We start from the raw sequence: 72,089 nt of genomic DNA on the forward strand, positions 1-72,089 counted from the left end.
AGTCGCCTGTGGGGGCACCTTGCATCTGGGAGATATCCTGAAGCATGCGGAATTTCAGCAGGCAGCCGGCCACTCCGGGCCACCGGGCCCTGGAGACGAACCATGCCCTTTCCCCTGAGAAACAAAACTCACCAGGCCAGGTTCCTGATGTCAGTTTGCAGGAGGCACTTGGCACTGTCAAACCAGACACAGTTGCCTGTGGGGGCACCTTGCATCTGGGAGATATCCTGAAGCATGCGGAATTTCAGCAGGCAGCCGGCCACTCCGGGCCACCGGGCCCTGGACACGAACCATGCCCTTTCCCCTGAGAAACAAAACTCACCAGGCCAGGTTCCTGATGTCAGTTTGCAGGAGGCACTTGGCACTGTCAAACCAGACACAGTTGCCTGTGGGTGCTCCTTGCATCTGGGAGATATCCTGAAGCATGCGGAATTTCAGCAGGCAGCCGGCCACTCCGGGCCACCGGGCCCTGGACACAAACGATGCCATTTCCCCTGAGAAACAAAACTCACCAGGCCAGGTTCCTGATGTCAGTTTGCAGGAGGCACTTGGCACTGTCAAACCAGACACAGTTGCCTGTGGGGGCACCTTGCATCTGGGAGATATCCTGAACCATGCGGAATTTCAGCAGGCAGCCGGCCACTCCGGGCCACCGGGCCCTGGACACGAACGATGGCCTTTGCCCTGAGAAACAAAACTCACCAGGCCAGGTTCCTGATGTCAGTTTGCAGGAGGCACTTGGCACTCTCAAACCAGACACAGTTGCCTGTGGGGGCACCTTGCATCTGGGAGATATCCTGAAGCATGCGGAATTTCAGCAGGCAGCCGGCCACTCCGGGCCACCGGGCCCTGGACACGAACCATGCCCTTTCCCCTGAGAAACAAAACTCACCAGGCCAGGTTCCTGATGTCAGTTTGCAGGAGACACTTGGCACTGTCAAACCAGACACTGTTGCCTGTGGGTGCTCCTTGTATCTGGGAGATATCCTGAAGCATGCGGAATTTCAGCAGGCAGCCGGCCACTCCGGGCCACCGGGCCCTGGACATGAACGATGCCATTTCCCCTGAGAAACAAAACTCACCAGGCCAGGTTCCTGATGTCAGTTTGCAGGAGGCACTTGGCACTCTCAAACCAGACACAGTTGCCTGTGGGGGCACCTTGCATCTGGGAGATATCCTGAACCATGCGGAATTTCAGCAGGCAGCCGGCCACTCCGGGCAACCTGGCCATGGACACGAACGATGCACTTTCCCCTGAGAAACAAAACTCACCAGGCCAGGTTCCTGATGTCAGTTTGCAGGAGGCACTTGGCACTGTCAAACCAGACACAGTTGCCTGTGGGTGCACCTTGCATCTGGGAGATATCCTGAAGCATGCGGAATTTCAGCAGGCAGCCGGCCACTCCGGGCCACCGGGCCCTGGACACAAACGATGGCCTTTCCCCTGAGAAACAAAACTCACCAGGCCAGGTTCCTGATCTCAGTTTGCAGGAGGCACTTGGCACTCTCAAACCAGACACAGTTGCCTGTGGGGGCACCTTGCATCTGGGAGATATCCTGAAGCATGCGGAATTTCAGCAGGCAGCCGGCCACTCCGGGCCACCGGGCCCTGGACACGAATGATGCCCTTTCCCCTGAGAAACAAAAGTCACCAGGCCAGGTTCCTGATGTCAGTTTGCAGGAGGCACTTGGCACTGTCAAACCAGACACAGTTGCCTGTGGGGGCACCTTGCATCTGGGAGATATCCTGAAGCATGCGGAATTTCAGCAGGCAGCCGGCCACTCCGGGCCACCGGGCCCTGGACACGAACGATGGCCTTTCCCCTGAGAAACAAAACTCACCAGGCCAGGTTCCTGATCTCAGTTTGCAGGAGGCACTTGGCACTCTCAAACCAGACACAGTTGCCTGTGGGTGCTCCTTGCATCTGGGAGATATCCTGAAGCATGCGGAATTTCAGCAGGCAGCCGGCCACTCCGGGCCACCGGGCCCTGGACACGAACGATGCCCTTTCCCCTGAGAAACAAAACTCACCAGGCCAGGTTCCTGATGTCAGTTTGCAGGAGGCACTTGGCACTCTCAAACCAGACACAGTTGCCTGTGGGGGCACCTTGCATCTGGGAGATATCCTGAACCATGCGGAATTTCAGCAGGCAGCCGGCCACTCTGGGCCACCGGGCCCTGGACACGAACGATGGCCTTTCCCCTGAGAAACAAAACTCACCAGGCCAGGTTCCTGATGTCAGTTTGCAGGAGGCACTTGGCACTGTCAAACCAGACACAGTTGCCTGTGGGGGCACCTTGCATCTGGGAGATATCCTGAAGCATGCGGAATTTCAGCAGGCAGCCGGCCACTCCGGGCCACCGGGCCCTGGACACAAACGATGCCCTTTCCCCTGAGAAACAAAACTCACCAGGCCAGGTTCCTGATGTCAGTTTGCAGGAGGCACTTGGCACTGTCAAACCAGACAGAGTTGCCTGTGGGGGCACCTTGCATCTGGGAGATATCCTGAAGCATGCGGAATTTCAGCAGGCAGCCGGCCACTCTGGGCCACCGGGCCCTGGACACGAATGATGCCCTTTCCCCTGAGAAACAAAACTCACCAGGCCAGGTTCCTGATGACAGTTTGCAGGAGGCACTTGGCACTGTCAAACAAGACACAGTTGCCTGTGGGTGCACCTTGCATCTGGGAGATATCCTGAACCATGCGGAATTTCAGCAGGCAGCCGGCCACTCCGTGCCACCGGGCCGTGGACACGAACGATGGCCTTTCCCCTGAGAAACAAAACTCACCAGGCCAGGTTCCTGATGTCAGTTTGCAGGAGGCACTTGGCACTGTCAAACCAGACACAGTTGCCTGTGGGGGCACCTTGCATCTGGGAGATATCCTGAAGCATGCGGAATTTCAGCAGGCAGCCGGCCACTCCGGGCCACCGGGCCCTGGACACGAACGATGCCCTTTCCCCTGAGAAACAAAACTCACCAGGCCAGGTTCCTGATGACAGTTTGCAGGAGGCACTTGGCACTGTCAAACAAGACACAGTTGCCTGTGGGTGCACCTTGCATCTGGGAGATATCCTGAACCATGCGGAATTTCAGCAGGCAGCCGGCCACTCCGTGCCACCAGGCCGTGGACACGAACGATGGCCTTTCCCCTGAGAAACAAAACTCACCAGGCCAGGTTCCTGATGTCAGTTTGCAGGAGGCACTTGGCACTGTCAAACCAGACACAGTTGCCTGTGGGGGCACCTTGCATCTGGGAGATATCCTGAACCATGCGGAATTTCAGCAGGCAGCCGGCCACTCCGGGCCACCGGGCCCTGGACATGAACGATGCCATTTCCCCTGAGAAACAAAACTCACCAGGCCAGGTTCCTGATGTCAGTTTGCAGGAGGCACTTGGCACTCTCAAACCAGACACAGTTGCCTGTGGGGGCACCTTGCATCTCGGAGATATCCTGAACCATGCGGAATTTCAGCAGGCAGCCGGCCACTCCAGGCCACCGGGTCCTGGACACGAACGATGCCCTTTCCCCTGAGAAACAAAACTCACCAGGCCAGGTTCTTGATGTCAGTTTGCAGGAGGCACTTGGCACTCTCAAACCAGACACAGTTGCCTGTGGGGGCACCTTGCATCTGGGAGATATCCTGAACCATGCGGAATTTCAGCAGGCAGCCGGCCACTCCGGGCCACCGGGCCCTGGACACGAACGATAACATTTCCTCTGAGAAACAAAACTCACCAGGCCAGGTTCCTGATGTCAGTTTGCAGGAGGCACATGGCACTGTCAAACCAGACACAGTCGCCTGTGGGGGCACCTTGCATCTGGGAGATATCCTGAAGCATGCGGAATTTCAGCAGGCAGCCGGCCACTCCGGGCCACCGTGCCCTGGAGACGAACCATGCCCTTTCCCCTGAGAAACAAAACTCACCAGGCCAGGTTCCTGATGTCAGTTTGCAGGAGGCACTTGGCACTGTCAAACCAGACACAGTTGCCTGTGGGGGCACCTTGCATCTGGGAGATATCCTGAAGCATGCGGAATTTCAGCAGGCAGCCGGCCACTCCGGGCCACCGGGCCCTGGACACGAACGATGCCCTTTCCCCTGAGAAACAAAACTCACCAGGCCAGGTTCCTGATGTCAGTTTGCAGGAGGCACTTGGCACTGTCAAACCAGACACAGTTGCCTGTGGGGGCACCTTGCATCTGGGAGATATCCTGAAGCATGCGGAATTTCAGCAGGCAGCCGGCCACTCCGGGCCACCGGGCCCTGGACACGAACGATGCCCTTTCCCCTGAGAAACAAAACTCACCAGGCCAGGTTCCTGATGACAGTTTGCAGGAGGCACTTGGCACTGTCAAACAAGACACAGTTGCCTGTGGGTGCACCTTGCATCTGGGAGATATCCTGAACCATGCGGAATTTCAGCAGGCAGCCGGCCACTCCGTGCCACCGGGCCGTGGACACGAACGATGGCCTTTCCCCTGAGAAACAAAACTCACCAGGCCAGGTTCCTGATGTCAGTTTGCAGGAGGCACTTGGCACTGTCAAACCAGACACAGTTGCCTGTGGGGGCACCTTGCATCTGGGAGATATCCTGAACCATGCGGAATTTCAGCAGGCAGCCGGCCACTCCGGGCCACCGGGCCCTGGACATGAACGATGCCATTTCCCCTGAGAAACAAAACTCACCAGGCCAGGTTCCTGATGTCAGTTTGCAGGAGGCACTTGGCACTCTCAAACCAGACACAGTTGCCTGTGGGGGCACCTTGCATCTCGGAGATATCCTGAACCATGCGGAATTTCAGCAGGCAGCCGGCCACTCCAGGCCACCGGGTCCTGGACACGAACGATGCCCTTTCCCCTGAGAAACAAAACTCACCAGGCCAGGTTCTTGATGTCAGTTTGCAGGAGGCACTTGGCACTCTCAAACCAGACACAGTTGCCTGTGGGGGCACCTTGCATCTGGGAGATATCCTGAACCATGCGGAATTTCAGCAGGCAGCCGGCCACTCCGGGCCACCGGGCCCTGGACACGAACGATAACATTTCCTCTGAGAAACAAAACTCACCAGACCAGGTTCCTGATGTCAGTTTGCAGGAGGCACATGGCACTGTCAAACCAGACACAGTCGCCTGTGGGGGCACCTTGCATCTGGGAGATATCCTGAAGCATGCGGAATTTCAGCAGGCAGCCGGCCACTCCGGGCCACCGTGCCCTGGAGACGAACCATGCCCTTTCCCCTGAGAAACAAAACTCACCAGGCCAGGTTCCTGATGTCAGTTTGCAGGAGGCACTTGGCACTGTCAAACCAGACACAGTTGCCTGTGGGGGCACCTTGCATCTGGGAGATATCCTGAAGCATGCGGAATTTCAGCAGGCAGCCGGCCACTCCGGGCCACCGGGCCCTGGACACGAACGATGCCCTTTCCCCTGAGAAACAAAACTCACCAGGCCAGGTTCCTGATGTCAGTTTGCAGGAGGCACTTGGCACTGTCAAACCAGACACAGTTGCCTGTGGGTGCTCCTTGCATCTGGGAGATATCCTGAAGCATGCGGAATTTCAGCAGGCAGCCGGCCACTCCGGGCCACCGGGCCCTGGACACGAACGATGCCATTTCCCCTGAGAAACAAAACTCACCAGGCCAGGTTCCTGATGTCAGTTTGCAGGAGGCACTTGGCACTGTCAAACCAGACACAGTTGCCTTTGGGGGCACCTTGCATCTGGGAGATATCCTGAAGCACGCGGAATTTCAGCAGGCAGCCGGCCACTCCGGGCCACCGGGCCCTGGACATGAACGATGCCATTTCCCCTGAGAAACAAAACTCACCAGGCCAGGTTCCTGATGTCAGTTTGCAGGAGGCACTTGGCACTGTCAAACCAGACACAGTTGCCTGTGGGGGCACCTTGCATCTGGGAGATATCCTGAAGCATGCGGAATTTCAGCAGGCAGCCGGCCACTCCGGGCCACCGGGCCCTGGACACGAATGATGCCCTTTCCCCTGAGAAACAAAACTCACCAGGCCAGGTTCCTGATGACAGTTTGCAGGAGGCACTTGGCAATGTCAAACCAGACACAGTTGCCTGTGGGTGCACCTTGCATCTGGGAGATATCCTGAAGCATGCGGAATTTCAGCAGGCAGCCGGCCACTCCGGGCAACCTGGCCGTGGACACGAACGATGCCCTTTCCCCTGAGAAACAAAACTCACCAGGCCAGGTTCCTGATCTCAGTTTGCAGGAGGCACTTGGCACTGTCAAACCAGACACAGTTGCCTGTGGGTGCACCTTGCATCTGGGAGATATCCTGAAGCATGCGGAATTTCAGCAGGCAGCCGGCCACTCCGGGCCACCGGGCCCTGGACACGAACGATGCCATTTCCCCTGAGAAACAAAACTCACCAGGCCAGGTTCCTGATGTCAGTTTGCAGGAGGCACTTGGCACTGTCAAACCAGACACAGTTGCCTGTGGGGGCACCTTGCATCTGGGAGATATCCTGAAGCATGCGGAATTTCAGCAGGCAGCCGGGCACTCCGGGCCACCGGGCCCTGGACACGAACCATGCCCTTTCCCCTGAGAAACAAAACTCACCAGGCCAGGTTCCTGATGTCAGTTTGCAGGAGGCACTTGGCACTGTCAAACCAGACACAGTTGCCTGTGGGGGCACCTTGCATCTGGGAGATATCCTGAAGCATGCGGAATTTCAGCAGGCAGCCGGCCACTCCGGGCCACCGGGCCCTGGACACGAACGATGGCCTTTCCCCTGAGAAACAAAACTCACCAGGCCAGGTTCCTGATCTCAGTTTGCAGGAGGCACTTGGCACTGTCAAACCAGACACAGTTGCCTGTGGGTGCTCCTTGCATCTGGGAGATATCCTGAAGCATGCGGAATTTCAGCAGGCAGCCGGCCACTCCGGGCCACCGGGCCCTGGACATGAACGATGCCATTTCCCCTGAGAAACAAAACTCACCAGGCCAGGTTCCTGATCTCAGTTTGCAGGAGGCACTTGGCACTCTCAAACCAGACACAGTTGCCTGTGGGTGCTCATTGCATCTGGGAGATATCCTGAACCATGCGGAATTTCAGCAGGCAGCCGGCCACTCCGGGCCACCGGGCCCTGGACACGAACGATGCCCTTTACCCTGAGAAACAAAACTCACCAGGCCAGGTTCCTGATGTCAGTTTGCAGGAGGCACTTGGCACTGTCAAACCAGACACAGTTGCCTGTGGGGGCACCTTGCATCTGGGAGATATCCTGAACCATGCGGAATTTCAGCAGGCAGCCGGCCACTCTGGGCCACCGGGCCCTGGACAAGAACGATGGCCTTTGCCCTGAGAAACAAAACTCACCAGGCCAGGTTCCTGATGTCAGTTTGCAGGAGGCACTTGGCACTGTCAAACCAGACACAGTTGCCTGTGGGGGCACCTTGCATCTGGGAGATATCCTGAAGCATGCGGAATTTCAGCAGGCAGCCGGCCACTCCGGGCCACCGGGCCCTGGAGAAGAACCATGCCCTTTCCCCTGAGAAACAAAACTCACCAGGCCAGGTTCCTGATGTCAGTTTGCAGGAGGCACTTGGCACTGTCAAACCAGACACAGTTGCCTGTGGGTGCACCTTGCATCTGGGAGATATCCTGAACCATGCGGAATTTCAGCAGGCAGCCGGCCACTCCGGGCCACCGGGCCGTGGACAAGAACCATGGCCTTTCCCCTGAGAAACAAAACTCACCAGGCCAGGTTCCTGATGTCAGTTTGCAGGAGGCACTTGGCACTCTCAAACCAGACACAGTTGCCTGTGGGGGCACCTTGCATCTGGGAGATATCCTGAACCATGCGGAATTTCAGCAGGCAGCCGGCCACTCCAGGCCACCGGGTCCTGGACAGGAACGATGCCCTTTCCCCTGAGAAACAAAAGTCACCAGGCCAGGTTCTTGATGTCAGTTTGCAGGAGGCACTTGGCACTGTCAAACCAGACACAGTTGCCTGTGGGGGCACCTTGCATCTGGGAGATATCCTGAAGCATGCGGAATTTCAGCAGGCAGCCGGCCACTCCGGGCCACCGGGCCCTGGACACGAACGATACCATTTCCTCTGAGAAACAAAACTCACCAGGCCAGGTTCCTGATGTCAGTTTGCAGGAGGCACTTGGCACTGTCAAACCAGACACAGTTGCCTGTGGGGGCACCTTGCATCTGGGAGATATCCTGAAGCATGCGGAATTTCAGCAGGCAGCCGGCCACTCCGGGCCACCGGGCCCTGGAGACGAACGATGCCCTTTCCCCTGAGAAACAAAACTCACCAGGCCAGGTTCCAGATGTCAGTTTGCAGGAGGCACTTGGCACTGTCAAACCAGACACAGTTGCCTGTGGGGGCACCTTGCATCTGGGAGATATCCTGAAGCTTGCGGAATTTCAGCAGGCAGCCGGCCACTCCGGGCCACCGGGCCCTGGACACGAACGATGGCCTTTCCCCTGAGAAACAAAACTCACCAGGCCAGGTTCCTGATGTCAGTTTGCAGGAGGCACTTGGCACTGTCAAACCAGACACAGTTGCCTGTGGGTGCTCCTTGCATCTGGGAGATATCCTGAACCATGCGGAATTTCAGCAGGCAGCCGGCCACTCCGGGCCACCGGGCCCAAGAAACGAACGATGCCCTTTCCCCTGAGAAACAAAACTCACCAGGCCAGGTTCCTGATGTCAGTTTGCAGGAGGCACTTGGCACTGTCAAACCAGACACAGTTGCCTGTGGGGGCACCTTGCATCTGGGAGATATCCTGAACCATGCGGAATTTCAGCAGGCAGCCGGCCACTCCGGGCCACCGGGCCCTGGACATGAACGATGCCATTTCCCCTGAGAAACAAAACTCACCAGGCCAGGTTCCTGATGTCAGTTTGCAGGAGGCACTTGGCACTGTCAAACCAGACACAGTTGCCTGTGGGGGCACCTTGCATCTGGGAGATATCCTGAAGCACGCGGAATTTCAGCAGGCAGCCGGCCACTCCGGGCCACCGGGCCCTGGACACGAATGATGCCCTTTCCCCTGAGAAACAAAACTCACCAGGCCAGGTTCCTGATGTCAGTTTGCAGGAGGCACTTGGCACTGTCAAACAAGACACAGTTGCCTGTGGGTGCACCTTGCATCTGGGAGATATCCTGAACCATGCGGAATTTCAGCAGGCAGCCGGCCACTCCGGGCCACCGGGCCGTGGACACGAACCATGGCCTTTCCCCTGAGAAACAAAACTCACCAGGCCAGGTTCCTGATGTCAGTTTGCAGGAGGCACTTGGCACTGTCAAACCAGACACAGTTGCCTGTGGGGGCACCTTGCATCTGGGAGATATCCTGAAGCATGCGGAATTTCAGCAGGCAGCCGGCCACTCCGGGCCACCGGGCCCAAGAAAGGAACGATGCCCTTTCCCCTGAGAAACAAAACTCACCAGGCCAGGTTCCTGATGTCAGTTTGCAGGAGGCACTTGGCACTGTCAAACCAGACACAGTTGCCTGTGGGTGCACCTTGCATCTGGGAGATATCCTGAAGCATGCGGAATTTCAGCAGGCAGCCGGCCACTCCGGGCCACCGGGCCCTGGACATGAACGATGCCATTTCCCCTGAGAAACAAAACTCACCAGGCCAGGTTCCTGATGTCAGTTTGCAGGAGGCACTTGGCACTCTCAAACCAGACACAGTTGCCTGTGGGGGCACCTTGCATCTGGGAGATATCCTGAACCATGCGGAATTTCAGCAGGCAGCCGGCCACTCCAGGCCACCGGGTCCTGGACAGGAACGATGCCCTTTCCCCTGAGAAACAAAAGTCACCAGGCCAGGTTCTTGATGTCAGTTTGCAGGAGGCACTTGGCACTGTCAAACCAGACACAGTTGCCTGTGGGGGCACCTTGCATCTGGGAGATATCCTGAAGCATGCGGAATTTCAGCAGGCAGCCGGCCACTCCGGGCCACCGGGCCCTGGACACGAACGATACCATTTCCTCTGAGAAACAAAACTCACCAGGCCAGGTTCCTGATGTCAGTTTGCAGGAGGCACTTGGCACTGTCAAACCAGACTCTGTTGCCTGTGGGGGCACCTTGCATCTGGGAGATATCCTGAACCATGCGGAATTTCAGCAGGCAGCCGGCCACTCCGGGCCACCGGGCCCTGGACATGAACCATGCCCTTTCCCCTGAGAAACAAAACTCACCAGGCCAGGTTCCTGATGTCAGTTTGCAGGAGGCACTTGGCACTGTCAAACCAGACACAGTTGCCTGTGGGGGCACCTTGCATCTGGGAGATATCCTGAAGCATGCGGAATTTCAGCAGGCAGCCGGCCACTCCGGGCCACCGGGCCCTGGACACGAACCATGCCCTTTCCCCTGAGAAACAAAACTCACCAGGCCAGGTTCCTGATGTCAGTTTGCAGGAGGCACTTGGCACTGTCAAACCAGACACAGTTGCCTGTGGGTGCTCCTTGCATCTGGGAGATATCCTGAACCATGCGGAATTTCAGCAGGCAGCCGGCCACTCCGGGCCACCGGGCCCTGGACACAAACGATGCCATTTCCCCTGAGAAACAAAAGTCACCAGGCCAGGTTCCTGATGTCAGTTTGCAGGAGGCACTTGGCACTGTCAAACCAGACACAGTTGCCTGTGGGGGCACCTTGCATCTGGGAGATATCCTGAAGCATGCGGAATTTCAGCAGGCAGCCGGCCACTCCGGGCCACCGGGCCCTGGACACGAACCATGCCCTTTCCCCTGAGAAACAAAACTCACCAGGCCAGGTTCCTGATGTCAGTTTGCAGGAGGCACTTGGCACTGTCAAACCAGACACAGTTGCCTGTGGGGGCACCTTGCATCTGGGAGATATCCTGAAGCATGCGGAATTTCAGCAGGCAGCCGGCCACTCCGGGCCACCGGGCCCTGGACACGAACGATGCCCTTTCCCCTGAGAAACAAAACTCACCAGGCCAGGTTCCTGATGACAGTTTGCAAGAGGCACTTGGCACTGTCAAACCAGACACAGTTGCCTGTGGGTGCTCCTTGCATCTGGGAGATATCCTGAACCATGCGGAATTTCAGCAGGCAGCCGGCCACTCCGGGCCACCGGGCCCTGGACACGAACCATGGCCTTTCCCCTGAGAAACAAAACTCACCAGGCCAGGTTCCTGATGTCAGTTTGCAGGAGGCACTTGGCACTGCCAAACCAGACACAGTTGCCTGTGGGTGCTCCTTGCATCTGGGAGATATCCTGAAGCATGCGGAATTTCAGCAGGCAGCCGGCCACTCCGGGCCACCGGGCCCTGGACATGAACGATGCCCTTTCCCCTGAGAAACAAAACTCACCAAGCCAGGTTCCTGATGTCAGTTTGCAGGAGGCACTTGGCACTCTCAAACCAGACACAGTTGCCTGTGGGGGCACCTTGCATCTGGGAGATATCCTGAAGCATGCGGAATTTCAGCAGGCAGCCGGCCACTCCGGGCCACCGGGCCCTGGACACGAACCATGGCCTTTCCCCTGAGAAACAAAAGTCACCAGGCCAGGTTCCTGATGTCAGTTTGCAGGAGGCACTTGGCACTGTCAAACCAGACACAGTTGCCTGTGGGGGCACCTTGCATCTGGGAGATATCCTGAAGCATGCGGAATTTCAGCAGGCAGCCGGCCACTCCGGGCCACCGGGCCCGGGACACGAACGATGGCCTTTCCCCTGAGAAACAAAACTCACCAGGCCAGGTTCCTGATGTCAGTTTGCAGGAGGCACTTGGCACTCTCAAACCAGACACAGTTGCCTGTGGGTGCTCCTTGCATCTGGGAGATATCCTGAAGCATGCGGAATTTCAGCAGGCAGCCGGCCACTCCGGGCCACCGGGCCCTGGACACGAACGATGCCCTTTCCCCTGAGAAACAAAACTCACCAGGCCAGGTTCCTGATGTCAGTTTGCAGGAGGCACTTGGCACTCTCAAACCAGACACAGTTGCCTGTGGGGGCACCTTGCATCTGGGAGATATCCTGAACCATGCGGAATTTCAGCAGGCAGCCGGCCACTCTGGGCCACCGGGCCCTGGACACGAACGATGGCCTTTCCCCTGAGAAACAAAACTCACCAGGCCAGGTTCCTGATGTCAGTTTGCAGGAGGCACTTGGCACTGTCAAACCAGACACAGTTGCCTGTGGGGGCACCTTGCATCTGGGAGATATCCTGAAGCATGCGGAATTTCAGCAGGCAGCCGGCCACTCCGGGCCACCGGGCCCTGGAGAAGAACCATGCCCTTTCCCCTGAGAAACAAAACTCACCAGGCCAGGTTCCTGATGTCAGTTTGCAGGAGGCACTTGGCACTGTCAAACCAGACAGAGTTGCCTGTGGGGGCACCTTGCATCTGGGAGATATCCTGAAGCATGCGGAATTTCAGCAGGCAGCCGGCCACTCTGGGCCACCGGGCCCTGGACACGAATGATGCCCTTTCCCCTGAGAAACAAAACTCACCAGGCCAGGTTCCTGATGACAGTTTGCAGGAGGCACTTGGCGCTGTCAAACAAGACACAGTTGCCTGTGGGTGCACCTTGCATCTGGGAGATATCCTGAACCATGCGGAATTTCAGCAGGCAGCCGGCCACTCCGTGCCACCGGGCCGTGGACACGAACGATGGCCTTTCCCCTGAGAAACAAAACTCACCAGGCCAGGTTCCTGATGTCAGTTTGCAGGAGGCACTTGGCACTGTCAAACCAGACACAGTTGCCTGTGGGGGCACCTTGCATCTGGGAGATATCCTGAAGCATGCGGAATTTCAGCAGGCAGCCGGCCACTCCGGGCCACCGGGCCCTGGACACGAACGATGCCCTTTCCCCTGAGAAACAAAACTCACCAGGCCAGGTTCCTGATGACAGTTTGCAGGATGCACTTGGCACTGTCAAACAAGACACAGTTGCCTGTGGGTGCACCTTGCATCTGGGAGATATCCTGAAGCATGCGGAATTTCAGCAGGCAGCCGGCCACTCCGTGCCACCGGGCCGTGGACACGAACGATGGCCTTTCCCCTGAGAAACAAAACTCACCAGGCCAGGTTCCTGATGTCAGTTTGCAGGAGGCACTTGGCACTGTCAAACCAGACACAGTTGCCTGTGGGGGCACCTTGCATCTGGGAGATATCCTGAACCATGCGGAATTTCAGCAGGCAGCCGGCCACTCCGGGCCACCGGGCCCTGGACATGAACGATGCCATTTCCCCTGAGAAACAAAACTCACCAGGCCAGGTTCCTGATGTCAGTTTGCAGGAGGCACTTGGCACTCTCAAACCAGACACAGTTGCCTGTGGGGGCACCTTGCATCTGGGAGATATCCTGAACCATGCGGAATTTCAGCAGGCAGCCGGCCACTCCAGGCCACCGGGTCCTGGACACGAACGATGCCCTTTCCCCTGAGAAACAAAACTCACCAGGCCAGGTTCTTGATGTCAGTTTGCAGGAGGCACTTGGCACTCTCAAACCAGACACAGTTGCCTGTGGGGGCACCTTGCATCTGGGAGATATCCTGAACCATGCGGAATTTCAGCAGGCAGCCGGCCACTCCGGGCCACCGGGCCCTGGACACGAACGATAACATTTCCTCTGAGAAACAAAACTCACCAGACCAGGTTCCTGATGTCAGTTTGCAGGAGGCACATGGCACTGTCAAACCAGACACAGTTGCCTGTGGGGGCACCTTGCATCTGGGAGATATCCTGAAGCATGCGGAATTTCAGCAGGCAGCCGGCCACTCCGGGCCACCGGGCCCTGGAGACGAACCATGCCCTTTCCCCTGAGAAACAAAACTCACCAGGCCAGGTTCCTGATGTCAGTTTGCAGGAGGCACTTGGCACTGTCAAACCAGACACAGTTGCCTGTGGGGGCACCTTGCATCTGGGAGATATCCTGAAGCATGCGGAATTTCAGCAGGCAGCCGGCCACTCCGGGCCACCGGGCCCTGGACACGAACCATGCCCTTTCCCCTGAGAAACAAAAGTCACCAGGCCAGGTTCCTGATGTCAGTTTGCAGGAGGCACTTGGCACTGTCAAACCAGACACAGTTGCCTGTGGGTGCTCCTTGCATCTGGGAGATATCCTGAAGCATGCGGAATTTCAGCAGGCAGCCGGCCACTCCGGGCCACCGGGCCCTGGACACAAACGATGCCATTTCCCCTGAGAAACAAAACTCACCAGGCCAGGTTCCTGATGTCAGTTTGCAGGAGGCACTTGGCACTGTCAAACCAGACACAGTTGCCTGTGGGGGCACCTTGCATCTGGGAGATATCCTGAAGCACGCGGAATTTCAGCAGGCAGCCGGCCACTCCGGGCCACCGGGCCCTGGACATGAACGATGCCATTTCCCCTGAGAAACAAAACTCACCAGGCCAGGTTCCTGATGTCAGTTTGCAGGAGGCACTTGGCACTGTCAAACCAGACACAGTTGCCTGTGGGGGCACCTTGCATCTGGGAGATATCCTGAAGCATGCGGAATTTCAGCAGGCAGCCGGCCACTCCGGGCCACCGGGCCCTGGACACGAATGATGCCCTTTCCCCTGAGAAACAAAACTCACCAGGCCAGGTTCCTGATGACAGTTTGCAGGAGGCACTTGGCACTGTCAAACCAGACACAGTTGCCTGTGGGTGCACCTTGCATCTGGGAGATATCCTGAAGCATGCGGAATTTCAGCAGGCAGCCGGCCACTCCGGGCAACCTGGCCGTGGACACGAACGATGCCCTTTCCCCTGAGAAACAAAACTCACCAGGCCAGGTTCCTGATCTCAGTTTGCAGGAGGCACTTGGCACTGTCAAACCAGACACAGTTGCCTGTGGGTGCACCTTGCATCTGGGAGATATCCTGAAGCATGCGGAATTTCAGCAGGCAGCCGGCCACTCCGGGCCACCGGGCCCTGGACACGAACGATGCCATTTCCCCTGAGAAACAAAACTCACCAGGCCAGGTTCCTGATGTCAGTTTGCAGGAGGCACTTGGCACTGTCAAACCAGACACAGTTGCCTGTGGGGGCACCTTGCATCTGGGAGATATCCTGAAGCATGCGGAATTTCAGCAGGCAGCCGGCCACTCCGGGCCACCGGGCCCTGGACACGAACCATGCCCTTTCCCCTGAGAAACAAAACTCACCAGGCCAGGTTCCTGATGTCAGTTTGCAGGAGGCACTTGGCACTGTCAAACCAGACACAGTTGCCTGTGGGGGCACCTTGCATCTGGGAGATATCCTGAAGCATGCGGAATTTCAGCAGGCAGCCGGCCACTCCGGGCCACCGGGCCCTGGACACGAACGATGGCCTTTCCCCTGAGAAACAAAACTCACCAGGCCAGGTTCCTGATCTCAGTTTGCAGGAGGCACTTGGCACTGTCAAACCAGACACAGTTGCCTGTGGGTGCTCCTTGCATCTGGGAGATATCCTGAAGCATGCGGAATTTCAGCAGGCAGCCGGCCACTCCGGGCCACCGGGCCCTGGACATGAACGATGCCATTTCCCCTGAGAAACAAAACTCACCAGGCCAGGTTCCTGATGTCAGTTTGCAGGAGGCACTTGGCACTGTCAAACCAGACACAGTTGCCTGTGGGGGCACCTTGCATCTGGGAGATATCCTGAAGCATGCGGAATTTCAGCAGGCAGCCGGCCACTCCGGGCCACCGGGCCCTGGAGAAGAACCATGCCCTTTCCCCTGAGAAACAAAACTCACCAGGCCAGGTTCCTGATGTCAGTTTGCAGGAGGCACTTGGCACTGTCAAACCAGACACAGTTGCCTGTGGGTGCACCTTGCATCTGGGAGATATCCTGAACCATGCGGAATTTCAGCAGGCAGCCGGCCACTCCGGGCCACCGGGCCGTGGACAAGAACCATGGCCTTTCCCCTGAGAAACAAAAATCACCAGGCCAGGTTCCTGATGTCAGTTTGCAGGAGGCACTTGGCACTCTCAAACCAGACACAGTTGCCTGTGGGGGCACCTTGCATCTGGGAGATATCCTGAACCATGCGGAATTTCAGCAGGCAGCCGGCCACTCCAGGCCACCGGGTCCTGGACAGGAACGATGCCCTTTCCCCTGAGAAACAAAAGTCACCAGGCCAGGTTCTTGATGTCAGTTTGCAGGAGGCACTTGGCACTCTCAAACCAGACACAGTTGCCTGTGGGGGCACCTTGCATCTGGGAGATATCCTGAACCATGCGGAATTTCAGCAGGCAGCCGGCCACTCCGGGCCACCGGGCCCTGGACAGGAACGATACCATTTCCTCTGAGAAACAAAACTCACCAGGCCAGGTTCCTGATGTCAGTTTGCAGGAGGCACTTGGCACTGTCAAACCAGACACCGTTGCCTGTGGGGGCACCTTGCATCTGGGAGATATCCTGAAGCATGCGGAATTTCAGCAGGCAGCCGGCCACTCCGGGCCACCGGGCCCTGGAGACGAACGATGCCCTTTCCCCTGAGAAACAAAACTCACCAGGCCAGGTTCCTGATGTCAGTTTGCAGGAGGCACTTGGCACTGTCAAACCAGACACAGTTGCCTGTGGGGGCACCTTGCATCTGGGAGATATCCTGAAGCTTGCGGAATTTCAGCAGGCAGCCGGCCACTCCGGGCCACCGGGCCCTGGACACGAACGATGCCCTTTCCCCTGAGAAACAAAACTCACCAGGCCAGGTTCCTGATGTCAGTTTGCAGGAGGCACTTGGCACTGTCAAACCAGACACAGTTGCCTGTGGGTGCTCCTTGCATCTGGGAGATATCCTGAACCATGCGGAATTTCAGCAGGCAGCCGGCCACTCCGGGCCACCGGGCCCAAGAAACGAACGATGCCCTTTCCCCTGAGAAACAAAACTCACCAGGCCAGGTTCCTGATGTCAGTTTGCAGGAGGCACTTGGCACTGTCAAACCAGACACAGTTGCCTGTGGGGGCACCTTGCATCTGGGAGATATCCTGAAGCACGCGGAATTTCAGCAGGCAGCCGGCCACTCCGGGCCACCGGGCCCTGGACATGAACGATGCCATTTCCCCTGAGAAACAAAACTCACCAGGCCAGGTTCCTGATGTCAGTTTGCAGGAGGCACTTGGCACTGTCAAACCAGACACAGTTGCCTGTGGGGGCACCTTGCATCTGGGAGATATCCTGAAGCACGCGGAATTTCAGCAGGCAGCCGGCCACTCCGGGCCACCGGGCCCTGGACACGAATGATGCCCTTTCCCCTGAGAAACAAAACTCACCAGGCCAGGTTCCTGATGTCAGTTTGCAGGAGGCACTTGGCACTGTCAAACCAGACACAGTTGCCTGTGGGGGCACCTTGCATCTGGGAGATATCCTGAAGCATGCGGAATTTCAGCAGGCAGCCGGCCACTCCGGGCCACCGGGCCCAAGAAAGGAACGATGCCCTTTCCCCTGAGAAACAAAACTCACCAGGCCAGGTTCCTGATGTCAGTTTGCAGGAGGCACTTGGCACTGTCAAACCAGACACAGTTGCCTGTGGGGGCACCTTGCATCTGGGAGATATCCTGAAGCATGCGGAATTTCAGCAGGCAGCCGGCCACTCCGGGCCACCGGGCCCTGGACATGAACGATGCCATTTCCCCTGAGAAACAAAACTCACCAGGCCAGGTTCCTGATGTCAGTTTGCAGGAGGCACTTGGCACTCTCAAACCAGACACAGTTGCCTGTGGGTGCACCTTGCATCTGGGAGATATCCTGAACCATGCGGAATTTCAGCAGGCAGCCGGCCACTCCAGGCCACCGGGTCCTGGACAGGAACGATGCCCTTTCCCCTGAGAAACAAAAGTCACCAGGCCAGGTTCTTGATGTCAGTTTGCAGGAGGCACTTGGCACTGTCAAACCAGACACAGTTGCCTGTGGGGGCACCTTGCATCTGGGAGATATCCTGAAGCATGCGGAATTTCAGCAGGCAGCCGGCCACTCCGGGCCACCGGGCCCTGGACATGAACGATGCCATTTCCTCTGAGAAACAAAACTCACCAGGCCAGGTTCCTGATGTCAGTTTGCAGGAGGCACTTGGCACTGTCAAACCAGACACAGTTGCCTGTGGGGGCACCTTGCATCTGGGAGATATCCTGAACCATGCGGAATTTCAGCAGGCAGCCGGCCACTCCGGGCCACCGGGCCCTGGACATGAACCATGCCCTTTCCCCTGAGAAACAAAACTCACCAGGCCAGGTTCCTGATGACAGTTTGCAGGAGGCACTTGGCACTGTCAAACCAGACACAGTTGCCTGTGGGTGCTCCTTGCATCTGGGAGATATCCTGAACCATGCGGAATTTCAGCAGGCAGCCGGCCACTCCGGGCCACCGGGCCCTGGACACGAACCATGGCCTTTCCCCTGAGAAACAAAACTCACCAGGCCAGGTTCCTGATGTCAGTTTGCAGGAGGCACTTGGCACTGCCAAACCAGACACAGTTGCCTGTGGGTGCTCCTTGCATCTGGGAGATATCCTGAAGCATGCGGAATTTCAGCAGGCAGCCGGCCACTCCGGGCCACCGGGCCCTGGACACGAACCATGCCCTTTCCCCTGAGAAACAAAACTCACCAGGCCAGGTTCCTGATGTCAGTTTGCAGGAGGCACTTGGCACTGTCAAACCAGACACAGTTGCCTGTGGGTGCTCCTTGCATCTGGGAGATATCCTGAACCATGCGGAATTTCAGCAGGCAGCCGGCCACTCCGGGCCACCGGGCCCTGGACACAAACGATGCCATTTCCCCTGAGAAACAAAACTCACCAGGCCAGGTTCCTGATGTCAGTTTGCAGGAGGCACTTGGCACTGTCAAACCAGACACAGTTGCCTGTGGGGGCACCTTGCATCTGGGAGATATCCTGAAGCATGCGGAATTTCAGCAGGCAGCCGGCCACTCCGGGCCACCGGGCCCTGGACACGAACGATGCCCTTTCCCCTGAGAAACAAAACTCACCAGGCCAGGTTCCTGATGTCAGTTTGCAGGAGGCACTTGGCACTGTCAAACCAGACACAGTTGCCTGTGGGGGCACCTTGCATCTGGGAGATATCCTGAAGCATGCGGAATTTCAGCAGGCAGCCGGCCACTCCGGGCCACCGGGCCCTGGACACGAACCATGCCCTTTCCCCTGAGAAACAAAACTCACCAGGCCAGGTTCCTGATGACAGTTTGCAGGAGGCACTTGGCACTGTCAAACCAGACACAGTTGCCTGTGGGTGCTCCTTGCATCTGGGAGATATCCTGAACCATGCGGAATTTCAGCAGGCAGCCGGCCACTCCGGGCCACCGGGCCCTGGACACGAACCATGGCCTTTCCCCTGAGAAACATAACTCACCAGGCCAGGTTCCTGATGTCAGTTTGCAGGAGGCACTTGGCACTGCCAAACCAGACACAGTTGCCTGTGGGTGCTCCTTGCATCTGGGAGATATCCTGAAGCATGCGGAATTTCAGCAGGCAGCCGGCCACTTCGGGCCACCGGGCCCTGGACATGAACGATGCCATTTCCCCTGATAAACAAAACTCACCAGGCCAGGTTCCTGATGTCAGTTTGCAGGAGGCACTTGGCACTGTCAAACCAGACGCAGTTGCCTGTGGGGGCACCTTGCATCTGGGAGATATCCTGAAGCATGCGGAATTTCAGCAGGCAGCCGGCCACTCCGGGCCACCGGGCCCAAGACACGAACGATGCCCTTTCCCCTGAGAAACAAAACTCACTAGGCCAGGTTCCTGATCTCAGTTTGCAGGAGGCACTTGGCACTGTCAAACCAGACACAGTTGTCTGTGGGGGCACCTTGCATCTGGGAGATATCCTGAAGCATGCAGAATTTCAGCAGGCAGCCGGCCACTCCGGGCCACCGGGCCCTGGACACGAACCATGCCCTTTCCCCTGAGAAACATAACTCACCAGGCCAGGTTCCTGATGTCAGTTTGCAGGAGGCACTTGGCACTCTCAAACCAGACAAAGTTGCCTGTGGGTGCACCTTGCATCTGGGAGATATCCTGAACCATGTGGAATTTCAGCAGGCAGCCAGCCACTCCGGGCCACTGGGCCGTGGACACGAACCATGGCCCTTCCCCTGAGAAACAAAACTCACCAGGCCAGGTTCCTGATGTCAGTTTGCAGGAGGCACTTGGCACTGTCAAACCAGACACAGTTGCCTGTGGGTGCACATTGCATCTGGGAGATATCCTGAAGCATACGGAATTTCAGCAGGCAGCCGGCCACTCCGGGCCACCGGGCCCAAGAAACGAACGATGCCCTTTCCCCTGAGAAACAAAACTCACCAGGCCAGGTTCCTGATGTCAGTTTGCAGGAGGCACTTGGCACTGTCAAACCAGACACAGTTGCCTGTGGGGGCACCTTGCATCTGGGAGATATCCTGAAGCATGCGGAATTTCAGCAGGCAGCCGGCCACTCCGGGCCACAGGGCCCTGGACATGAACGATGCCATTTCCCCTGAGAAACAAAACTCACCAGGCCAGGTTCCTGATGTCAGTTTGCAGGAGGCACTTGGCACTCTCAAACCAGACACAGTTGCCTGTGGGGGCACCTTGCATCTGGGAGATATCCTGAACCATGCGGAATTTCAGCAGGCAGCCGGCCACTCCAGGCCACCGGGTCCTGGACAGGAACGATGCCCTTTCCCCTGAGAAACAAAAGTCACCAGGCCAGGTTCTTGATGTCAGTTTGCAGGAGGCACTTGGCACTGTCAAACCAGACACAGTTGCCTGTGGGGGCACCTTGCATCTGGGAGATATCCTGAAGCATGCGGAATTTCAGCAGGCAGCCGGCCACTCCGGGCCACCGGGCCCTGGACACGAACGATACCATTTCCTCTGAGAAACAAAACTCACCAGGCCAGGTTCCTGATGTCAGTTTGCAGGAGGCACTTGGCACTGTCAAACCAGACACAGTTGCCTGTGGGGGCACCTTGCATCTGGGAGATATCCTGAAGCATGCGGAATTTCAGCAGGCAGCCGGCCACTCCGGGCCACCGGGCCCTGGAGACGAACCATGCCCTTTCCCCTGAGAAACAAAACTCACCAGGCCAGGTTCCTGATGTCAGTTTGCAGGAGGCACTTGGCACTCTCAAACCAGACACAGTTGCCTGTGGGGGCACCTTGCATCTGGGAGATATCCTGAAGCATGCGGAATTTCAGCAGGCAGCCGGCCACTCCGGGCCACCGGGCCCTGGAGACGAACCATGCCCTTTCCCCTGAGAAACAAAACTCACCAGGCCAGGTTCCTGATGTCAGTTTGCAGGAGGCACTTGGCACTGCCAAACCAGACACAGTTGCCTGTGGGTGCTCCTTGCATCTGGGAGATATCCTGAAGCATGCGGAATTTCAGCAGGCAGCCGGCCACTCCGGGCCACCGGGCCCTGGACACAAACGATGCCATTTCCCCTGAGAAACAAAACTCACCAGGCCAGGTTCCTGATGTCAGTTTGCAGGAGGCACTTGGCACTGTCAAACCAGACACAGTTGCCTGTGGGGGCACCTTGCATCTGGGAGATATCCTGAAGCATACGGAATTTCAGCAGGCAGCCGGCCACTCCGGGCCACCGGGCCCTGGACACGAACGATGCCCTTTCCCCTGAGAAACAAAACTCACCAGGCCAGGTTCCTGATGTCAGTTTGCAGGAGGCACTTGGCACTGTCAAACCAGACACAGTTGCCTGTGGGGGCACCTTGCATCTGGGAGATATCCTGAAGCATGCGGAATTTCAGCAGGCAGCCGGCCACTCCGGGCCACCGGGCCCTGGACACGAACGATGCCCTTTCCCCTGAGAAACAAAACTCACCAGGCCAGGTTCCTGATGTCAGTTTGCAGGAGGCACTTGGCACTGTCAAACCAGACACAGTTGCCTGTGGGTGCTCCTTGCATCTGGGAGATATCCTGAACCATGCGGAATTTCAGCAGGCAGCCGGCCACTCCGGGCCACCGGGCCCTGGACACGAACCATGCCCTTTCCCCTGAGAAACAAAACTCACCAGGCCAGGTTCCTGATGTCAGTTTGCAGGAGGCACTTGGCACTGTCAAACCAGACACAGTTGCCTGTGGGGGCACCTTGCATCTGGGAGATATCCTGAAGCATGCGGAATTTCAGCAGGCAGCCGGCCACTCCGGGCCACCGGGCCCTGGACACGAACGATGCCCTTTCCCCTGAGAAACAAAACTCACCAGGCCAGGTTCCTGATGACAGTTTGCAGGAGGCACTTGGCACTGTCAAACCAGACACAGTTGCCTGTGGGTGCTCCTTGCATCTGGGAGATATCCTGAACCATGCGGAATTTCAGCAGGCAGCCGGCCACTCCGGGCCACCGGGCCCTGGACACGAACCATGGCCTTTCCCCTGAGAAACAAAACTCACCAGGCCAGGTTCCTGATGTCAGTTTGCAGGAGGCACTTGGCACTGCCAAACCAGACACAGTTGCCTGTGGGTGCTCCTTGCATCTGGGAGATATCCTGAAGCATGCGGAATTTCAGCAGGCAGCCGGCCACTCCGGGCCACCGGGCCCTGGACACGAACCATGCCCTTTCCCCTGAGAAACAAAACTCACCAGGCCAGGTTCCTGATGTCAGTTTGCAGGAGGCACTTGGCACTGTCAAACCAGACACAGTTGTCTGTGGGGGCACCATGCATCTGGGAGATATCCTGAACCATGCGGAATTTCAGCAGGCAGCCGGCCACTCCGTGCCACCGGGCCCTGGACACAAACGATGCCATTTCCCCTGAGAAACAAAACTCACCAGGCCAGGTTCCTGATGTCAGTTTGCAGGAGGCACTTGGCACTGTCAAACCAGACACAGTTGCCTGTGGGGGCACCTTGCATCTGGGAGATATCCTGAAGCACGCGGAATTTCAGCAGGCAGCCGGGCACTCCGGGCCACCGGGCCCTGGACATGAACGATGCCATTTCCCCTGAGAAACAAAACTCACCAGGCCAGGTTCCTGATGTCAGTTTGCAGGAGGCACTTGGCACTGTCAAACCAGACACAGTTGCCTGTGGGGGCACCTTGCATCTGGGAGATATCCTGAAGCATGCGGAATTTCAGCAGGCAGCCGGCCACTCCGGGCCACCGGGCCCTGGACACGAATGATGCCCTTTCCCCTGAGAAACAAAACTCACCAGGCCAGGTTCCTGATGACAGTTTGCAGGAGGCACTTGGCACTGTCAAACAAGACACAGTTGCCTGTGGGTGCACCTTGCATCTGGGAGATATCCTGAAGCATGCGGAATTTCAGCAGGCAGCCGGCCACTCCGGGCCACCGGGCCGTGGACACGAACCATGGCCTTTCCCCTGAGAAACAAAACTCACCAGGCCAGGTTCCTGATGTCAGTTTGCAGGAGGCACTTGGCACTGTCAAACCAGACACAGTTGCCTGTGGGGGCACCTTGCATCTGGGAGATATCCTGAAGCATGCGGAATTTCAGCAGGCAGCCGGCCACTCCGGGCCACCGGGCCCTGGACATGAACGATGCCATTTCCCCTGAGAAACAAAACTCACCAGGCCAGGTTCCTGATGTCAGTTTGCAGGAGGCACTTGGCACTGTCAAACCAGACACAGTTGCCTGTGGGGGCACCTTGCATCTGGGAGATATCCTGAAGCATGCGGAATTTCAGCAGGCAGCCGGCCACTCCGGGCCACCGGGCCCTGGACACGAACGATGCCCTTTCCCCTGAGAAACAAAACTCACCAGGCCAGGTTCCTGATGTCAGTTTGCAGGAGGCACTTGGCACTGTCAAACCAGACACAGTTGCCTGTGGGGGCACCTTGCATCTGGGAGATATCCTGAAGCATGCGGAATTTCAGCAGGCAGCCGGCCACTCCGGGCCACCGGGCCCTGGACACGAACCATGCCCTTTCCCCTGAGAAACAAAACTCACCAGGCCAGGTTCCTGATGACAGTTTGCAGGAGGCACTTGGCACTGTCAAACCAGACACAGTTGCCTGTGGGTGCTCCTTGCATCTGGGAGATATCCTGAACCATGCGGAATTTCAGCAGGCAGCCGGCCACTCCGGGCCACCGGGCCCTGGACACGAACCATGGCCTTTCCCCTGAGAAACAAAACTCACCAGGCCAGGTTCCTGATGTCAGTTTGCAGGAGGCACTTGGCACTGCCAAACCAGACACAGTTGCCTGTGGGTGCTCCTTGCATCTGGGAGATATCCTGAAGCATGCGGAATTTCAGCAGGCAGCCGGCCACTTCGGGCCACCGGGCCCTGGACATGAACGATGCCATTTCCCCTGAGAAACAAAACTCACCAGGCCAGGTTCCTGATGTCAGTTTGCAGGAGGCACTTGGCACTGTCAAACCAGACGCAGTTGCCTGTGGGGGCACCTTGCATCTGGGAGATATCCTGAAGCATGCGGAATTTCAGCAGGCAGCCGGCCACTCCGGGCCACCGGGCCCAAGAAAGGAACGATGCCCTTTCCCCTGAGAAACAAAACTCACTAGGCCAGGTTCCTGATCTCAGTTTGCAGGAGGCACTTGGCACTGTCAAACCAGACACAGTTGTCTGTGGGGGCACCTTGCATCTGGGAGATATCCTGAAGCATGCAGAATTTCAGCAGGCAGCCGGCCACTCCGGGCCACCGGGCCCTGGACACGAACCATGCCCTTTCCCCTGAGAAACATAACTCACCAGGCCAGGTTCCTGATGTCAGTTTGCAGGAGGCACTTGGCACTCTCAAACCAGACAAAGTTGCCTGTGGGTGCACCTTGCATCTGGGAGATATCCTGAACCATGCGGAATTTCAGCAGGCAGCCGGCCACTCCGGGCCACTGGGCCGTGGACACGAACCATGGCCCTTCCCCTGAGAAACAAAACTCACCAGGCCAGGTTCCTGATGTCAGTTTGCAGGAGGCACTTGGCACTGTCAAACCAGACACAGTTGCCTGTGGGTGCACATTGCATCTGGGAGATATCCTGAAGCATACGGAATTTCAGCAGGCAGCCGGCCACTCCGGGCCACCGGGCCCAAGAAACGAACGATGCCCTTTCCCCTGAGAAACAAAAGTCACCAGGCCAGGTTCCTGATGTCAGTTTGCAGGAGGCACTTGGCACTCTCAAACCAGACACAGTTGCCTGTGGGGGCACCTTGCATCTGGGAGATATCCTGAAGCATGCGGAATTTCAGCAGGCAGCCGGCCACTCCGGGCCACAGGGCCCTGGACATGAACGATGCCATTTCCCCTGAGAAACAAAACTCACCAGGCCAGGTTCCTGATGTCAGTTTGCAGGAGGCACTTGGCACTCTCAAACCAGACACAGTTGCCTGTGGGGGCACCTTGCATCTGGGAGATATCCTGAACCATGCGGAATTTCAGCAGGCAGCCGGCCACTCCAGGCCACCGGGTCCTGGACAGGAACGATGCCCTTTCCCCTGAGAAACAAAACTCACCAGGCCAGGTTCCTGATGTCAGTTTGCAGGAGGCACTTGGCACTGTCAAACCAGACACAGTTGCCTGTGGGGGCACCTTGCATCTGGGAGATATCCTGAAGCATGCGGAATTTCAGCAGGCAGCCGGCCACTCCGGGCCACCGGGCCCTGGACACGAACGATGCCCTTTCCCCTGAGAAACAAAACTCACCAGGCCAGGTTCCTGATGACAGTTTGCAGGAGGCACTTGGCACTGTCAAACCAGACACAGTTGCCTGTGGGTGCTCCTTGCATCTGGGAGATATCCTGAAGCATGCGGAATTTCAGCAGGCAGCCGGCCACTCCGGGCCACCGGGCCCTGGACACGAACCATGCCCTTTCCCCTGAGAAACAAAACTCACCAGGCCAGGTTCCTGATGTCAGTTTGCAGGAGGCACTTGGCACTGTCAAACCAGACACAGTTGCCTGTGGGGGCACCTTGCATCTGGGAGATATCCTGAAGCATGCGGAATTTCAGCAGGCAGCCGGCCACTCCGGGCCACCGGGCCCTGGACACGAACGATGCCCTTTCCCCTGAGAAACAAAACTCACCAGGCCAGGTTCCTGATGACAGTTTGCAGGAGGCACTTGGCACTGTCAAACCAGACACAGTTGCCTGTGGGTGCTCCTTGCATCTGGGAGATATCCTGAACCATGCGGAATTTCAGCAGGCAGCCGGCCACTCCGGGCCACCGGGCCCTGGACACGAACCATGGCCTTTCCCCTGAGAAACAAAACTCACCAGGCCAGGTTCCTGATGTCAGTTTGCAGGAGGCACTTGGCACTGCCAAACCAGACACAGTTGTCTGTGGGGGCACCTTGCATCTGGGAGATATCCTGAAGCATGCGGAATTTCAGCAGGCAGCCGGCCACTCCGGGCCACCGGGCCCTGGACACGAACCATGCCCTTTCCCCTGAGAAACAAAACTCACCAGGCCAGGTTCCTGATGTCAGTTTGCAGGAGGCACTTGGCACTGTCAAACCAGACACAGTTGTCTGTGGGGGCACCATGCATCTGGGAGATATCCTGAACCATGCGGAATTTCAGCAGGCAGCCGGCCACTCCGTGCCACCGGGCCCTGGACACAAACGATGCCATTTCCCCTGAGAAACAAAACTCACCAGGCCAGGTTCCTGATGTCAGTTTGCAGGAGGCACTTGGCACTGTCAAACCAGACACAGTTGCCTGTGGGGGCACCTTGCATCTGGGAGATATCCTGAAGCACGCGGAATTTCAGCAGGCAGCCGGCCACTCCGGGCCACCGGGCCCTGGACATGAACGATGCCATTTCCCCTGAGAAACAAAACTCACCAGGCCAGGTTCCTGATGTCAGTTTGCAGGAGGCACTTGGCACTGTCAAACCAGACACAGTTGCCTGTGGGGGCACCTTGCATCTGGGAGATATCCTGAAGCATGCGGAATTTCAGCAGGCAGCCGGCCACTCCGGGCCACCGGGCCCTGGACACGAATGATGCCCTTTCCCCTGAGAAACAAAACTCACCAGGCCAGGTTCCTGATGACAGTTTGCAGGAGGCACTTGGCACTGTCAAACAAGACACAGTTGCCTGTGGGTGCACCTTGCATCTGGGAGATATCCTGAACCATGCGGAATTTCAGCAGGCAGCCGGCCACTCCGGGCCACCGGGCCGTGGACACGAACCATGGCCTTTCCCCTGAGAAACAAAACTCACCAGGCCAGGTTCCTGATGTCAGTTTGCAGGAGGCACTTGGCACTGTCAAACCAGACACAGTTGCCTGTGGGGGCACCTTGCATCTGGGAGATATCCTGAAGCATGCGGAATTTCAGCAGGCAGCCGGCCACTCCGGGCCACCGGGCCCTGGACACGAACGATGCCCTTTCCCCTGAGAAACAAAACTCACCAGGCCAGGTTCCTGATGACAGTTTGCAGGAGGCACTTGGCACTGTCAAACCAGACACAGTTGCCTGTGGATGCTCCTTGCATCTGGGAGATATCCTGAACCATGCGGAATTTCAGCAGGCAGCCGGCCACTCCGGGCCACCGGGCCCTGGACACGAACCATGGCCTTTCCCCTGAGAAACAAAACTCACCAGGCCAGGTTCCTGATGTCAGTTTGCAGGAGGCACTTGGCACTGCCAAACCAGACACAGTTGCCTGTGGGTGCTCCTTGCATCTGGGAGATATCCTGAAGCATGCGGAATTTCAGCAGGCAGCCGGCCACTCCGGGCCACCGGGCCCTGGACACGAACCATGCCCTTTCCCCTGAGAAACAAAACTCACCAGGCCAGGTTCCTGATGTCAGTTTGCAGGAGGCACTTGGCACTGTCAAACCAGACACAGTTGTCTGTGGGGGCACCATGCATCTGGGAGATATCCTGAACCATGCGGAATTTCAGCAGGCAGCCGGCCACTCCGTGCCACCGGGCCCTGGACACAAACGATGCCATTTCCCCTGAGAAACAAAACTCACCAGGCCAGGTTCCTGATGTCAGTTTGCAGGAGGCACTTGGCACTGTCAAACCAGACACAGTTGCCTGTGGGGGCACCTTGCATCTGGGAGATATCCTGAAGCACGCGGAATTTCAGCAGGCAGCCGGGCACTCCGGGCCACCGGGCCCTGGACATGAACGATGCCATTTCCCCTGAGAAACAAAACTCACCAGGCCAGGTTCCTGATGTCAGTTTGCAGGAGGCACTTGGCACTGTCAAACCAGACACAGTTGCCTGTGGGGGCACCTTGCATCTGGGAGATATCCTGAAGCATGCGGAATTTCAGCAGGCAGCCGGCCACTCCGGGCCACCGGGCCCTGGACACGAATGATGCCCTTTCCCCTGAGAAACAAAACTCACCAGGCCAGGTTCCTGATGACAGTTTGCAGGAGGCACTTGGCACTGTCAAACAAGACACAGTTGCCTGTGGGTGCACCTTGCATCTGGGAGATATCCTGAACCATGCGGAATTTCAGCAGGCAGCCGGCCACTCCGGGCCACCGGGCCGTGGACACGAACCATGGCCTTTCCCCTGAGAAACAAAACTCACCAGGCCAGGTTCCTGATGTCAGTTTGCAGGAGGCACTTGGCACTGTCAAACCAGACACAGTTGCCTGTGGGGGCACCTTGCATCTGGGAGATATCCTGAAGCATGCGGAATTTCAGCAGGCAGCCGGCCACTCCGGGCCACCGGGCCCTGGACATGAACGATGCCATTTCCCCTGAGAAACAAAACTCACCAGGCCAGGTTCCTGATGTCAGTTTGCAGGAGGCACTTGGCACTGTCAAACCAGACACAGTTGCCTGTGGGGGCACCTTGCATCTGGGAGATATCCTGAAGCATGCGGAATTTCAGCAGGCAGCCGGCCACTCCGGGCCACCGGGCCCTGGACACGAACGATGCCCTTTCCCCTGAGAAACAAAACTCACCAGGCCAGGTTCCTGATGTCAGTTTGCAGGAGGCACTTGGCACTGTCAAACCAGACACAGTTGCCTGTGGGGGCACCTTGCATCTGGGAGATATCCTGAAGCATGCGGAATTTCAGCAGGCAGCCGGCCACTCCGGGCCACCGGGCCCTGGACACGAACCATGCCCTTTCCCCTGAGAAACAAAACTCACCAGGCCAGGTTCCTGATGACAGTTTGCAGGAGGCACTTGGCACTGTCAAACCAGACACAGTTGCCTGTGGGTGCTCCTTGCATCTGGGAGATATCCTGAACCATGCGGAATTTCAGCAGGCAGCCGGCCACTCCGGGCCACCGGGCCCTGGACACGAACCATGGCCTTTCCCCTGAGAAACAAAACTCACCAGGCCAGGTTCCTGATGTCAGTTTGCAGGAGGCACTTGGCACTGCCAAACCAGACACAGTTGCCTGTGGGTGCTCCTTGCATCTGGGAGATATCCTGAAGCATGCGGAATTTCAGCAGGCAGCCGGCCACTTCGGGCCACCGGGCCCTGGACATGAACGATGCCATTTCCCCTGAGAAACAAAACTCACCAGGCCAGGTTCCTGATGTCAGTTTGCAGGAGGCACTTGGCACTGTCAAACCAGACGCAGTTGCCTGTGGGGGCACCTTGCATCTGGGAGATATCCTGAAGCATGCGGAATTTCAGCAGGCAGCCGGCCACTCCGGGCCACCGGGCCCAAGAAAGGAACGATGCCCTTTCCCCTGAGAAACAAAACTCACTAGGCCAGGTTCCTGATCTCAGTTTGCAGGAGGCACTTGGCACTGTCAAACCAGACACAGTTGTCTGTGGGGGCACCTTGCATCTGGGAGATATCCTGAAGCATGCAGAATTTCAGCAGGCAGCCGGCCACTCCGGGCCACCGGGCCCTGGACACGAACCATGCCCTTTCCCCTGAGAAACATAACTCACCAGGCCAGGTTCCTGATGTCAGTTTGCAGGAGGCACTTGGCACTCTCAAACCAGACAAAGTTGCCTGTGGGTGCACCTTGCATCTGGGAGATATCCTGAACCATGCGGAATTTCAGCAGGCAGCCGGCCACTCCGGGCCACTGGGCCGTGGACACGAACCATGGCCCTTCCCCTGAGAAACAAAACTCACCAGGCCAGGTTCCTGATGTCAGTTTGCAGGAGGCACTTGGCACTGTCAAACCAGACACAGTTGCCTGTGGGTGCACATTGCATCTGGGAGATATCCTGAAGCATACGGAATTTCAGCAGGCAGCCGGCCACTCCGGGCCACCGGGCCCAAGAAACGAACGATGCCCTTTCCCCTGAGAAACAAAACTCACCAGGCCAGGTTCCTGATGTCAGTTTGCAGGAGGCACTTGGCACTGTCAAACCAGACACAGTTGCCTGTGGGGGCACCTTGCATCTGGGAGATATCCTGAAGCATGCGGAATTTCAGCAGGCAGCCGGCCACTCCGGGCCACAGGGCCCTGGACATGAACGATGCCATTTCCCCTGAGAAACAAAACTCACCAGGCCAGGTTCCTGATGTCAGTTTGCAGGAGGCACTTGGCACTCTCAAACCAGACACAGTTGCCTGTGGGGGCACCTTGCATCTGGGAGATATCCTGAACCATGCGGAATTTCAGCAGGCAGCCGGCCACTCCAGGCCACCGGGTCCTGGACAGGAACGATGCCCTTTCCCCTGAGAAACAAAACTCACCAGGCCAGGTTCCTGATGTCAGTTTGCAGGAGGCACTTGGCACTGTCAAACCAGACACAGTTGCCTGTGGGGGCACCTTGCATCTGGGAGATATCCTGAAGCATGCGGAATTTCAGCAGGCAGCCGGCCACTCCGGGCCACCGGGCCCTGGACACGAACGATGCCCTTTCCCCTGAGAAACAAAACTCACCAGGCCAGGTTCCTGATGTCAGTTTGCAGGAGGCACTTGGCACTGTCAAACCAGACACAGTTGCCTGTGGGTGCTCCTTGCATCTGGGAGATATCCTGAAGCATGCGGAATTTCAGCAGGCAGCCGGCCACTCCGGGCCACCGGGCCCTGGACACGAACCATGCCCTTTCCCCTGAGAAACAAAACTCACCAGGCCAGGTTCCTGATGTCAGTTTGCAGGAGGCACTTGGCACTGTCAAACCAGACACAGTTGCCTGTGGGGGCACCTTGCATCTGGGAGATATCCTGAAGCATGCGGAATTTCAGCAGGCAGCCGGCCACTCCGGGCCACCGGGCCCTGGACACGAACGATGCCCTTTCCCCTGAGAAACAAAACTCACCAGGCCAGGTTCCTGATGACAGTTTGCAGGAGGCACTTGGCACTGTCAAACCAGACACAGTTGCCTGTGGGTGCTCCTTGCATCTGGGAGATATCCTGAACCATGCGGAATTTCAGCAGGCAGCCGGCCACTCCGGGCCACCGGGCCCTGGACACGAACCATGGCCTTTCCCCTGAGAAACAAAACTCACCAGGCCAGGTTCCTGATGTCAGTTTGCAGGAGGCACTTGGCACTGCCAAACCAGACACAGTTGCCTGTGGGTGCTCCTTGCATCTGGGAGATATCCTGAAGCATGCGGAATTTCAGCAGGCAGCCGGCCACTCCGGGCCACCGGGCCCTGGACACGAACCATGCCCTTTCCCCTGAGAAACAAAACTCACCAGGCCAGGTTCCTGATGTCAGTTTGCAGGAGGCACTTGGCACTGTCAAACCAGACACAGTTGTCTGTGGGGGCACCATGCATCTGGGAGATATCCTGAACCATGCGGAATTTCAGCAGGCAGCCGGCCACTCCGTGCCACCGGGCCCTGGACACAAACGATGCCATTTCCCCTGAGAAACAAAACTCACCAGGCCAGGTTCCTGATGTCAGTTTGCAGGAGGCACTTGGCACTGTCAAACCAGACACAGTTGCCTGTGGGGGCACCTTGCATCTGGGAGATATCCTGAAGCACGCGGAATTTCAGCAGGCAGCCGGGCACTCCGGGCCACCGGGCCCTGGACATGAACGATGCCATTTCCCCTGAGAAACAAAACTCACCAGGCCAGGTTCCTGATGTCAGTTTGCAGGAGGCACTTGGCACTGTCAAACCAGACACAGTTGCCTGTGGGGGCACCTTGCATCTGGGAGATATCCTGAAGCATGCGGAATTTCAGCAGGCAGCCGGCCACTCCGGGCCACCGGGCCCTGGACACGAATGATGCCCTTTCCCCTGAGAAACAAAACTCACCAGGCCAGGTTCCTGATGACAGTTTGCAGGAGGCACTTGGCACTGTCAAACAAGACACAGTTGCCTGTGGGTGCACCTTGCATCTGGGAGATATCCTGAACCATGCGGAATTTCAGCAGGCAGCCGGCCACTCCGGGCCACCGGGCCGTGGACACGAACCATGGCCTTTCCCCTGAGAAACAAAACTCACCAGGGGAGGTTCCTGATGTCAGTTTGCAGGAGGCACTTGGCACTGTCAAACCAGACACAGTTGCCTGTGGGGGCACCTTGCATCTGGGAGATATCCTGAAGCATGCGGAATTTCAGCAGGCAGCCGGCCACTCCGGGCCACCGGGCCCTGGACATGAACGATGCCATTTCCCCTGAGAAACAAAACTCACCAGGCCAGGTTCCTGATGTCAGTTTGCAGGAGGCACTTGGCACTGTCAAACCAGACACAGTTGCCTGTGGGGGCACCTTGCATCTGGGAGATATCCTGAAGCATGCGGAATTTCAGCAGGCAGCCGGCCACTCCGGGCCACCGGGCCCTGGACACGAACGATGCCCTTTCCCCTGAGAAACAAAACTCACCAGGCCAGGTTCCTGATGTCAGTTTGCAGGAGGCACTTGGCACTGTCAAACCAGACACAGTTGCCTGTGGGGGCACCTTGCATCTGGGAGATATCCTGAAGCATGCGGAATTTCAGCAGGCAGCCGGCCACTCCGGGCCACCGGGCCCTGGACACGAACCATGCCCTTTCCCCTGAGAAACAAAACTCACCAGGCCAGGTTCCTGATGACAGTTTGCAGGAGGCACTTGGCACTGTCAAACCAGACACAGTTGCCTGTGGGTGCTCCTTGCATCTGGGAGATATCCTGAACCATGCGGAATTTCAGCAGGCAGCCGGCCACTCCGGGCCACCGGGCCCTGGACACGAACCATGGCCTTTCCCCTGAGAAACAAAACTCACCAGGCCAGGTTCCTGATGTCAGTTTGCAGGAGGCACTTGGCACTGCCAAACCAGACACAGTTGCCTGTGGGTGCTCCTTGCATCTGGGAGATATCCTGAAGCATGCGGAATTTCAGCAGGCAGCCGGCCACTTCGGGCCACCGGGCCCTGGACATGAACGATGCCATTTCCCCTGAGAAACAAAACTCACTAGGCCAGGTTCCTGATCTCAGTTTGCAGGAGGCACTTGGCACTGTCAAACCAGACGCAGTTGCCTGTGGGGGCACCTTGCATCTGGGAGATATCCTGAAGCATGCGGAATTTCAGCAGGCAGCCGGCCACTCCGGGCCACCGGGCCCAAGAAAGGAACGATGCCCTTTCCCCTGAGAAACAAAACTCACTAGGCCAGGTTCCTGATCTCAATTTGCAGGAGGCACTTGGCACTGTCAAACCAGACACAGTTGTCTGTGGGGGCACCTTGCATCTGGGAGATATCCTGAAGCATGCAGAATTTCAGCAGGCAGCCGGCCACTCCGGGCCACCGGGCCCTGGACACGAACCATGCCCTTTCCCCTGAGAAACATAACTCACCAGGCCAGGTTCCTGATGTCAGTTTGCAGGAGGCACTTGGCACTCTCAAACCAGACAAAGTTGCCTGTGGGTGCACCTTGCATCTGGGAGATATCCTGAACCATGCGGAATTTCAGCAGGCAGCCGGCCACTCCGGGCCACTGGGCCGTGGACACGAACCATGGCCCTTCCCCTGAGAAACAAAACTCACCAGGCCAGGTTCCTGATGTCAGTTTGCAGGAGGCACTTGGCACTGTCAAACCAGACACAGTTGCCTGTGGGTGCACATTGCATCTGGGAGATATCCTGAAGCATACGGAATTTCAGCAGGCAGCCGGCCACTCCGGGCCACCGGGCCCAAGAAACGAACGATGCCCTTTCCCCTGAGAAACAAAACTCACCAGGCCAGGTTCCTGATGTCAGTTTGCAGGAGGCACTTGGCACTGTCAAACCAGACACAGTTGCCTGTGGGGGCACCTTGCATCTGGGAGATATCCTGAAGCATGCGGAATTTCAGCAGGCAGCCGGCCACTCCGGGCCACAGGGCCCTGGACATGAACGATGCCATTTCCCCTGAGAAACAAAACTCACCAGGCCAGGTTCCTGATGTCAGTTTGCAGGAGGCACTTGGCACTCTCAAACCAGACACAGTTGCCTGTGGGGGCACCTTGCATCTGGGAGATATCCTGAACCATGCGGAATTTCAGCAGGCAGCCGGCCACTCCAGGCCACCGGGTCCTGGACAGGAACGATGCCCTTTCCCCTGAGAAACAAAAGTCACCAGGCCAGGTTCTTGATGTCAGTTTGCAGGAGGCACTTGGCACTGTCAAACCAGACACAATTGCCTGTGGGGGCACCTTGCATCTGGGAGATATCCTGAAGCATGCGGAATTTCAGCAGGCAGCCGGCCACTCCGGGCCACCGGGCCCTGGACACGAACGATACCATTTCCTCTGAGAAACAAAACTCACCAGGCCAGGTTCCTGATGTCAGTTTGCAGGAGGCACTTGGCACTGTCAAACCAGACACAGTTGCCTGTGGGGGCACCTTGCATCTGGGAGATATCCTGAAGCATGCGGAATTTCAGCAGGCAGCCGGCCACTCCGGGCCACCGGGCCCTGGAGACGAACCATGCCCTTTCCCCTGAGAAACAAAACTCACCAGGCCTGGTTCCTGATCTCAGTTTGCAGGAGGCACTTGGCACTCTCAAACCAGACACAGTTGCCTGTGGGGGCACCTTGCATCTGGGAGATATCCTGAAGCATGCGGAATTTCAGCAGGCAGCCGGCCACTCCGGGCCACCGGGCCCTGGACACGAACCATGGCCTTTCCCCTGAGAAACAAAACTCACCAGGCCAGGTTCCTGATGTCAGTTTGCAGGAGGCACTTGGCACTGCCAAACCAGACACAGTTGCCTGTGGGTGCTCCTTGCATCTGGGAGATATCCTGAAGCATGCGGAATTTCAGCAGGCAGCCGGCCACTCCGGGCCACCGGGCCCTGGACACAAACGATGCCATTTCCCCTGAGAAACAAAACTCACCAGGCCAGGTTCCTGATGTCAGTTTGCAGGAGGCACTTGGCACTGTCAAACCAGACACAGTTGCCTGTGGGGGCACCTTGCATCTGGGAGATATCCTGAACCATGCGGAATTTCAGCAGGCAGCCGGCCACTCCGGGCCACCGGGCCCTGGACACGAACGATGCCCTTTCCCCTGAGAAACAAAACTCACCAGGCCAGGTTCCTGATGTCAGTTTGCAGGAGGCACTTGGCACTGTCAAACCAGACACAGTTGCCTGTGGGGGCACCTTGCATCTGGGAGATATCCTGAAGCATGCGGAATTTCAGCAGGCAGCCGGCCACTCCGGGCCACCGGGCCCTGGACACGAACCATGCCCTTTCCCCTGAGAAACAAAACTCACCAGGCCAGGTTCCTGATGACAGTTTGCAGGAGGCACTTGGCACTGTCAAACCAGACACAGTTGCCTGTGGGTGCTCTTTGCATCTGGGAGATATCCTGAAGCATGCGGAATTTCAGCAGGCAGCCGGCCACTCCGGGCCACCGGGCCCTGGACACGAACCATGCCCTTTCCCCTGAGAAACAAAACTCACCAGGCCAGGTTCCTGATGTCAGTTTGCAGGAGGCACTTGGCACTGCCAAACCAGACACAGTTGCCTGTGGGTGCTCCTTGCATCTGGGAGATATCCTGAAGCATGCGGAATTTCAGCAGGCAGCCGGCCACTCCGGGCCACCGGGCCCTGGACATGAACGATGCCATTTCCCCTGAGAAACAAAACTCACCAGGCCAGGTTCCTGATGTCAGTTTGCAGGAGGCACTTGGCACTGTCAAACCAGACACAGTTGCCTGTGGGGGCACCTTGCATCTGGGAGATATCCTGAAGCATGCGGAATTTCAGCAGGCAGCCGGCCACTCCGGGCCACCGGGCCCAAGAAAGGAACGATGCCCTTTCCCCTGAGAAACAAAACTCACTAGGCCAGGTTCCTGATCTCAGTTTGCAGGAGGCACTTGGCACTGTCAAACCAGACACAGTTGTCTGTGGGGGCACCTTGCATCTGGGAGATATCCTGAAGCATGCAGAATTTCAGCAGGCAGCCGGCCACTCCGGGCCACCGGGCCCTGGACACGAACCATGCCCTTTCCCCTGAGAAACATAACTCACCAGGCCAGGTTCCTGATGTCAGTTTGCAGGAGGCACTTGGCACTCTCAAACCAGACACAGTTGCCTGTGGGTGCACCTTGCATCTGGGAGATATCCTGAACCATGCGGAATTTCAGCAGGCAGCCGGCCACTCCGGGCCACTGGGCCGTGGACACGAACCATGGCCCTTCCCCTGAGAAACAAAACTCACCAGGCCAGGTTCCTGATGTCAGTTTGCAGGAGGCACTTGGCACTGTCAAACCAGACACAGTTGCCTGTGGGTGCACATTGCATCTGGGAGATATCCTGAAGCATGCGGAATTTCAGCAGGCAGCCGGCCACTCCGGGCCACCGGGCCCTGGACACGAACGATGCCCTTTCCCCTGAGAAACAAAACTCACCAGGCCAGGTTCCTGATGACAGTTTGCAGGAGGCACTTGGCACTGTCAAACCAGACACAGTTGCCTGTGGGGGCACCTTGCATCTGGGAGATATCCTGAAGCATACGGAATTTCAGCAGGCAGCCGGCCACTCCGGGCCACAGGGCCCTGGACATGAACGATGCCATTTCCCCTGAGAAACAAAACTCACCAGGCCAGGTTCCTGATGTCAGTTTGCAGGAGGCACTTGGCACTGTCAAACCAGACACAGTTGCCTGTGGGGGCACCTTGCATCTGGGAGATATCCTGAACCATGCGGAATTTCAGCAGGCAGCCGGCCACTCCAGGCCACCGGGTCCTGGACAGGAACGATGCCCTTTCCCCTGAGAAACAAAAGTCACCAGGCCAGGTTCTTGATGTCAGTTTGCAGGAGGCACTTGGCACTGTCAAACCAGACACAATTGCCTGTGGGGGCACCTTGCATCTGGGAGATATCCTGAAGCATGCGGAATTTCAGCAGGCAGCCGGCCACTCCGGGCCACCGGGCCCTGGACATGAACGATGCCATTTCCCCTGAGAAACAAAACTCACCAGGCCAGGTTCCTGATGTCAGTTTGCAGGAGGCACTTGGCACTCTCAAACCAGACACAGTTGCCTGTGGGGGCACCTTGCATCTGGGAGATATCCTGAAGCATACGGAATTTCAGCAGGCAGCCGGCCACTCCGGGCCACCGGGCCCAAGAAACGAACGATGCCCTTTCCCCTGAGAAACAAAACTCACCAGGCCAGGTTCCTGATGCCAGTTTGCAGGAGGCACTTGGCACTGTCAAACCAGACACAGTTGCCTGTGGGGGCACCTTGCATCTGGGAGATATCCTGAAGCATGCGGAATTTCAGCAGGCAGCCGGCCACTCCGGGCCACCGGGCCCTGGACATGAACGATGCCATTTCCCCTGAGAAACAAAACTCACCAGGCCAGGTTCCTGATGTCAGTTTGCAGGAGGCACTTGGCACTCTCAAACCAGACACAGTTGCCTGTGGGGGCACCTTGCATCTGGGAGATATCCTGAACCATGCGGAATTTCAGCAGGCAGCCGGCCACTCCAGGCCACCGGGTCCTGGACAGGAACGATGCCCTTTCCCCTGAGAAACAAAAGTCACCAGGCCAGGTTCTTGATGTCAGTTTGCAGGAGGCACTTGGCACTCTCAAACCAGACACAGTTGCCTGTGGGGGCACCTTGCATCTGGGAGATATCCTGAACCATGCGGAATTTCAGCAGGCAGCCGGCCACTCCGGGCCACCGGGCCCTGGACACGAACGATACCATTTCCTCTGAGAAACAAAACTCACCAGGCCAGGTTCCTGATGTCAGTTTGCAGGAGGCACTTGGCACTGTCAAACCAGACACAGTTGCCTGTGGGGGCACCTTGCATCTGGGAGATATCCTGAAGCATGCGGAATTTCAGCAGGCAGCCAGCCACTCCGGGCCACCGGGCCCTGGACACGAACCATGCCCTTTCCCCTGAGAAACAAAACTCACCAGGCCAGGTTCCTGATGTCAGTTTGCAGGAGGCACTTGGCACTGTCAAACCAGACACAGTTGCCTGTGGGGGCACCTTGCATCTGGGAGATATCCTGAAGCATGCGGAATTTCAGCAGGCAGCCGGCCACTCCGGGCCACCGGGCCCTGGACACGAACCATGCCCTTTCCCCTGAGAAACAAAACTCACCAGGCCAGGTTCCTGATGTCAGTTTGCAGGAGGCACTTGGCACTGTCAAACCAGACACAGTTGCCTGTGGGTGCTCCTTGCATCTGGGAGATATCCTGAAGCATGCGGAATTTCAGCAGGCAGCCGGCCACTCTGGGCCACCGGGCCCTGGACACAAACGATGCCATTTCCCCTGAGAAACAAAACTCACCAGGCCAGGTTCCTGATGTCAGTTTGCAGGAGGCACTTGGCACTGTCAAACCAGACACAGTTGCCTGTGGGGGCACCTTGCATCTGGGAGATATCCTGAAGCATGCGGAATTTCAGCAGGCAGCCGGCCACTCCGGGCCACCGGACCCTGGACACGAACGATGCCCTTTCCCCTGAGAAACAAAACTCACCAGGCCAGGTTCCTGATGTCAGTTTGCAGGAGGCACTTGGCACTGTCAAACCAGACACAGTTGCCTGTGGGGGCACCTTGCATCTGGGAGATATCCTGAAGCATGCGGAATTTCAGCAGGCAGCCGGCCACTCCGGGCCACCGGGCCCTGGACACGAACGATGGCCTTTCCCCTGAGAAACAAAACTCACCAGGCCAGGTTCCTGATGACAGTTTGCAGGAGGCACTTGGCACTGTCAAACCAGACACAGTTGCCTGTGGGTGCTCCTTGCATCTGGGAGATATCCTGAACCATGCGGAATTTCAGCAGGCAGCCGGCCACTCCGGGCCACCGGGCCCTGGACACGAACCATGGCCTTTCCCCTGAGAAACAAAACTCACCAGGCCAGGTTCCTGATGTCAGTTTGCAGGAGGCACTTGGCACTGCCAAACCAGATACAGTTGCCTGTGGGTGCTCCTTGCATCTGGGAGATATCCTGAAGCATGCGGAATTTCAGCAGGCAGCCGGCCACTCCGGGCCACCGGGCCCTGGACATGAACGATGCCATTTCCCCTGAGAAACAAAACTCACCAGGCCAGGTTCCTGATGTCAGTTTGCAGGAGGCACTTGGCACTGTCAAACCAGACACAGTTGCCTGTGGGGGCACCTTGCATCTGGGAGATATCCTGAAGCATGCGGAATTTCAGCAGGCAGCCGGCCACTCCGGGCCACCGGGCCCAAGAAAGGGACGATGCCCTTTCCCCTGAGAAACAAAACTCACTAGGCCAGGTTCCTGATCTCAGTTTGCAGGAGGCACTTGGCACTGTCAAACCAGACACAGTTGCCTGTGGGGGCACCTTGCATCTGGGAGATATCCTGAAGCATGCGGAATTTCAGCAGGCAGCCGGCCACTCCGGGCCACCGGGCCCTGGACACGAACCATGCCCTTTCCCCTGAGAAACATAACTCACCAGGCCAGGTTCCTGATGTCAGTTTGCAGGAGGCACTTGGCACTCTCAAACCAGACACAGTTGCCTGTGGGGGCACCTTGCATCTGGGAGATATCCTGAACCATGCGGAATTTCAGCAGGCAGCCGGCCACTCCGGGCCACTGGGCCGTGGACACGAACCATGGCCCTTCCCCTGAGAAACAAAACTCACCAGGCCAGGTTCCTGATGTCAGTTTGCAGGAGGCACTTGGCACTGTCAAACCAGACACAGTTGCCTGTGGGTGCACATTGCATCTGGGAGATATCCTGAAGCATGCGGAATTTCAGCAGGCAGCCGGCCACTCCGGGCCACCGGGCCCTGGACACGAACCATGCCCTTTCCCCTGAGAAACAAAACTCACCAGGCCAGGTTCCTGATGACAGTTTGCAGGAGGCACTTGGCACTGTCAAACCAGACACAGTTGCCTGTGGGGGCACCTTGCATCTGGGAGATATCCTGAAGCATACGGAATTTCAGCAGGCAGCCGGCCACTCCGGGCCACCGGGCCCAAGAAACGAACGATGCCCTTTCCCCTGAGAAACAAAACTCACCAGGCCAGGTTCCTGATGTCAGTTTGCAGGAGGCACTTGGCACTGTCAAACCAGACACAGTTGCCTGTGGGGGCACCTTGCATCTGGGAGATATCCTGAAGCATGCGGAATTTCAGCAGGCAGCCGGCCACTCCGGGCCACCGGGCCCAAGACAGGAACGATGCCATTTCCCCTGAGAAACAAAACTCACCAGGCCAGGTTCCTGATGTCAGTTTGCAGGAGGCACTTGGCACTGTCAAACCAGACACAGTTGCCTGTGGGGGCACCTTGCATCTGGGAGATATCCTGAAGCATGCGGAATTTCAGCAGGCAGCCGGCCACTCCGGGCCACCGGGCCCTGGACACGAACGATGCCCTTTCCCCTGAGAAACAAAACTCACTAGGCCAGGTTCCTGATGTCAGTTTGCAGGAGGCACTTGGCACTCTCAAAGCAGACACAGTTGCCTGTGGGTGCTCCTTGCATCTGGGACATATCCTGAAGCATGCGGAATTTCAGCAGGCAGCCGGCCACTCCGGGCCACCGGGCCCTGGACATGAACGATGCCATTTCCCCTGAGAAACAAAACTCACCAGGCCAGGTTCCTGATGTCAGTTTGCAGGAGGCACTTGGCACTGTCAAACCAGACACAGTTGCCTGTGGGGGCACCTTGCATCTGGGAGATATCCTGAAGCATGCGGAATTTCAGCAGGCAGCCGGCCACTCCGGGCCACCGGGCCCTGGACATGAACCATGCCCTTTCCCCTGAGAAACAAAACTCACCAGGCCAGGTTCCTGATGTCAGTTTGCAGGAGGCACTTGGCACTCTCAAACCAGACACAGTTGCCTGTGGGGGCACCTTGCATCTGGGAGATATCCTGAAGCATGCGGAATTTCAGCAGGCAGCCGGCCACTCCGGGCCACCGGGCCCTGGACACGAACCATGCCATTTCCCCTGAGAAACAAAACTCACCAGGCCAGGTTCCTGATGTCAGTTTGCAGGAGGCACTTGGCACTCTCAAACCAGACACAGTTGCCTGTGGGGGCACCTTGCATCTGGGAGATATCCTGAACCATGCGGAATTTCAGCAAGCAGCCGGCCACTCCGGGCCACCGGGCCCTGGACACGAACCATGCCCTTTCCCCTGAGAAACAAAACTCACTAGGCCAGGTTCCTGATCTCAGTTTGCAGGAGGCACTTGGCACTGTCAAACCAGACACAGTTGTCTGTGGGGGCACCTTGCATCTGGGAGATATCCTGAAGCATGCGGAATTTCAGCAGGCAGCCGGCCACTCCGGGCCACCGGGCCCTGGACACGAACCATGCCCTTTCCACTGAGAAACAAAAGTCACCAGGCCAGGTTCCTGATGTCAGTTTGCAGGAGGCACTTGGCACTGTCAAACCAGACACAGTTGCCTGTGGGGGCACCTTGCATCTGGGAGATATCCTGAAGCATGCGGAATTTCAGCAGGCAGCCGGCCACTCCGGGCCACCGGGACCTGGACACGAACGATGCCCTTTCCCCTGAGAAACAAAACTCACCAGGCCAGGTTCCTGATCTCAGTTTGCAGGAGGCACTTGGCACTGTCAAACCAGACACAGTTGCCTGTGGGGGCACCTTGCATCTGGGAGATATCCTGAAGCATGCGGAATTTCAGCAGGCAGCCGGCCACTCCGGGCCACCGGGCCCTGGACACGAACCATGCCCTTTCCCCTGAGAAACAAAACTCACCAGGCCAGGTTCCTGATGACAGTTTGCAGGAGGCACTTGGCACTCTCAAACCAGACACAGGTGCCTGTGGGGGCACCTTGCATCTGGGAGATATCCTGAAGCATGCGGAATTTCAGCAGGCAGCCGGCCACTCCGGGCCACCGGGCCCTGGACACGAACCATGCCCTTTCCCCTGAGAAACAAAACTCACCAGGCCAGGTTCCTGATGTCAGTTTGCAGGAGGCACTTGGCACTGTCAAACCAGACACAGTTGCCTGTGGGTGCTCCTTGCATCTGGGAGATATCCTGAAGCATGCGGAATTTCAGCAGGCAGCCGGCCACTCCGGGCCACCGGGCCCTGGACAAAAACGATGCCATTTCCCCTGAGAAACAAAACTCACCAGGCCAGGTTCCTGATGTCAGTTTGCAGGAGGCACTTGGCACTGTCAAACCAGACACAGTTGCCTGTGGGGGCACCTTGCATCTGGGAGATATCCTGAAGCACGCGGAATTTCAGCAGGCAGCCGGCCACTCCGGGCCACCGGGCCCTGGACATGAACGATGCCATTTCCCCTGAGAAACAAAACTCACCAGGCCAGGTTCCTGATGTCAGTTTGCAGGAGGCACTTGGCACTGTCAAACCAGACACAGTTGCCTGTGGGGGCACCTTGCATCTGGGAGATATCCTGAAGCATGCGGAATTTCAGCAGGCAGCCGGCCACTCCGGGCCACCGGGCCCTGGACACGAATGATGCCCTTTCCCCTGAGAAACAAAACTCACCAGGCCAGGTTCCTGATGACAGTTTGCAGGAGGCACTTGGCACTGTCAAACAAGACACAGTTGCCTGTGGGTGCACCTTGCATCTGGGAGATATCCTGAAGCATGCGGAATTTCAGCAGGCAGCCGGCCACTCCGGGCCACCGGGCCGTGGACACGAACCATGGCCTTTCCCCTGAGAAACAAAACTCACCAGGCCAGGTTCCTGATGTCAGTTTGCAGGAGGCACTTGGCACTCTCAAACCAGACACAGTTGCCTGTGGGGGCACCTTGCATCTGGGAGATATCCTGAAGCATGCGGAATTTCAGCAGGCAGCCGGCCACTCCGGGCCACCGGGCCCTGGACATGAACGATGCCATTTCCCCTGAGAAACAAAACTCACCAGGCCAGGTTCCTGATGTCAGTTTGCAGGAGGCACTTGGCACTGTCAAACCAGACACAGTTGCCTGTGGGGGCACCTTGCATCTGGGAGATATCCTGAAGCATGCGGAATTTCAGCAGGCAGCCGGCCACTCCGGGCCACTGGGCCCTGGACACGAACGATGCCATTTCCCCTGAGAAACAAAACTCACCAGGCCAGGTTCCTGATGTCAGTTTGCAGGAGGCACTTATCACTGTCAAACCAGACACAGTTGCCTGTGGGGGCACCTTGCATCTGGGAGATATGCTGAAGCATGCGGAATTTCAGCAGGCAGCCGGCCACTCCGGGCCACCGGGCCCTGGACACGAATGATGGCCTTCCCCCTGAGAAACAAAAGTCACCAGGCCAGGTTCCTGATGTCAGTTTGCAGGAGGCACTTGGCACTCTCAAACCAGACACAGTTGCCTGTGGGTGCTCCTTTCATCTGGGAGATATCCTGAAGAATGCGGAATTTCAGCAGGCAGCCGGCCACTCCGGGCCACCGGGCCCTGGACACGAACGATGCCATTTCCCCCGAGAAACAATACCAACCAGGCCAGGTTTCTGATGTCAGTTTGCAGGAGGCACTTGGCACTGTCAAACCAGACACAGTTGTCTGTGGAGGCACTTTGCATCTGGGAGATATCCTGAACCATGCGGAATTTCAGCAGGCAGCCGGCCACTCCGGGCCACCGGGCCCTGGACACGAACGATGCCCTTTCCCCTGAGAAACAAAATTCACCAGGCCAGGTTCCTGATGTCAGTTTGCAGGAGGCACTTGGCACTGTCAAACCAGACACAGTTGCCTGTGGGGGCACCTTGCATCTGGGAGACATCCTGAACCATGCGGAATTTCAGCAGGCAGCCGGCCACTCCGGGCCACCGGGCCCTGGACACGAACGATGGCCTTTCCCCTGAGAAACAAAACTCACCAGGCCAGGTTCCTGATGTCAGTTTGCAGGAGGCACTTGGCACTGTCAAACCAGACACAGTTGCCTGTGGGGGCACCTTGCATCTGGGAGATATCCTGAAGCATGCGGAATTTCAGCAGGCAGCCGGCCACTCCGGGCCACCGGGCCCTGGACACAAACGATGCCCTTTCCCCTGAGAAACAAAACTCACCAGGCCAGGTTCCTGATGTCAGTTTGCAGGAGGCACTTGGCACTGTCAAACCAGACACAGTTGCCTGTGGAGGCACCTTGCATCTGGGAGATATCCTGAACCATGCGGAATTTCAGCAGGCAGCCGGCCACTCCGGGCCACCGGGCCCTGGACACGAACCATGCCCTTTCCCCTGAGAAACAAAACTCACCAGGCCAGGTTCCTGATGTCAGTTTGCAGGAGGCACTTGGCACTGTCAAACCAGACACAGTTGCCTGTGGGGGCACCTTGCATCTGGGAGATATCCTGAAGCATGCGGAATTTCAGCAGGCAGCCGGCCACTCCGGGCCACCGGGCCCTGGACAGGAACCATGCCCTTTCCCCTGAGAAACAAAACTCACCAGGCCAGGTTCCTGATGTCAGTTTGCAGGAGGCACTTGGCACTCTCAAACCAGACACAGTTGCCTGTGGGGGCACCTTGCATCTGGGAGATATCCTGAAGCATGCGGAATTTCAGCAGGCAGCCGGCCACTCCGGGCCACCGGGCCCTGGACACGAACGATGGCCTTTCCCCCGAGAAACAAAACTCACCAGGCCAGGTTCCTGATGTCAGTTTGCAGGAGGCACTTGGCACTGTCAAACCAGACACAGTTGCCTGTGGGGGCACCTTGCATCTGGGAGATATCCTGAAGCATGCGGAATTTCAGCAGGCAGCAGGCCACTCCGGGCCACCGGGCCCTGGACACAAACGATGCCCTTTCCCCTGAGAAACAAAACTCACCAGGCCAGGTTCCTGATGTCAGTTTGCAGGAGGCACTTGGCACTCTCAAACCAGACACAGTTGCCTGTGGGGGCACCTTGCATCTGGGAGATATCCTGAACCATGCGGAATTTCAGCAGGCAGCCGGCCACTCCGGGCCACCGGGCCCTGGACACGAACGATGCCCTTTCCCCTGAGAAACAAAATTCACCAGGCCAGGTTCCTGATGTCAGTTTGCAGGAGGCACTTGGCACTCTCAAACCAGACACAGTTGCCTGTGGGGGCACCTTGCATCTGGGAGATATCCTGAACCATGCGGAATTTCAGCAGGCAGCCGGCCACTCCGGGCCACCGGGCCCTGGACACGAACGATGGCCTTTCCCCTGAGAAACAAAACTCACCAGGCCAGGTTCCTGATGTCAGTTTGCAGGAGGCACTTGGCACTGTCAAACCAGACACAGTTGCCTGTGGGGGCACCTTGCATCTGGGAGATATCCTGAAGCATGCGGAATTTCAGCAGGCAGCCGGCCACTCCGGGCCACCGGGCCCTGGACACGAACGATGCCCTTTCCCCTGAGAAACAAAACTCACCAGGCCAGGTTCCTGATGTCAGTTTGCAGGAGGCACTTGGCACTCTCAAACCAGACACAGTTGCCTGTGGGGGCACCTTGCATCTGGGAGATATCCTGGACCATGCGGAATTTCAGCAGGCAGCCGGCCACTCCGGGCCACCGGGCCCTGGACACGAACGATGCCATTTCCCCCGAGAAACAAAACTCACCAGGCCAGGTTCCTGATGTCAGTTTGCAGGAGGCACTTGGCACTGTCAAACCAGACACAGTTGCCTGTGGGGGCACCTTGCATCTGGGAGATATCCTGAAGCATGCGGAATTTCAGCAGGCAGCCGGCCACTCCGGGCCACCGGGCCCTGGACACGAACGATGCCCTTTCCCCTGAGAAACAAAACTCACCAGGCCAGGTTCCTGATGTCAGTTTGCAGGAGGCACTTGGCACTGTCAAACCAGACACAGTTGCCTGTGGGGGCACCTTGCATCTGGGAGATATCCTGAAGCATGCGGAATTTCAGCAGGCAGCCGGCCACTCCGGGCCACCGGGCCCTGGACAGAAACGATGGCCTTTCCCCTGAGAAACAAAACTCACCAGGCCAGGTTCCTGATGTCAGTTTGCAGGAGGCACTTGGCACTGTCAAACCAGACACAGTTGCCTGTGGAGGCACCTTGCATCTGGGAGATATCCTGAAGCATGCGGAATTTCAGCAGGCAGCCGGCCACTCCGGGCCACCGGGCCCTGGACACGAACCATGCCCTTTCCCCTGAGAAACAAAACTCACCAGGCCAGGTTCCTGATGTCAGTTTGCAGGAGGCACTTGGCACTGTCAAACCAGACACAGTTGCCTGTGGGGGCACCTTGCATCTGGGAGATATCCTGAAGCATGCGGAATTTCAGCAGGCAGCCGGCCACTCCGGGCCACCGGGCCCTGGACACGAACCATGCCCTTTCCCCTGAGAAACAAAACTCACCAGGCCAGGTTCCTGATGTCAGTTTGCAGGAGGCACTTGGCACTGTCAAACCAGACACAGTTGCCTGTGGGGGCACCTTGCATCTGGGAGATATCCTGAAGCATGCGGAATTTCAGAAGGCAGCCGGCCACTCCGGGCCACCGGGTCCTGGACACGAACGATGCCCTTTCCCCTGAGAAACAAAACTCACCAGGCCAAGTTCCTGATGTCAGTTTGCAGGAGGCACTTGGCACTGTCAAACCAGACACAGTTGCCTGTGGGGGCACCTTGCATCTGGGAGATATCCTGGACCATGCGGAATTTCAGCAGGCAGCCGGCCACTCTGGGCCAAAGGGCCCTGGACACGAACGATGCCATTTCCCCCGAGAAACAAAACTCACCAGGCCAGGTTCCTGATGTCAGTTTGCAGGAGGCACTTGGCACTGTCAAACCAGACACAGTTGCCTGTGGGGGCACCTTGCATCTGGGAGATATCCTGAAGCATGCGGAATTTCAGCAGGCAGCAGGCCACTCCGGGCCACCGGGCCCTGGACACGAACGATGCCCTTTCCCCTGAGAAACAAAACTCACCAGGCCAGGTTCCTGATGTCAGTTTGCAGGAGGCACTTGGCACTGTCAAACCAGACACAGTTGCCTGTGGGGGCACCTTGCATCTGGGAGATATCCTGAAGCATGCGGAATTTCAGCAGGCAGCCGGCCACTCTGGGCCAAAGGGCCCTGGACACGAACGATGCCATTTCCCCCGAGAAACAAAACTCACCAGGCCAGGTTCCTGATGTCAGTTTGCAGGAGGCACTTGGCACTGTCAAACCAGACACAGTTGCCTGTGGGGGCACCTTGCATCTGGGAGATATCCTGAAGCATGCGGAATTTCAGCAGGCAGCAGGCCACTCCGGGCCACCGGGCCCTGGACACAAACGATGCCCTTTCCCCTGAGAAACAAAACTCACCAGGCCAGGTTCCTGATGTCAGTTTGCAGGAGGCACTTGGCACTGTCAAACCAGACACAGTTGCCTGTGGGGGCACCTTGCATCTGGGAGATATCCTGAAGCATGCGGAATTTCAGCAGGCAGCCGGCCACTCCGGGCCACCGGGCCCTGGACAGGAACCATGCCCTTTCCCCTGAGAAACAAAACTCACCAGGCCAGGTTCCTGATGTCAGTTTGCAGGAGGCACTTGGCACTCTCAAACCAGACACAGTTGCCTGTGGGGGCACCTTGCATCTGGGAGATATCCTGAACCATGCGGAATTTCAGAAGGCAGCCGGCCACTCCGGGCCACCGGGCCCTGGACACGAACGATGGCCTTTCCCCTGAGAAACAAAACTCACCAGGCCAAGTTCCTGATGTCAGTTTGCAGGAGGCACTTGGCACTGTCAAACCAGACACAGTTGCCTGTGGGGGCACCTTGCATCTGGGAGATATCCTGGACCATGCGGAATTTCAGCAGGCAGCCGGCCACTCTGGGCCAAAGGGCCCTGGACACGAACGATGCCATTTCCCCCGAGAAACAAAACTCACCAGGCCAGGTTCCTGATGTCAGTTTGCAGGAGGCACTTGGCACTGTCAAACCAGACACAGTTGCCTGTGGGGGCACCTTGCATCTGGGAGATATCCTGAAGCATGCGGAATTTCAGCAGGCAGCAGGGCACTCCGGGCCACCGGGCCCTGGACACAAACGATGCCCTTTCCCCTGAGAAACAAAACTCACCAGGCCAGGTTCCTGATGTCAGTTTGCAGGAGGCACTTGGCACTGTCAAACCAGACACAGTTGCCTGTGGGGGCACCTTGCATCTGGGAGATATCCTGAACCATGCGGAATTTCAGCAGGCAGCCGGCCACTCCGGGCCACCGGGCCCTGGACACGAACGATGCCCTTTCCCCTGAGAAACAAAATTCACCAGGCCAGGTTCCTGATGTCAGTTTGCAGGAGGCACTTGGCACTCTCAAACCAGACACAGTTGCCTGTGGGGGCACCTTGCATCTGGGAGATATCCTGAACCATGCGGAATTTCAGCAGGCAGCCGGCCACTCCGGGCCACCGGGCCCTGGACACGAACGATGGCCTTTCCCCTGAGAAACAAAACTCACCAGGCCAGGTTCCTGATGTCAGTTTGCAGGAGGCACTTGGCACTGTCAAACCAGACACAGTTGCCTGTGGGGGCACCTTGCATCTGGGAGATATCCTGAAGCATGCGGAATTTCAGCAGGCAGCCGGCCACTCCGGGCCACCGGGCCCTGGACACGAACGATGCCCTTTCCCCTGAGAAACAAAACTCACCAGGCCAGGTTCCTGATGTCAGTTTGCAGGAGGCACTTGGCACTGTGAAAACCAGACACAGTTGCCTGTGGGGGCACCTTGCATCTGGGAGATATCCTGGACCATGCGGAATTTCAGCAGGCAGCCGGCCACTCCGGGCCACCGGGCCCTGGACACGAACGATGCCATTTCCCCCGAGAAACAAAACTCACCAGGCCAGGTTCCTGATGTCAGTTTGCAGGAGGCACTTGGCACTGTCAAACCAGACACAGTTGCCTGTGGGGGCACCTTGCATCTGGGAGATATCCTGAAGCATGCGGAATTTCAGCAGGCAGCCGGCCACTCCGGGCCACCGGGCCCTGGACACGAACGATGCCCTTTCCCCTGAGAAACAAAACTCACCAGGCCAGGTTCCTGATGTCAGTTTGCAGGAGGCACTTGGCACTGTCAAACCAGACACAGTTGCCTGTGGGGGCACCTTGCATCTGGGAGATATGCTGAAGCATGCGGAATTTCAGCAGGCAGCCGGCCACTCCGGGCCACCGGGCCCTGGACACGAACCATGCCCTTTCCCCTGAGAAACAAAACTCACCAGGCCAGGTTCCTGATGTCAGTTTGCAGGAGGCACTTGGCACTCTCAAACCAGACACAGTTGCCTGTGGGTGCTCCTTTCATCTGGGAGATATCCTGAAGAATGCGGAATTTCAGCAGGCAGCCGGCCACTCCGGGCCACCGGGCCCTGGACACGAACGATGCCATTTCCCCCGAGAAACAAAACCCACCAGGCCAGGTTTCTGATGTCAGTTTGCAGGAGGCACTTGGCACTGTCAAACCAGACACAGTTGTCTGTGGAGGCACCTTGCATCTGGGAGATATCCTGAACCATGCGGAATTTCAGCAGGCAGCCGGCCACTCCGGGCCACCGGGCCCTGGACACGAACGATGGCCTTTCCCCTGAGAAACAAAATTCACCAGGCCAGGTTCCTGATGTCAGTTTGCAGGAGGCACTTGGCACTGTCAAACCAGACACAGTTGCCTGTGGGGGCACCTTGCATCTGGGAGACATCCTGAACCATGCGGAATTTCAGCAGGCAGCCGGCCACTCCGGGCCACCGGGCCCTGGACACGAACGATGCCCTTTCCCCTGAGAAACAAAACTCACCAGGCCAGGTTCCTGATGTCAGTTTGCAGGAGGCACTTGGCACTGTCAAACCAGACACAGTTGCCTGTGGGGGCACCTTGCATCTGGGAGATATCCTGAAGCATGCGGAATTTCAGCAGGCAGCCGGCCACTCCGGGCCACCGGGCCCTGGACAGAAACGATGGCCTTTCCCTTGAGAAACAAAACTCACCAGGCCAGGTTCCTGATGTCAGTTTGCAGGAGGCACTTGGCACTGTCAAACCAGACACAGTTGCCTGTGGAGGCACCTTGCATCTGGGAGATATCCTGAAGCATGCGGAATTTCAGCAGGCAGCAGGGCACTCCGGGCCACCGGGCCCTGGACACGAACCATGCCCTTTCCCCTGAGAAACAAAACTCACCAGGCCAGGTTCCTGATGTCAGTTTGCAGGAGGCACTTGGCACTGTCAAACCAGACACAGTTGCCTGTGGGGGCACCTTGCATCTGGGAGATATCCTGAAGCATGCGGAATTTCAGCAGGCAGCCGGCCACTCCGGGCCACCGGGCCCTGGACACGAACCATGCCCTTTCCCCTGAGAAACAAAACTCACCAGGCCAGGTTCCTGATGTCAGTTTGCAGGAGGCACTTGGCACTGTCAAACCAGACACAGTTGCCTGTGGGGGCACCTTGCATCTGGGAGATATCCTGAACCATGCGGAATTTCAGCAGGCAGCCGGCCACTCCGGGCCACCGGGCCCTGGACACGAACGATGGCCTTTCCCCTGAGAAACAAAACTCACCAGGCCAAGTTCCTGATGTCAGTTTGCAGGAGGCACTTGGCACTGTCAAACCAGACACAGTTGCCTGTGGGGGCACCTTGCATCTGGGAGATATCCTGGACCATGAGGAATTTCAGCAGGCAGCCGGCCACTCTGGGCCAAAGGGCCCTGGACACGAACGATGCCATTTCCCCCGAGAAACAAAACTCACCAGGCCAGGTTCCTGATGTCAGTTTGCAGGAGGCACTTGGCACTGTCAAACCAGACACAGTTGCCTGTGGGGGCACCTTGCATCTGGGAGATATCCTGAAGCATGCGGAATTTCAGCAGGCAGCAGGCCACTCCGGGCCACCGGGCCCTGGACACGAACGATGGCCTTTCCCCTGAGAAACAAAACTCACCAGGCCAGGTTCCTGATGTCAGTTTGCAGGAGGCACTTGGCACTGTCAAACCAGACACAGTTGCCTGTGGGGGCACCTTGCATCTGGGAGATATCCTGAAGCATGCGGAATTTCAGCAGGCAGCCGGCCACTCCGGGCCACCGGGCCCTGGACACGAACGATGCCCTTTCCCCTGAGAAACAAAACTCACCAGGCCAGGTTCCTGATGTCAGTTTGCAGGAGGCACTTGGCACTCTCAAACCAGACACAGTTGCCTGTGGGGGCACCTTGCATCTGGGAGATATCCTGAACCATGCGGAATTTCAGCAGGCAGCCGGCCACTCCGGGCCACCGGGCCCTGGAGACGAACGATGCCCTTTCCCCTGAGAAACAAAAGTCACCAGGCCAGGTTCCTGATGTCAGTTTGCAGGAGGCACTTGGCACTGTCAAACTAGACACAGTTGCCTGTGGGGGCACCTTGCATCTGGGAGATATCCTGAAGCATGCGGAATTTCAGCAGGCAGCCGGCCACTCCGGGCCACCGGGCCCTGGACACGAATGATGGCCTTTCCCCTGAGAAACAAAACTCACCAGGCCAGGTTCCTGATGTCAGTTTGCAGGAGGCACTTGGCACTGTCAAACCAGACACAGTTGCCTGTGGGGGCACCTTGCATCTGGGAGATATGCTGAAGCATGCGGAATTTCAGCAGGCAGCCGGCCACTCCGGGCCACCGGGCCCTGGACACGAACGATGCCCTTTCCCCTGAGAAACAAAACTCACCAGGCCAGGTTCCTGATGTCAGTTTGCAGGAGGCACTTGGCACTGTCAAACCAGACACAGTTGCCTGTGGGGGCACCATGCATCTGGGAGATATCCTGAACCATGCGGAATTTCAGCAGGCAGCCGGCCACTCCGGGCCACCGGGCCCTGGACACGAATGATGGCCTTTCCCCTGAGAAACAAAACTCACCAGGCCAGGTTCCTGATGTCAGTTTGCAGGAGGCACTTGGCACTGTCAAACCAGACACAGTTGCCTGTGGGTGCTCCTTTCATCTGGGAGATATCCTGAAGCATGCGGAATTTCAGCAGGCAGCCGGCCACTCCGGGCCACCGGGCCCTGGACACGAATGATGGCCTTTCCCCTGAGAAACATAAGTCACCAGGCCAGGTTCCTGATGTCAGTTTGCAGGAGGCACTTGGCACTGTCAAACCAGACACAGTTGTCTGTGGGGGCACCATGCATCTGGGAGATATCCTGAACCATGCGGAATTTCAGCAGGCAGCCGGCCACTCCGGGCCACCGGGCCCTGGACACGAACGATGCCCTTTCCCCTGAGAAACAAAACTCACCAGGCCAGGTTCCTGATGTCAGTTTGCAGGAGGCACTTGGCACTCTCAAACCAGACACAGTTACCTGTGGGGGCACCTTGCATCTGGGAGATATCCTGAACCATGCGGAATTTCAGCAGGCAGCCGGCCACTCCGGGCCACCGGGCCCTGGACAAGAACGATGCCATTTCCCCTGAGAAACAAAACTCACCAGGCCAGGTTCCTGATGTCAGTTTGCAGGAGGCACTTGGCACTGTCAAACCAGACACAGTTGCCTGTGGAGGCACCTTGCATCTGGGAGATATCCTGAACCATGCGGAATTTCAGCAGGCAGCCAGCCACTCCGGGCCACCGGGCCCTGGACACGAACGATGCCCTTTCCCCTGAGAAACAAAACTCACCAGGCCAGGTTCCTGATGTCACTTTGCAGGAGGCACTTGGCACTGTCAAACCAGACGCAGTTGCCTGTGGGGGCACCTTGCATCTGGGAGATATCCTGAAGCATGCGGAATTTCAGCAGGCAGCCGGCCACTCCGGGCCACCGGGCCCTGGACACAAACGATGGCCTTTCCCCTGAGAAACAAAACTCACCAGGCCAGGTTCCTGATGTCAGTTTGCAGGAGGCACTTGGCACTGTCAAACCAGACACAGTTGCCTGTGGGGGCACCTTGCATCTGGGAGATATCCTGAACCATGCGGAATTTCAGCAGGCAGCCGGCCACTCCGGGCCACCGGGCCCTGGACACGAACGATGCCCTTTCCCCTGAGAAACAAAACTCACCAGGCCAAGTTCCTGATGTCAGTTTGCAGGAGGCACTTGGCACTGTCAAACCAGACACAGTTGCCTGTGGGGGCACCTTGCATCTGGGAGATATCCTGGACCATGCGGAATTTCAGCAGGCAGCCGGCCACTCTGGGCCACCGGGCCCTGGACACGAACGATGCCATTTCCCCCGAGAAACAAAACTCACCAGGCCAGGTTCCTGATGTCAGTTTGCAGGAGGCACTTGGCACTGTCAAACCAGACACAGTTGCCTGTGGGTGCTCCTTTCATCTGGGAGATATCCTGAAGCATGCGGAATTTCAGCAGGCAGCCGGCCACTCCGGGCCACCGGGCCCTGGACACGAACGATGCCCTTTCCCCTGAGAAACATAAGTCACCAGGCCAGGTTCCTGATGTCAGTTTGCAGGAGGCACTTGGCACTGTCAAACCAGACACAGTTGTCTGTGGGGGCACCATGCATCTGGGAGATATCCTGAACCATGCGGAATTTCAGCAGGCAGCCGGCCACTCCGGGCCACCGGGCCCTGGACACGAACGATGCCCTTTCCCCTGAGAAACAAAACTCACCAGGCTAGGTTCCTGATGTCAGTTTGCAGGAGGCACTTGGCACTCTCAAACCAGACACAGTTACCTGTGGGGGCACCTTGCATCTGGGAGATATCCTGAACCATGCGGAATTTCAGCAGGCAGCCGGCCACTCCGGGCCACCGGGCCCTGGACAAGAACGATGCCATTTCCCCTGAGAAACAAAACTCACCAGGCCAGGTTCCTGATGTCAGTTTGCAGGAGGCACTTGGCACTGTCAAACCAGACACAGTTGCCTGTGGAGGCACCTTGCATCTGGGAGATATCCTGAACCATGCGGAATTTCAGCAGGCAGCCAGCCACTCCGGGCCACCGGGCCCTGGACACGAACGATGCCCTTTCCCCTGAGAAACAAAACTCACCAGGCCAGGTTCCTGATGTCACTTTGCAGGAGGCACTTGGCACTGTCAAACCAGACGCAGTTGCCTGTGGGGGCACCTTGCATCTGGGAGATATCCTGAAGCATGCGGAATTTCAGCAGGCAGCCGGCCACTCCGGGCCACCGGGCCCTGGACACAAACGATGGCCTTTCCCCTGAGAAACAAAACTCACCAGGCCAGGTTCCTGATGTCAGTTTGCAGGAGGCACTTGGCACTGTCAAACCAGACACAGTTGCCTGTGGGGGCACCTTTCATCTGGGAGATATCCTGAACCATGCGGAATTTCAGCAGGCAGCCGGCCACTCCGGGCCACCGGGCCCTGGACACGAACGATGCCCTTTCCCCTGAGAAACAAAACTCACCAGGCCAAGTTCCTGATGTCAGTTTGCAGGAGGCACTTGGCACTGTCAAACCAGACACAGTTGCCTGTGGGGGCACCTTGCATCTGGGAGATATCCTGGACCATGCGGAATTTCAGCAGGCAGCCGGCCACTCTGGGCCAAAGGGCCCTGGACACGAACGATGCCATTTCCCCCGAGAAACAAAACTCACCAGGCCAGGTTCCTGATGTCAGTTTGCAGGAGGCACTTGGCACTGTCAAACCAGACACAGTTGCCTGTGGGGGCACCTTGCATCTGGGAGATATCCTGAAGCATGCGGAATTTCAGCAGGCAGCAGGCCACTCCGGGCCACCGGGCCCTGGACACGAACGATGGCCTTTCCCCTGAGAAACAAAACTCACCAGGCCAGGTTCCTGATGTCAGTTTGCAGGAGGCACTTGGCACTGTCAAACCAGACACAGTTGCCTGTGGGGGCACCTTGCATCTGGGAGATATCCTGAAGCATGCGGAATTTCAGCAGGCAGCCGGCTACTCCGGGCCACCGGGCCGTGGACACGAACGATGGCCTTTCCCCCTGAGAAACAAAACTCACCAGGCCAGGTTCCTGATGTCAGTTTGCAGGAGGCACTTGGCACTGTCAAACCAGACACAGTTGCCTGTGGGGGCACCTTGCATCTGGGAGATATCCTGAACCATGCGGAATTTCAGCAGGCAGCCGGCCACTCCGGGCCACCGGGCCCTGGACACGAACGATGCCCTTTCCCCTGAGAAACAAAACTCACCAGGCCAAGTTCCTGATGTCAGTTTGCAGGAGGCACTTGGCACTGTCAAACCAGACACAGTTGCCTGTGGGGGCACCTTGCATCTGGGAGTTATCCTGGACCATGCGGAATTTCAGCAGGCAGCCGGCCACTCTGGGCCAAAGGGCCCTGGACACGAACGATGCCATTTCCCCCGAGAAACAAAACTCACCAGGCCAGGTTCCTGATGTCAGTTTGCAGGAGGCACTTGGCACTGTCAAACCAGACACAGTTGCCTGTGGGGGCACCTTGCATCTGGGAGATATCCTGAAGCATGCGGAATTTCAGCAGGCAGCAGGCCACTCCGGGCCACCGGGCCCTGGACACGAACGATGGCCTTTCCCCTGAGAAACAAAACTCACCAGGCCAGGTTCCTGATGTCAGTTTGCAGGAGGCACTTGGCACTGTCAAACCAGACACAGTTGCCTGTGGGGGCACCTTGCATCTGGGAGATATCCTGAAGCATGCGGAATTTCAGCAGGCAGCCGGCTACTCCGGGCCACCGGGCCGTGGACACGAACGATGGCCTTTCCCCCTGAGAAACAAAACTCACCAGGCCAGGTTCCTGATGTCAGTTTGCAGGAGGCACTTGGCACTGTCAAAGCAGACACAGTTGCCTGTGGAGGCACCTTGCATCTGGGAGATATCCTGAAGCATGCGGAATTTCAGCAGGCAGCCGGCCACTCCGGGCCACCGGGCCCTGGACACGAACGATGCCCTTTCCCCTGAGAAACAAAACTCACCAGGCCAGGTTCCTGATGTCAGTTTGCAGGAGGCACTTGGCACTCTCAAACCAGACACAGTTGCCTGTGGGGGCACCTTGCATCTGGGAGATATCCTGAAGCATGCGGAATTTCAGCAGGCAGCCGGCCACTCCGGGCCACCGGGCCCTGGACACAAACGATGGCCTTTCCCCTGAGAAACAAAACTCACCAGGCCAGGTTCCTGATGTCAGTTTGCAGGAGGCACTTGGCACTGTCAAACCAGACACAGTTGCCTGTGGGGGCACCTTGCATCTGGGAGATATCCTGAAGCATGCGGAATTTCAGCAGGCAGCCGGCCACTCCGGGCCACCGGGCCGTGGACACGAACGATGGCCTTTCCCCTGAGAAACAAAACTCACCAGGCCAGGTTCCTGATGTCAGTTTGCAGGAGGCACTTGGCACTGTCAAAGCAGACACAGTTGCCTGTGGAGGCACCTTGCATCTGGGAGATATCCTGAAGCATGCGGAATTTCAGCAGGCAGCCGGCCACTCCGGGCCACCGGGCCCTGGACACGAACGATGCCCTTTCCCCTGAGAAACAAAACTCACCAGGCCAGGTTCCTGATGTCAGTTTGCAGGAGGCACTTGGCACTCTCAAACCAGACACAGTTGCCTGTGGGGGCACCTTGCATCTGGGAGATATCCTGAAGCATGCGGAATTTCAGCAGGCAGCCGGCCACTCCGGGCCACCGGGCCCTGGACACGAATGATGACCTTTCCCCTGAGAAACAAAACTCACCAGGCCAGGTTCCTGATGTCAGTTTGCAGGAGGCACTTGGCACTGTCAAACCAGACACAGTTGTCTGTGGGGGCACCTTGCATCTGGGAGATATCCTGAAGCATGCGGAATTTCAGCAGGCAGCCGGCCACTCCGGGCCACCGGGCCCTGGACACGAACGATGCCATTTCCCCTGAGAAACAAAAGTCACCAGGCCAGGTTCCTGATGTCAGTTTGCAGGAGGCACTTGGCACTCTCAAACCAGACACAGTTGCCTGTGGGGGCACCTTGCATCTGGGAGATATCCTGAAGCATGCGGAATTTCAGCAGGCAGCCGGCCACTCTGGGCCACCGGGCCCTGGACACGAACGATGGCCTTTCCCCTGAGAAACAAAACTCACCAGGCCAGGTTCCTGATCTCAGTTTGCAGGAGGCACTTGGCACTGTCAAACCAGACTCAGTTGCCTGTGGGGGCACCTTGCATCTGGGAGATATCCTGAAGCATGCGGAATTTCAGCAGGCAGCCGGCCACTCCGGGCCACCGGGCCCTGGACACGAACGATGCCCTTTCCCCTGAGAAACAAAACTCACCAGGCCAGGTTCCTGATGTCAGTTTGCAGGAGGCACTTGGCACTGTCAAACTAGATACAGTTGCCTGTGGGGGCACCTTGCATCTGGGAGATATCCTGAAGCATGCGGAATTTCAGCAGGCAGCCGGCCACTCCGGGCCACCGGGCCCTGGACACGAACCATGCCCTTTCCCCTGAGAAACAAAACTCACCAGGCCAGGTTCCTGATGTCAGTTTGCAGGAGGCACTTGGCACTGTCAAACCAGACACAGTTGCCTGTGGGGGCACCTTGCATCTGGGAGATATGCTGAAGCATGCGGAATTTCAGCAGGCAGCCGGCCACTCCGGGCCACCGGGCCCTGGACACGAACGATGCCCTTTCCCCTGAGAAACAAAACTCACCAGGCCAGGTTCCTGATGTCAGTTTGCAGGAGGCACTTGGCACTGTCAAACCAGACACAGTTGCCTGTGGGGGCACCATGCATCTGGGAGATATCCTGAACCATGCGGAATTTCAGCAGGCAGCCGGCCACTCCGGGCCACCGGGCCCTGGACACGAATGATGGCCTTTCCCCTGAGAAACAAAAGTCACCAGGCCAGGTTCCTGATGTCAGTTTGCAGGAGGCACTTGGCACTGTCAAACCAGACACAGTTGCCTGTGGGTGCTCCTTTCATCTGGGAGATATCCTGAAGCATGCGGAATTTCAGCAGGCAGCCGGCCACTCCGGGCCACCGGGCCCTGGACACGAATGATGGCCTTTCCCCTGAGAAACAAAAGTCACCAGGCCAGGTTCCTGATGTCAGTTTGCAGGAGGCACTTGGCACTGCCAAACCAGACACAGTTGTCTGTGGGGGCACCATGCATCTGGGAGATATCCTGAAGCATGCGGAATTTCAGCAGGCAGCCGGCCACTCCGGGCCACCGGGCCCTGGACACGAACGATGCCCTTTCCCCTGAGAAACAAAACTCACCAGGCCAGGTTCCTGATGTCAGTTTGCAGGAGGCACTTGGCACTCTCAAACCAGACACAGTTGCCTGTGGGGGCACCTTGCATCTGGGAGATATCCTGAACCATGCGGAATTTCAGCAGGCAGCCGGCCACTCCGGGCCACCGGGCCCTGGACACGAACGATGGCCTTTCCCCTGAGAAACAAAACTCACCAGGCCAGGTTCCTGATGTCAGTTTGCAGGAGGCACTTGGCACTGTCAAACCAGACACAGTTGCCTGTGGGGGCACCTTGCATCTGGGAGATATCCTGAAGCATGCGGAATTTCAGCAGGCAGCCGGCCACTCCGGGCCACCGGGCCCTGGACACGAACGATGGCCTTTCCCCTGAGAAACAAAACTCACCAGGCCAGGTTCCTGATGTCAGTTTGCAGGAGGCACTTGGCACTGTCAAACCAGACACAGTTGCCTGTGGGGGCACCTTGCATCTGGGAGATATCCTGAAGCATGAGGAATTTCAGCAGGCAGCCGGCCACTCCGGGCCACCGGGCCCTGGACACGAACGATGCCCTTTCCCCTGAGAAACAAAACTCACCAGGCCAGGTTCCTGATGTCAGTTTGCAGGAGGCACTTGGCACTCTCAAACCAGACACAGTTGCCTGTGGGGGCACCTTGCATCTGGGAGATATCCTGAAGCATGCGGAATTTCAGCAGGCAGCCGGCACTCCGGGCCACCGGGCCCTGGACAGGAACGATGGCCTTGGCCTTGAGAAACAAAACTCACCAGGCCAGGTTCCTGATGTCAGTTTGCAGGAGGCACTTGGCACTGTCAAACCAGACACAGTTGTCTGTGGGGGCACCTTGCATCTGGGAGATATCCTGAAGCATGCGGAATTTCAGCAGGCAGCCGGCCACTCCGGGCCACCGGGCCCTGGACACGAACGATGCCATTTCCCCTGAGAAACAAAACTCACCAGGCCAGGTTCCTGATGTCAGTTTGCAGGAGGCACTTGGCACTCTCAAACCAGACACAGTTGCCTGTGGGGGCACCTTGCATCTGGGAGATATCCTGAAGCATGCGGAATTTCAGCAGGCAGCCGGCCACTCTGGGCCACCGGGCCCTGGACACGAACGATGCCCTTTCCCCTGAGAAACAAAACTCACCAGGCCAGGTTCCTGATCTCAGTTTGCAGGAGGCACTTGGCACTGTCAAACCAGACTCAGTTGCCTGTGGGGGCACCTTGCATCTGGGAGATATCCTGAAGCATGCGGAATTTCAGCAGGCAGCCGGCCACTCCGGGCCACCGGGCCCTGGACACGAACGATGCCCTTTCCCCTGAGAAACAAAAGTCACCAGGCCAGGTTCCTGATGTCAGTTTGCAGGAGGCACTTGGCACTCTCAAACCAGACACAGTTGCCTGTGGGGGCACCTTGCATCTGGGAGATATCCTGAAGCATGCGGAATTTCAGCAGGCAGCCGGCCACTCCGGGCCACCGGGCCCTGGACACGAACGATGCCCTTTCCCCTGAGAAACAAAACTCACCAGGCCAGGTTCCTGATGTCAGTTTGCAGGAGGCACTTGGCACTGTCAAACCAGACACAGTTGCCTGTGGGGGCACCTTGCATCTGGGAGATATGCTGAAGCATGCGGAATTTCAGCAGGCAGCCGGCCACTCCGGGCCACCGGGCCCTGGACAAGAACGATGCCCTTTCCCCTGAGAAACAAAACTCACCAGGCCAGGTTCCTGATGTCAGTTTGCAGGAGGCACTTGGCACTGTCAAACCAGACACAGTTGCCTGTGGGGGCACCATGCATCTGGGAGATATCCTGAACCATGCGGAATTTCAGCAGGCAGCCGGCCACTCCGGGCCACCGGGCCCTGGACACGAATGATGGCCTTTCCCCTGAGAAACAAAAGTCACCAGGCCAGGTTCCTGATGTCAGTTTGCAGGAGGCACTTGGCACTGTCAAACCAGACACAGTTGCCTGTGGGTGCTCCTTTCATCTGGGAGATATCCTGAAGCATGCGGAATTTCAGCAGGCAGCCGGCCACTCCGGGCCACCGGGCCCTGGACACGAATGATGGCCTTTCCCCTGAGAAACAAAAGTCACCAGGCCAGGTTCCTGATGACAGTTTGCAGGAGGCACTTGGCACTGTCAAACCAGACACAGTTGTCTGTGGGGGCACCATGCATCTGGGAGATATCCTGAAGCATGCGGAATTTCAGCAGGCAGCCGGCCACTCCGGGCCACCGGGCCCTGGACACGAACGATGCCCTTTCCCCTGAGAAACAAAACTCACCAGGCCAGGTTCCTGATGTCAGTTTGCAGGAGGCACTTGGCACTGTCAAACCAGACACAGTTGCCTGTGGGGGCACCTTGCATCTGGGAGATATCCTGAAGCATGCGGAATTTCAGCAGGCAGCCGGCCACTCCGGGCCACCGGGCCCTGGACACGAACCATGCCCTTTCCCCTGAGAAACAAAACTCACCAGGCCAGGTTCCTGATGTCAGTTTGCAGGAGGCACTTGGCACTGTCAAACCAGACACAGTTGCCTGTGGGGGCACCTTGCATCTGGGAGATATGCTGAAGCATGCGGAATTTCAGCAGGCAGCCGGCCACTCCGGGCCACCGGGCCCTGGACACGAACGATGCCCTTTCCCCTGAGAAACAAAACTCACCAGGCCAGGTTCCTGATGTCAGTTTGCAGGAGGCACTTGGCACTGTCAAACCAGACACAGTTGCCTGTGGGGGCACCATGCATCTGGGAGATATCCTGAACCATGCGGAATTTCAGCAGGCAGCCGGCCACTCCGGGCCACCGGGCCCTGGACACGAATGATGGCCTTTCCCCTGAGAAACAAAAGTCACCAGGCCAGGTTCCTGATGTCAGTTTGCAGGAGGCACTTGGCACTGTCAAACCAGACACAGTTGCCTGTGGGTGCTCCTTTCATCTGGGAGATATCCTGAAGCATGCGGAATTTCAGCAGGCAGCCGGCCACTCCGGGCCACCGGGCCCTGGACACGAATGATGGCCTTTCCCCTGAGAAACAAAAGTCACCAGGCCAGGTTCCTGATGTCAGTTTGCAGGAGGCACTTGGCACTGTCAAACCAGACACAGTTGCCTGTGGGTGCTCCTTTCATCTGGGAGATATCCTGAAGCATGCGGAATTTCAGCAGGCAGCCGGCCACTCCGGGCCACCGGGCCCTGGACACGAATGATGGCCTTTCCCCTGAGAAACAAAAGTCACCAGGCCAGGTTCCTGATGTCAGTTTGCAGGAGGCACTTGGCACTGTCAAACCAGACACAGTTGCCTGTGGGTGCTCCTTTCATCTGGGAGATATCCTGAAGCATGCGGAATTTCAGCAGGCAGCCGGCCACTCCGGGCCACCGGGCCCTGGACACGAACGATGGCCTTTCCCCTGAGAAACAAAACTCACCAGGCCAGGTTCCTGATGTCAGTTTGCAGGAGGCACTTGGCACTGTCAAACCAGACACAGTTGCCTGTGGGGGCACCTTGCATCTGGGAGATATCCTGAAGCATGAGGAATTTCAGCAGGCAGCCGGCCACTCCGGGCCACCGGGCCCTGGACACGAACGATGGCCTTTCCCCTGAGAAACAAAACTCACCAGGCCAGGTTCCTGATGTCAGTTTGCAGGAGGCACTTGGCACTGTCAAACCAGACACAGTTGCCTGTGGGGGCACCTTGCATCTGGGAGATATCCTGAAGCATGCGGAATTTCAGCAGGCAGCCGGCACTCCGGGCCACCGGGCCCTGGACAGGAACGATGGCCTTGGCCTTGAGAAACAAAACTCACCAGGCCAGGTTCCTGATGTCAGTTTGCAGGAGGCACTTGGCACTGTCAAACCAGACACAGTTGTCTGTGGGGGCACCTTGCATCTGGGAGATATCCTGAAGCATGCGGAATTTCAGCAGGCAGCCGGCCACTCCGGGCCACCGGGCCCTGGACACGAACGATGCCATTTCCCCTGAGAAACAAAACTCACCAGGCCAGGTTCCTGATGTCAGTTTGCAGGAGGCACTTGGCACTCTCAAACCAGACACAGTTGCCTGTGGGGGCACCTTGCATCTGGGAGATATCCTGAAGCATGCGGAATTTCAGCAGGCAGCCGGCCACTCTGGGCCACCGGGCCCTGGACACGAACGATGCCCTTTCCCCTGAGAAACAAAACTCACCAGGCCAGGTTCCTGATCTCAGTTTGCAGGAGGCACTTGGCACTGTCAAACCAGACTCAGTTGCCTGTGGGGGCACCTTGCATCTGGGAGATATCCTGAAGCATGCGGAATTTCAGCAGGCAGCCGGCCACTCCGGGCCACCGGGCCCTGGACACGAACGATGCCCTTTCCCCTGAGAAACAAAAGTCACCAGGCCAGGTTCCTGATGTCAGTTTGCAGGAGGCACTTGGCACTGTCAAACCAGACACAGTTGCCTGTGGGGGCACCTTGCATCTGGGAGATATCCTGAAGCATGCGGAATTTCAGCAGGCAGCCGGCCACTCCGGGCCACCGGGCCCTGGACACGAACCATGCCCTTTCCCCTGAGAAACAAAACTCACCAGGCCAGGTTCCTGATGTCAGTTTGCAGGAGGCACTTGGCACTGTCAAACCAGACACAGTTGCCTGTGGGGGCACCTTGCATCTGGGAGATATGCTGAAGCATGCGGAATTTCAGCAGGCAGCCGGCCACTCCGGGCCACCGGGCCCTGGACACGAACGATGCCCTTTCCCCTGAGAAACAAAACTCACCAGGCCAGGTTCCTGATGTCAGTTTGCAGGAGGCACTTGGCACTGTCAAACCAGACACAGTTGCCTGTGGGGGCACCATGCATCTGGGAGATATCCTGAACCATGCGGAATTTCAGCAGGCAGCCGGCCACTCCGGGCCACCGGGCCCTGGACACGAATGATGGCCTTTCCCCTGAGAAACAAAAGTCACCAGGCCAGGTTCCTGATGTCAGTTTGCAGGAGGCACTTGGCACTGTCAAACCAGACACAGTTGCCTGTGGGTGCTCCTTTCATCTGGGAGATATCCTGAAGCATGCGGAATTTCAGCAGGCAGCCGGCCACTCCGGGCCACCGGGCCCTGGACACGAATGATGGCCTTTCCCCTGAGAAACAAAAGTCACCAGGCCAGGTTCCTGATGTCAGTTTGCAGGAGGCACTTGGCACTGCCAAACCAGACACAGTTGTCTGTGGGGGCACCATGCATCTGGGAGATATCCTGAAGCATGCGGAATTTCAGCAGGCAGCCGGCCACTCCGGGCCACCGGGCCCTGGACACGAACCATGCCCTTTCCCCTGAGAAACAAAACTCACCAGGCCAGGTTCCTGATGTCAGTTTGCAGGAGGCACTTGGCACTCTCAAACCAGACACAGTTGCCTGTGGGGGCACCTTGCATCTGGGAGATATCCTGAACCATGCGGAATTTCAGCAGGCAGCCGGCCACTCCGGGCCACCGGGCCCTGGACACGAACGATGGCCTTTCCCCTGAGAAACAAAACTCACCAGGCCAGGTTCCTGATGTCACTTTGCAGGAGGCACTTGGCACTGTCAAACCAGACACAGTTGCCTGTGGGGGCACCTTGCATCTGGGAGATATCCTGAAGCATGCGGAATTTCAGCAGGCAGCCGGCCACTCCGGGCCACCGGGCCCTGGACACGAACCATGGCCTTTCCCCTGAGAAACAAAACTCACCAGGCCAGGTTCCTGATGTCAGTTTGCAGGAGGCACTTGGCACTGTCAAACCAGACACAGTTGCCTGTGGGGGCACCTTGCATCTGGGAGATATCCTGAAGCATGAGGAATTTCAGCAGGCAGCCGGCCACTCCGGGCCACCGGGCCCTGGACACGAACGATGCCCTTTCCCCTGAGAAACAAAACTCACCAGGCCAGGTTCCTGATGTCAGTTTGCAGGAGGCACTTGGCACTCTCAAACCAGACACAGTTGCCTGTGGGGGCACCTTGCATCTGGGAGATATCCTGAAGCATGCGGAATTTCAGCAGGCAGCCGGCACTCCGGGCCACCGGGCCCTGGACAGGAACGATGGCCTTGGCCTTGAGAAACAAAACTCACCAGGCCAGGTTCCTGATGTCAGTTTGCAGGAGGCACTTGGCACTGTCAAACCAGACACAGTTGTCTGTGGGGGCACCTTGCATCTGGGAGATATCCTGAAGCATGCGGAATTTCAGCAGGCAGCCGGCCACTCCGGGCCACCGGGCCCTGGACACGAACGATGCCATTTCCCCTGAGAAACAAAACTCACCAGGCCAGGTTCCTGATGTCAGTTTGCAGGAGGCACTTGGCACTCTCAAACCAGACACAGTTGCCTGTGGGGGCACCTTGCATCTGGGAGATATCCTGAAGCATGCGGAATTTCAGCAGGCAGCCGGCCACTCTGGGCCACCGGGCCCTGGACACGAACGATGCCCTTTCCCCTGAGAAACAAAACTCACCAGGCCAGGTTCCTGATCTCAGTTTGCAGGAGGCACTTGGCACTGTCAAACCAGACTCAGTTGCCTGTGGGGGCACCTTGCATCTGGGAGATATCGTGAAGCATGCGGAATTTCAGCAGGCAGCCGGCCACTCCGGGCCACCGGGCCCTGGACACGAACGATGCCCTTTCCCCTGAGAAACAAAAGTCACCAGGCCAGGTTCCTGATGTCAGTTTGCAGGAGGCACTTGGCACTGTCAAACTAGACACAGTTGCCTGTGGGGGCACCTTGCATCTGGGAGATATCCTGAAGCATGCGGAATTTCAGCAGGCAGCCGGCCACTCCGGGCCACCGGGCCCTGGACACGAACCATGCCCTTTCCCCTGAGAAACAAAACTCACCAGGCCAGGTTCCTGATGTCAGTTTGCAGGAGGCACTTGGCACTGTCAAACCAGACACAGTTGCCTGTGGGGGCACCTTGCATCTGGGAGATATCCTGAACCATGCGGAATTTCAGCAGGCAGCCGGCCACTCCGGGCCACCGGGCCCTGGACACGAATGATGGCCTTTCCCCTGAGAAACAAAAGTCACCAGGCCAGGTTCCTGATGTCAGTTTGCAGGAGGCACTTGGCACTCTCAAACCAGACACAGTTGCCTGTGGGTGCTCCTTTCATCTGGGAGATATCCTGAAGCATGCGGAATTTCAGCAGGCAGCCGGCCACTCCGGGCCACCGGGCCCTGGACACGAATGATGGCCTTTCCCCTGAGAAACAAAAGTCACCAGGCCAGGTTCCTGATGTCAGTTTGCAGGAGGCACTTGGCACTGCCAAACCAGACACAGTTGTCTGTGGGGGCACCATGCATCTGGGAGATATCCTGAAGCATGCGGAATTTCAGCAGGCAGCCGGCCACTCCGGGCCACCGGGCCCTGGACACGAACGATGCCCTTTCCCCTGAGAAACAAAACTCACCAGGCCAGGTTCCTGATGTCAGTTTGCAGGAGGCACTTGGCACTGTCAAACCAGACACAGTTGCCTGTGGGGGCACCTTGCATCTGGGAGATATCCTGAAGCATGCGGAATTTCAGCAGGCAGCCGGCCACTCCGGGCCACCGGGCCCTGGACACGAACGCTGGCCTTTCCCCTGAGAAACAAAACTCACCAGGCCAGGTTCCTGATGTCAGTTTGCAGGAGGCACTTGGCACTCTCAAACCAGACACAGTTGCCTGTGGGGGCACCTTGCATCTGGGAGATATCCTGAAGCATGCGGAATTTCAGCAGGCAGCCGGCACTCCGGGCCACCGGGCCCTGGACAGGAACGATGGCCTTGGCCTTGAGAAACAAAACTCACCAGGCCAGGTTCCTGATGTCAGTTTGCAGGAGGCACTTGGCACTGTCAAACCAGACACAGTTGTCTGTGGGGGCACCTTGCATCTGGGAGATATCCTGAAGCATGCGGAATTTCAGCAGGCAGCCGGCCACTCCGGGCCACCGGGCCCTGGACACGAACGATGCCATTTCCCCTGAGAAACAAAACTCACCAGGCCAGGTTCCTGATGTCAGTTTGCAGGAGGCACTTGGCACTCTCAAACCAGACACAGTTGCCTGTGGGGGCACCTTGCATCTGGGAGATATCCTGAAGCATGCGGAATTTCAGCAGGCAGCCGGCCACTCTGGGCCACCGGGCCCTGGACACGAACGATGCCCTTTCCCCTGAGAAACAAAACTCACCAGGCCAGGTTCCTGATGTCAGTTTGCAGGAGGCACTTGGCACTGTCAAACCAGACTCAGTTGCCTGTGGGGGCACCTTGCATCTGGGAGATATCCTGAAGCATGCGGAATTTCAGCAGGCAGCCGGCCACTCCGGGCCACCGGGCCCTGGACACGAACGATGCCCTTTCCCCTGAGAAACAAAACTCACCAGGCCAGGTTCCTGATGTCAGTTTGCAGGAGGCACTTGGCACTGTCAAACTAGACACAGTTGCCTGTGGGGGCACCTTGCATCTGGGAGATATCCTGAAGCATGCGGAATTTCAGCAGGCAGCCGGCCACTCCGGGCCACCGGGCCCTGGACACGAACCATGCCCTTTCCCCTGAGAAACAAAACTCACCAGGCCAGGTTCCTGATGTCAGTTTGCAGGAGGCACTTGGCACTGTCAAACCAGACACAGTTGCCTGTGGGGGCACCTTGCATCTGGGAGATATGCTGAAGCATGCGGAATTTCAGCAGGCAGCCGGCCACTCCGGGCCACCGGGCCCTGGACACGAACGATGCCCTTTCCCCTGAGAAACAAAACTCACCAGGCCAGGTTCCTGATGTCAGTTTGCAGGAGGCACTTGGCACTGTCAAACCAGACACAGTTGCCTGTGGGGGCACCATGCATCTGGGAGATATCCTGAACCATGCGGAATTTCAGCAGGCAGCCGGCCACTCCGGGCCACCGGGCCCTGGACACGAATGATGGCCTTTCCCCTGAGAAACAAAAGTCACCAGGCCAGGTTCCTGATGTCAGTTTGCAGGAGGCACTTGGCACTGTCAAACCAGACACAGTTGCCTGTGGGTGCTCCTTTCATCTGGGAGATATCCTGAAGCATGCGGAATTTCAGCAGGCAGCCGGCCACTCCGGGCCACCGGGCCCTGGACACGAATGATGGCCTTTCCCCTGAGAAACAAAAGTCACCAGGCCAGGTTCCTGATGTCAGTTTGCAGGAGGCACTTGGCACTGTCAAACCAGACACAGTTGCCTGTGGGGGCACCTTGCATCTGGGAGATATCCTGAAGCATGCGGAATTTCAGCAGGCAGCCGGCCACTCCGGGCCACCGGGCCCTGGACACGAACGATGGCCTTTCCCCTGAGAAACAAAACTCACCAGGCCAGGTTCCTGATGTCACTTTGCAGGAGGCACTTGGCACTGTCAAACCAGACACAGTTGCCTGTGGGGGCACCTTGCATCTGGGAGATATCCTGAAGCATGCGGAATTTCAGCAGGCAGCCGGCCACTCCGGGCCACCGGGCCCTGGACACGAACGATGGCCTTTCCCCTGAGAAACAAAACTCACCAGGCCAGGTTCCTGATGTCAGTTTGCAGGAGGCACTTGGCACTGTCAAACCAGACACAGTTGCCTGTGGGGGCACCTTGCATCTGGGAGATATCCTGAAGCATGAGGAATTTCAGCAGGCAGCCGGCCACTCCGGGCCACCGGGCCCTGGACACGAACGATGCCCTTTCCCCTGAGAAACAAAACTCACCAGGCCAGGTTCCTGATGTCAGTTTGCAGGAGGCACTTGGCACTCTCAAACCAGACACAGTTGCCTGTGGGGGCACCTTGCATCTGGGAGATATCCTGAAGCATGCGGAATTTCAGCAGGCAGCCGGCACTCCGGGCCACCGGGCCCTGGACAGGAACGATGGCCTTGGCCTTGAGAAACAAAACTCACCAGGCCAGGTTCCTGATGTCAGTTTGCAGGAGGCACTTGGCACTGTCAAACCAGACACAGTTGCCTGTGGGTGCACCTTGCATCTGGGAGATATCCTGAACCATGCGGAATTTCAGCAGGCAGCCGGCCACTCCGGGCCACCGGGCCCTGGACACGAACGATGGCCTTTCCCCTGAGAAACAAAACTCACCAGGCCAGGTTCCAGATGTCAGTTTGCAGGAGGCACTTGGCACTGTCAAACCAGACACAGTTGCCTGTGGGGGCACCTTGCATCTGGGAGATATCCTGAAGCATGCGGAATTTCAGCAGGCAGCCGGCCACTCCGGGCCACCGGGCCCTGGACACGAACGATGCCATTTCCCCTGAGAAACAAAACTCACCAGGCCAGGTTCCTGTTGTCAGTTTGCAGGAGGCACTTGGCACTGTCAAACCAGACACAGTTGCCTGTGGGGGCACCTTGCATCTGGGAGATATCCTGAACCATGCGGAATTTCAGCAGGCAGCCGGCCACTCCGGGCCACCGGGCCCTGGACACGAACGATGCCCTTTCCCCTGAGAAACAAAACTCACCAGGCCAGGTTCCTGATGTCAGTTTGCAAGAGGCACTTGGCACTCTCAAACCAGACACAGTTGCCTGTGGGGGCACCTTGCATCTGGGAGATATCCTGAAGCATGCGGAATTTCAGCAGGCAGCCGGCCACTCCGGGCCACCGGGCCCTGGACACGAACGATGCCCTTTCCCCTGAGAAACAAAATTCACCAGGCCAGGTTCCTGATGTCAGTTTGCAGGAGGCACTTGGCACTCTCAAACCAGACACAGTTGCCTGTGGGGGCACCTTGCATCTGGGAGATATCCTGAAGCATGCGGAATTTCAGCAGGCAGCCGGCCACTCCGGGCCACCGGGCCCTGGACACGAACGATGCCCTTTCCCCTGAGAAACAAAACTCACCAGGCCAGGTTCCTGATGTCAGTTTGCAGGAGGCACTTGGCACTGTCAAACCAGACACAGTTGCCTGTGGGGGCACCTTGCATCTGGGAGATATCCTGAAGCATGCGGAATTTCAGCAGGCAGCCGGCCACTCCGGGCCACCGGGCCCTGGACACGAACGATGCCCTTTCCCCTGAGAAACAAAACTCACCAGGCCAGGTTCCTGATGTCAGTTTGCAGGAGGCACTTGGCACTCTCAAACCAGACACAGTTGCCTGTGGGGGCACCTTGCATCTGGGAGATATCCTGAAGCATGCGGAATTTCAGCAGGCAGCCGGCCACTCCGGGCCACCGGGCCCTGGACACAAACGATGGCCTTTCCCCTGAGAAACAAAACTCACCAGGCCAGGTTCCTGATGTCAGTTTGCAGGAGGCACTTGGCACTGTCAAACCAGACACAGTTGCCTGTGGGGGCACCTTGCATCTGGGAGATATCCTGAAGCATGCGGAATTTCAGCAGGCAGCCGGCCACTCCGGGCCACCGGGCCGTGGACACGAACGATGGCCTTTCCCCCTGAGAAACAAAACTCACCAGGCCAGGTTCCTGATGTCAGTTTGCAGGAGGCACTTGGCACTGTCAAAGCAGACACAGTTGCCTGTGGAGGCACCTTGCATCTGGGAGATATCCTGAAGCATGCGGAATTTCAGCAGGCAGCCGGCCACTCCGGGCCACCGGGCCCTGGACACGAACGATGGCCTTTCCCCTGAGAAACAAAACTCACCAGGCCAGGTTCCTGATGTCAGTTTGCAGGAGGCACTTGGCACTGTCAAACCAGACACAGTTGCCTGTGGGGGCACCTTGCATCTGGGAGATATCCTGAAGCATGCGGAATTTCAGCAGGCAGCCGGCCACTCCGGGCCACCGGGCCCTGGACACGAACGATGCCCTTTCCCCTGAGAAACAAAACTCACCAGGCCAGGTTCCTGATGTCAGTTTGCAGGAGGCACTTGGCACTCTCAAACCAGACACAGTTGCCTGTGGGGGCACCTTGCATCTGGGAGATATCCTGAAGCATGCGGAATTTCAGCAGGCAGCCGGCCACTCCGGGCCACCGGGCCCTGGACACGAACGATGGCCTTTCCCCTGAGAAACAAAACTCACCAGGCCAGGTTCCTGATGTCAGTTTGCAGGAGGCACTTGGCACTGTCAAACCAGACACAGTTGCCTGTGGGGGCACCTTGCATCTGGGAGATATCCTGAAGCATGCGGAATTTCAGCAGGCAGCCGGCCACTCCGGGCCACCGGGCCGTGGACACGAACGATGGCCTTTCCCCCTGAGAAACAAAACTCACCAGGCCAGGTTCCTGATGTCAGTTTGCAGGAGGCACTTGGCACTGTCAAAGCAGACACAGTTGCCTGTGGAGGCACCTTGCATCTGGGAGATATCCTGAAGCATGCGGAATTTCAGCAGGCAGCCGGCCACTCCGGGCCACCGGGCCCTGGACACGAACGATGCCCTTTCCCCTGAGAAACAAAAGTCACCAGGCCAGGTTCCTGATGTCAGTTTGCAGGAGGCACTTGGCACTCTCAAACCAGACACAGTTGCCTGTGGGGGCACCTTGCATCTGGGAGATATCCTGAAGCATGCGGAATTTCAGCAGGCAGCCGGCCACTCCGGGCCACCGGGCCCTGGACACGAATGATGGCCTTTCCCCTGAGAAACAAAACTCACCAGGCCAGGTTCCTGATGTCAGTTTGCAGGAGGCACTTGGCACTGTCAAACCAGACACAGTTGTCTGTGGGGGCACCTTGCATCTGGGAGATATCCTGAAGCATGCGGAATTTCAGCAGGCAGCCGGCCACTCCGGGCCACCGGGCCCTGGACACGAACGATGCCATTTCCCCTGAGAAACAAAACTCACCAGGCCAGGTTCCTGATGTCAGTTTGCAGGAGGCACTTGGCACTCTCAAACCAGACACAGTTGCCTGTGGGGGCACCTTGCATCTGGGAGATATCCTGAAGCATGCGGAATTTCAGCAGGCAGCCGGCCACTCTGGGCCACCGGGCCCTGGACACGAACGATGCCCTTTCCCCTGAGAAACAAAACTCACCAGGCCAGGTTCCTGATCTCAGTTTGCAGGAGGCACTTGGCACTGTCAAACCAGACTCAGTTGCCTGTGGGGGCACCTTGCATCTGGGAGATATCCTGAAGCATGCGGAATTTCAGCAGGCAGCCGGCCACTCCGGGCCACCGGGCCCTGGACACGAACGATGCCCTTTCCCCTGAGAAACAAAAGTCACCAGGCCAGGTTCCTGATGTCAGTTTGCAGGAGGCACTTGGCACTGTCAAACTAGACACAGTTGCCTGTGGGGGCACCTTGCATCTGGGAGATATCCTGAAGCATGCGGAATTCCAGCAGGCAGCCGGACACTCCGGGCCACCGGGCCCTGGACACGAACCATGCCCTTTCCCCTGAGAAACAAAACTCACCAGGCCAGGTTCCTGATGTCAGTTTGCAGGAGGCACTTGGCACTGTCAAACCAGACACAGTTGCCTGTGGGGGCACCTTGCATCTGGGAGATATGCTGAAGCATGCGGAATTTCAGCAGGCAGCCGGCCACTCCGGGCCACCGGGCCCTGGACACGAACGATGCCCTTTCCCCTGAGAAACAAAACTCACCAGGCCAGGTTCCTGATGTCAGTTTGCAGGAGGCACTTGGCACTGTCAAACCAGACACAGTTGCCTGTGGGGGCACCATGCATCTGGGAGATATCCTGAAGCATGCGGAATTTCAGCAGGCAGCCGGCCACTCCGGGCCACCGGGCCCTGGGCACGAATGATGGCCTTTCCCCTGAGAAACAAAACTCACCAGGCCAGGTTCCTGATGTCAGTTTGCAGGAGGCACTTGGCACTGTCAAACCAGACACAGTTGTCTGTGGGGGCACCTTGCATCTGGGAGATATCCTGAAGCATGCGGAATTTCAGCAGGCAGCCGGCCACTCCGGG

The sequence above is a fragment of the Passer domesticus genome, chromosome 26, assembly GCF_036417665.1.
Source record: "Passer domesticus isolate bPasDom1 chromosome 26, bPasDom1.hap1, whole genome shotgun sequence".
Taxonomy (NCBI): Eukaryota; Metazoa; Chordata; class Aves; order Passeriformes; family Passeridae; genus Passer; species Passer domesticus.